We start from the raw sequence: 54,072 nt of genomic DNA, 5'->3' as shown, positions 1-54,072 counted from the left end.
CCTGGTTACCGTAAATAGCGATTTGGCCCGTACTAAAAAAATCACCAAATAGAAACTATATGGGGTGACAAAATGAACGATTACGCAGACCGCATTGACTATTTACATCCTCTAGCTGACAATCACATGATGAACAAGCATCTTTTTGATCTGTAGGTGTGAACAACATTCTTAAAAAAATATAAATACAAGCCAGTCAGCCGAAATTTCAAAGCCAAGAAAATCAGCTTACGTGATGTACAACTGAAAGCAGTGATGGTTATACCAACAGAATTAGTCCTAATCTTTTTAAATGTAAATAAGCACACGATAAAAGAACATTTCTTGTTAATTAAAGCCTTTATTAAAAGTAGGCGTCAAGGCCTTTGTTTTTTAATGTGTGCTCTTTTGGCATTTGTTAGCCATGTATTACTCGACTATATGATTTATGAGTTATGGCCGTAAGCCAATCACCATGCAGTACTGAATAGCTAAGCAATGTTAATAAGAACGATAACATTTGCTGTACTTTACACTGTTAAGCCAATATCTGATCTTCACCCTTTGAAATAGAGTTCAATACTCGATTAACTTTTGCTTTGTGAATACTTGCTGACGTCTTCTAAAATATAATGGATGTCAAAACGGCAAGGGAAGTGGCGACGTCTAATTCATTGGAAAGAGAGGACCAGGGAATTCTGAAAACATCTGACAGCAAAGCTTCACAGTTGAAACACAAGGAACTTAACTCGGATGTACATCAGAGGAGACAAAGAGCCCCGCGAAGCCAAGGAAGATTTCAGTCTAAGGTCAGTAAACTGAACTCAAGCAGAGTTTCTTAATTTGCTTCAATATCAATGCAATTAGTTGTTGCATGATCGGTTGTTTATTTAGAAGTCATTAGCTGTATGGTAAGGTCCAACATCATAAAACATTAAGGCGAATTGGCCAATTCAAATGGCTATTATTATATAGTTTTTCGACCAGTTGTTGCCGCTTCATTTCAAAACATAGATGAAAGTATGAAACTTTGTTCAGTGTCAAAACACGATCGTCTTTCCTTCTTAGCCGGCCATGACCATTTTCGGTTCTAGCTGTTGTTCTTCCTACTGGAGCTGTTTTTGGGGGACTGTTGCGTTTTTCTAATAGTATTTGTAAATGAAGTTTTAAGTGAAACAAAAATTAAGCATTTGCTTTTTAAGTCTTGAAAAAGTAAGTTAGATAAAGTTTTCCACAACCGCCTACTTTACAATTTTGGCCTATTAGTAAAACAAAAGAAATACCTTTAAAAAACTCAATTCAGCCTCAAAAAGAGACTTCCGATAGAGATATCAGTACAAGCTATGTATTTTTGTGAACACTTCAGACAAGACGCCCATCAACAATTCAGAGGTTCTAAAAACGGGCTTCTACGTTGAAACGTTTTTCAGTATGAAATGTTCACCTAAGTCGCTCGCGATGTTATATGTAAGGATTGGTTGAAAAGTGATGTGAGGGAATTGAAAAAAGTACTCAAATTCAGTAGATGCCAGTGCGTGAAAAGGGTCACTGAAACGGTGTTAGCAACCCAGAAAACGTTGGACATTCTTTGACGATGAGTCACTTTGGCATGGAGGTCGACTTAAACAACGCATCAAAAGCTTGTTCAAACAGTAACGATTAGAAATCATGTAGTACTGGATAAAATCTTTCATAATTTGTCAGGGAGATAAAGCTTGAATTTAAATTTTGATGTGCGGGCGCTTTGCGTATATTAGTGCTAGCTAATCGTACTCTTTTGTTGTTTAAACAGTCTTTACTTAATATAAAGGTGGTTCAAAACTTTTGACAAATTCGAGGATTAGCGATGAGCCTACCTGGCGCCTATTTTAAATGAGGGATTATTTAATGTTTCTTTCTTTTAATCATTACAAACAGTAATTAATTTTCTGTCAAAGAATGATGTGAGTATTTTGATTTCACCAGCAAATAAACTTGTGGACTGACTGTAGCGTCAACCATTTGAGAAATTTATGACCAAAAATTACATAAGGAGTGACCCAATCACAGTTTTGTTAATTTCGAGGTCAATAAGTGCCGCAGCAAAAGGCTCAAACTTGCGGGTAATTCACGAATAAGAAGCTTCTAAGACTTTTGACATTCCAGCTAGTAGCAAAAAGTTACTATCATACGTCCAAAAGTGACTCAGAAACTTGGAGATGAGCTTTAAGTAAAAAATATATCGTAAAAGTTCACAAAGTTTATAAAACGGTCGCCGGGGAAGAGGGGAAGAAAGAAGTCATTAAAGAGCAAATTGTAAGCCACTAACTCACCGTTATAATCAGCCAAACGCGGAGATTGCATATTTATATAACTAATGTACCAACATTTTTCTCTAAATTTGCTTTCTTTTAGAAGAAAGGTACCCTTAACTCGCCTAAGCAACAGAAAAGCACAGCAGCAAATGCAATGCAGTTGACACCAGATTTCCATTCAAAGACTGCTGCAACTGCTGAGCAGAAGGAAAGTCAGGAAGAAGAAAGGTAAGTTTGCATTCTATTCATATGTTTCAAGGACCCTGGACTTGTAAATGGTAACTTAAGCTTCGGCTTCTTGCCGGCGGGTAGAGTTATATGTCCATGCATATTCCTTTCCTTGTTTTCTGTTACTTCTCTCTTTTTAGCAATGCAACTTTTTATCTGATCTGTGTTCCAATATTTTTCTTCTATTACCCATTTTGTCTCAAAATGAACGATATCTGGTGCAAGAATCCAACTGACTTAAAAATATAGACTTCAGAGTCAACAATTTTATCAACTTGTAACGAATAATGTACACATGAATAGCTTGTGTATTGCCTCCGACGACAGGAGAACGCATACCTAAACTCAACCCGCGAGAGGTTGTGTTTGGGTCATGTACCGGAAACGGAACTACGTCATAGACCTTAGGGCTCTCGTTCCCAGAGCAAGTCGTTTGTTTTCGCTTGCGAATACAGCCGTCTCTCATACCAGCAAGATACCTCCTGAATTCACAGGCTACCCTTTTTTAAGACCAAGATTGTTTTAGAGATAAAACATAGTTGTTTAGAAATGCTACGGGGGAAAACGCCGAAGTCTGGTCCCTCCGGCCTACTTCATTAATTAACACTAAGAACGTTCTAAAAATTTCACTCAGGTGATATTTATTAACATATAGCTTCAAAAGCATTGAAGATCCTGCGCGGATATCTCGGCCTTGATAAAAAATGTCGCTTTGTCAAACATTTCCCCAATTAAGATCGTCCCCATGGTTCACTGAATGATACAAACCTCTTCACTTGGTGATATAGTCTGCAACTACAATTCCAAAGGTAAACATTCGGACGCACTTCTCACTTTATCCCAGATCACCTGCTAGTTATTAGTGGTGTAATCTTGGAGGTGTGTGTGATTGCTCGTTTTGGATTGATCTCCTTATCTATCAAACATCAGAGTTGTTTCTTTTTTCCAAATTAAAAGAGCTTTAGATTCTAAGACGTGGACGACCACGAGTACGAGATTTCCTCAATACTAGCTAATACCAAGTAGTGCTAGCGCGTGAACCAGCGTCATTTTGGCGGCAAAACGTGGTAGCCGGCGTCATTCTACTACGAGTTTTAGCGAGAATGTCGTACTGGCGGAAACGAGTTATCAAATGTTACAAGTTTTATCACTTTGCGATCGGGAGAGGGCTAACTTTTCTGGTGCTAACTTTTCTGGTGAATCAAAAGTACAATGAAACTTTCCGGGGTGTCTATTTTTGAGAATATGCAAAAAAAACTTTATGTCAAATCTCGTACTCGTAGGCGTTCTCGTCCTCGAATCTAAAGGTCTCTATACTTTATAGACTTAATTGTTATGTTATAGTTAATCATAATTTTTAACAATTATTCCTCTCGCCTTCATGGGCTCTGAGCCAATAGCCCATGAGGGCGAAAGGAATAATTGTTTTACTAAAATCCAAAAATATAGAGAATAAAAAAATTTTAGCTAGTTAAAGCTAGACTTTAATCCTTTTTTGCCGCCAAAAATCCCGCGCTTTTCGCTACTAGTGGGCTATAACATATAGCCTAGTAGTAGCTCAACCAATCAGAACGCAGCATTGATAATAGACCACTAGTTTGATTCTACTGAATTCATTTATTCACGACCTTCAAAATACTAAGCTGTAATATTTAGTTTTTTCTTATTATACTTTATTTAAAAGCTACAGTGTATACTACCATGGTGACCGACCTGACATTCAGGCAGCGAATCGTGAAGCTAATTGTAGGTTTCTGTTTTTAGCCGCAGCCAAGACAGCCCGAACGACAGAAAAGTGGAAGAAGAATATCAAGATATCTCCGGATCATTGTCAGTACCTACTGTCTCAGTGTCAAGTGAGATGTTGGAATTGGCCCACGACAATCGACCGGTTGACGATTCCATTCCCAAAGAAGATGTACAGCACCTGTGTGATCCGACTACTGGCGTGGAAAAAACTGAAAAAAATGCTTCTGGTGAGATAGAAAATCGAACGCATTTTGGTGCTAGATCCACTTCACCTCCCAAACTGCATTTCAATCGCATGAACGCTGTGAAAAGAACTGTGACGAATACTGCAGAAAATTCAATAACTGGGAAATCTAAGGAAATAAAAGAAGGTGGTAAATCATCAAGAGATTTTGTCTCAAGCAATCTTAAAATGCATAATGGAAGCCCTCGCCTTCAACGTGAACAAGGAAGATCAGATAGTGGGAACAAAATGAAGTCTACCAGGCCATTCTATCCAGTGCCAAAGAAAGAGTCTGTCTTAGATAATCAAGCAGGAGAAGGACGACAAGCCATTCAGGCAGAAGGCTGGAAGGATCAAGTTCCTGAACAAGAACATATGTACGATAAAACTTCAAGAACTCATTTATCTCCAAGAATGCAGCATAAAAGCCGCAACCCAGTTCTTCAGCATTCCGCATGCCAGCGTGGTCACATCGAGAAGAGCATTGTCACACCTCGGCTAAGCCCAAGATTACAGAGACATAACTGTATACAGATAGAAGAAGAGGGTTTTCGAGCTCACAACCAGGCAGCTATTGAATCAAAGCAAAACGGATTTGTTAAGATAACAAAGGAAGGTTTTGGCGTTGAAAAACGACCAAGATCTCCTTCATCACCTAACTTGCGAGTGAATAACAGGCCTGGTTTACGTGGAAGGAGTTGGTCGCTCACAAACCAAATGCAACAAATTACTGGCGAAGTTGAGATCAACAGTTTGAGCACAAGTCCCAGACGTACTCCTTTGAGGAAAAAAAAGGATCTTTCAAAGCCTGAAAGCTTGAACACTCAAGCTTGGGAGACAGAATGTTTTTCAAAAGAAAAAGAGAGGGTTTGTCTTAGCAATACCAAAGAAATCAGTGGGGCTACCTCTCCCAGTCCACAATTGAAACACAGAGGGAAAAGCATGCCTTTCTTAGATTGTAAAGTCAGCCAAATTGCCATGAATTCTAGAGATCGAATAACAAAGAAAGACCAAGGAAACAATGGCCAAGCAGGAGCTATCAGTAAAGGACCTAAAATGCTGCAGAGAAGAGGTTGGGAGGTTCCAAATTCCTTGCCTCAATCCGAAAAGTTAGAGATGCCAGTTGAAGCTGCGGATCAACACAAATGCCCAAATGTCACAATAGCAGTTGTTGAAAGCGATGGTGACAATGAAAAAGTTGGTTTTTCGGACATCGAAGCTCATCTTTCACTTCCTGTGAATCAACCAAACAATCATTTGACGGTTATTAGCGCCAGGCCACTGCATCGACGATCCACTGGAGATATACACGAAGCATGTCTCAGAGATGAGTTACCAGTAAACTACTTAAATGGCTATGAAATGAGATCTTCTCCCGAAATGCGAAGATTAAGCGTCAACAACAGAGCTTCTTCAATGTCAGAGCTTCACGAATCATCTAAAGAGAAAAAGACTTTTTCAAGCATAACTGCTTTCAATCTAACGACACAAAATCCTGCAGGTCATAAGACTGCGGTGAAATTTCGAGAAATTACGGAACCGGTAAGAAAATCGAAATGGTTTCATGCGCTGACAAACGTGGTTAACTTAAACTATTTTCAGGCTGCCATGATGGAAATCCAGAAGCAGAAAGAGCGAGATAAAGCTTCAGAACAAAATCGACCATCTATGGAAAAAACATTCGAGGAGATTAAGAACTGCAGGTATTTGAGAGTACCGGAACACTATCAGTAAGGAATCCCATTTGTGTGAATGATGGCACTTTTATGTACTGGTTCATGTACTATACTATCAGACAGGGAGTAGCCTACGGAAACAGTCCTTTTTCCTAACTTTTCTCCGCTAGGGACGTATCAGCGAGAGTACGTAATAGCGGTAGTTTATTTTAGTCGAACGCCTGTGATTTGTTTCTCCTATAATAACGTAAGCTTGCAGACATATTTTGTGTTTTCTAATTACTACTGAAGCGACTAAATTACTAACGCTTGACTGGGTGTTTAAAAAATTGCTACCTCGTTCATTAAATTTGATCTCTACGTGCAAAAACAAAAATATACAATACATCCTTGTAGCTTTACCAGACGTCGACTTACTATCTGAGAGAGTCAACAGGCTCAGCACTTCAGTAGCTACCTACGATTTCTCAAATTGTCTATAGAAGGTTGCATCTAGAAAGTATACTGATGATATTAATATTACTTTGGCTGCGTCGGACATAAATGTCCTTGAAAGGGAGATGAACAACGAATTAAGAAACTTAAACATTTGGCTCATGGCAAATAAGTTAAGTCGAAATATTGCCAAAACTGAATTCATGTTAATTAGCACTCGGTAAAGATTAGGGCTGCAAAGCAGTAACCGAATCCAAATCCAAATTAAAGGGGAAAATATCAGCCAAGTTGAGAAAGCTTACTCATTGCTATTCTTATTGATGACAAATAAACCTGGGAAATTTTCTAAAAGGGTATCTTCTGATATTGCGCCCTAAGAAGGCCATTCGTATCATTGGATACGGCTAAAAAGATTTATGATTCTCTCATCCAGCCACTTGATTATTGTTGCTAAGTCTGGGATGGCATAAATAATCAATTAAATGATAAACTTCAAAAGCTGCGCATCGTGCTGCCCCGGTCATAACAAAATCGAGTAATGAAGTACGTTCCTATCCACTTCTAGACGCATTTGGGTGGGAAAAATTGATCTCCAACCGAAAAAAGTACAAGGCCATCACAGTTTTTAAGTCTTTACATAACCTTGCTTCAGTGTATCTCCGCTGAATATTTTGCAGATTCAGCGCTAATTATGATTTAAGAAACTCAGTTAACAAACTTGCATTGTCTAAGCTTAGCGCGGAGTACCTGAAGCGCAGTTTTTCCTATAGCAGTGCCGCCTTGTGGAATTCTCTGCCTCAGGATCGTAGGAAATGTAACTCTCTGGAGGTTTTTAAAAAGAAGCTTAAAACCTACTATTTATAATAATTCTTCTTTAGCTTCCCACAGTACAATCGTGTAAATCAGTTTGATCTAGTTGTTTACATTTATTTACTATACATTTTTTCAACTGATGATTTATAGTCTATAAGTAAGGAAGTAAATAAAACTGATCCCTAATGATTACATTACAGAGCAGAACAATTATAAGAACAACAACAACAACAACAAAAACCTTCTTTATTTACCCAATAGAGATTAAGCTGATTCTCTCTTGATTTACCCTTATATTACTAAACAGATTACAATTTTAACTTGGCCAAAAATCTTAGGGTACCAACAACGCTAAAAACCATAAGTTTAAAAATGCTCTCTAATTGATTGGGCTAATTATGGTCAGGCACAAACACAAAACACAGAAACAAAACAACAATGTTATTAGTCATTTAATAACAATTATTCACCGAAGTGGAGGTGTCTAGTGGTGGAGGTAAATATCTACCACTAGCCACCGATACTGAGGTGAATAATTGTTTTAGTATATGCTAAAACAGTGAGATAATTGAGCACAAAAAAGATGTTTTTTAACCCATTTACTGTTACCAACGATTACAATTTTGGTGCGCAATGACCGAACGGCCGCGGTCGTCGCTTTTTCTTGCCGCAAAATAAGACCTTTGAAGGCAGTTGTTTAGCTCTTGCGGGAGAATTTCTTCAAAAGCAGTCGTGAATTCTTTTTGTATTTAAAATCATTCTCTAAAAAAGATTATTAAATTTAGTTTTAAGCTTATTTATGAACAAGTCAACTAAACAAAGTAACGCTAGACAAGCTTAATTTGCATTTGTAAACAAAAAACTTTTTCACCGGTTTTATCCATAAATTCAAGTCAAAAAGACAAAGCTTTACCTGTTAAAACTTCCAAACCAACCTTCGTCACCTTTCTCGTGTATTTCGCGAACAGCGTGCTTGATTAGTTGTGAAATTTCTTTGTTTGTTAAGGCAGCGAACCGGGAAGCCATTTTGCTTGCAACTTACGCGAATTTGGCGTCGCTCGCTCGGAGGAACTGGAGGTGAATCAGTGAATAGTGCAGGATATTCACTGATTGAGTAGCCAATCAGAGCGAGCGAAAAGCACTATCCACTGTTTTAGTATATACTACCATAAAGGAAAGCCAAAACAACTATTTTGGCAGACACCGCACCACGACCATTCAGTTGAAAACTGTCAACTCTTTCCCTTGAAATTGCTCATTTTTCTATGATTTGTAATTATGATTTCATTGCTTTTGATTTGGGCGACATTTGAGACCGTCAACGCCCTTCTACACTACTTTTAGGTAGCTCATAATTTTGTTTCGCTGCGAGATCCGTCACACAAGACGAAAACGTCGCACAAGGTGACAGCCCCCTAAAGTGAATGAACTATCGCAACGTTGCTGTCCTATGTCTCGATTGCTGCAAGGAAAACGTTTCGAATCGGGGAGGGGGTGGGTTACACTAGCCAAACGCCACAACTTGTGCCCCCTAAAAAATTGCGACACAAGTGGGAAGAAAACAAGCCGAGTGTAATGGGCCTCCAGTAGAAAAATTGTCGGTTGTTCATAAGCTGTCCCATTTGAAGGGACTTGGCGCTAAGTATTCTGTATCGTCCCTGTGAGCTGGAATTGTTTCCATTTCATACTCAATGTCTACGTAATCCGGCTCATCAGCGAGAAGAACCTGTCTGTCAAACATCCTCTGCCCCAGATGTGATCTTCTTTGCCTTTCACCGCTATTCCAGATGCTGTAACCAAAGTAAAGTAACATTCCTAATAAAACAGGAAAAGGTTAAGATTAAACCCTTCAGGCGCCGGGAGGTATTACAGAGATTTAGAATCACGGTCACAGAAAACGGCAAATGTCAGATTCAAAATGACAATTCTCCATAAAAAGGAAGTAAACGTATAAAAACTGTGCGAACTATTGTTATGGATGAAATTGGCGTGAAACAACTCACTTTTAAACAGTGAACAAAAAGTAAAGAAAAAACTTAGTCACGTGGTACAAACTGACGTTTGCCTTTGAGGTAAACTTGATCGTTTGTGATAATTTAACCTGAAAGCAAGGACAAACAGTTCTGTGCGGGTAAGGAAAACCCGCTTTCCTCTTATTGAGATGATGTGGATAGTTACTATCCAGGCCAGTTTTAGAAGGATTTATGTGGAGTCGTCAGAACTCAAAGTTGCTTATATCTCCTCACTCAATTACAACACTAACAGGTTGAATTTTGGCAAGGGGTCTTTTTTCATCTTGTTCTTTCTGAATATGCTTACCAATCCCATAATTTCACAAATTTGAATTTTTGTGACGTCACACTTCTCTTATCTGTCGTGTTAATTTACACTGAAAGCACGGTAACAAAGTTCAGTGCTGATAAGAGAAACCCACATTTTTCCATATTGGGCTAAGGGGATAGGGGGATTATTGAAGTTGCATTTTATCAATATTTTAATCAGTTGGATCATCGACCGTAATTGGTACATTTAATCACCGGTGAGGCCAAAACGTGCACATGTTTCCGTTCCAAAAGTTGCACACTTTTTCCGCAGGTCACGGGTGAACGAAAGGCAGATCTATGCAAGTTTTAAGGGTTGATTTCCAGTGTCGCGTAATTTTTACGTACATACGAGCGTAAAATTTATGTTCGCAAATAAAATAGAGGCAATGCATGAAGGGTCGCTCGTAAGCGTAACAGTTGAACCTCGCTCAACTTCTCGTTTAAGCTCGGTTCCTGAAAGGCCGATTAGCGCTAATCCAGGATTAAGATTTTGTTCCACTTTTTTGTATTTACTTTCCTATACATTGCTTAGAGAAACATTTAATTTTGTGTAAATCATTACTGTGTCTCAGAGTAAAGGTTCAACAGTATTTTGTACGCTTGAGTAACATGCTCTTGGCAAGAAAACCGCGCTTAAAATTTCGCTTAATCCTGCGTTAAACTTAACCATCTTTCTAGGAACTGGGCCCAACACTTTTTATCTTGCCTCTAATTTATTTACGTGATTAAAATTTACGTGCGTTAACGTAAGTTGCCAAAAACGCTTCAGTGGAAATCAACCTTAAACGGGGTTTGAATACAAACCTAAGCCCATCCAAACTCCAAAGCGAATCCAGGTCAGTCTGGATAACTTGAGCATGAGAAATACATTGAAAAAGATGGCGAGAATTGGTAGTGCCGGGACTAATGGCGCCTTGAAGGATATTTCCTTGGTGTTCTGAGGCTGTAAACAAATCACCACAATAGCAAATATACTGAGGACTCCAAAAAGTACGAGAAAAAGTATAATTACAAAGCTGCGTCTCTGTAATGCTTCTAAACCATAAACAGTAGCACTGCAAAATCCAATAAATGAGATGAATAACAAGGCCACCGCCCAGTTCACTAATCTCACACTTTCCGCCGTAGGACCTCCAGTAAGTTTATGGCTCCGATCATGCCTTGATGTGTCCTTGTTTGCTGTTGTAAACTCCTCCCAGGATAATTCATTGTCTTGATTTTCATCGAAATTGGGGGAATCTAGAAAGTGTAGATGGCCATTTGGAGACATCTGATATTCAAATTCCTCTGCCGCATGTTCGTATAAGGAAAGTTGTTCATAAACTTTCGGATCTTTGTCTGGAAGGTTTAAGAGGTCCATGGAATGGGCGTCTGAAATATCCGGCTGATAACGGAGGATCAAAACACACAGGGACACTAATGTGTACGCCAGTAACGTGCCTATAGACATCATCTCAACCAATTCATTTAAATCAAATAACAAAGCGATAACGGCCGTTAAAATTCCTGGGTACACTGTGGCAACAACAGGTACCTCGGTTCTAGGGTTCACACTAGCAAAGCATTTGAAGAGCAAGCCGTCCGAAGCCATGGCATAAATGATCCTTGGCAGAGGAAACTGAGATCCCAGAAGGCTTGAAGATAAACCACAAACAGCACCTACACCGATAATGTACTTTGCCAGAGGAAATCCTCTCTGAACAAAGGCGTTTGGTATGGGCGATAGTTTGTCCAGCTGATCAAAAGGGACAAGGAGTGTTACTACAGTGGATACTCCAAAATAACATAGGAATATAACAACCAGTGAAGCAACGATTGCTGTTGGAATAGACTTTGGAGCATTTTTAGTTTCTTCTCCTGTCGTAGCGATAATATCAAAGCCAACATAAGCGTAAAAGCACGTCGCCGCTCCACTTAGTACTCCAGAAAATCCGTACGGGAAAAATCCTTTCCCTTCCGTCCAGTTCCGGGTGTCCACGAAAAACATTCCCGCTATCACGATGAAAACCACGACTAAGAAGTTTAAAACATTAAAAATTGTACTAAAAGTTGAAGATTGCTTGACACCAACTGCAAGTACAGTTGTAACGATGATAGTTACAACGAAAGAAAGTATATCTGGGTATGTACCAAGACCAGGAATTTGCATCTCACCAACGTACGTTAGCGTTAAATTTCGAATGGCGTTTCCAATAACATAATCGAAGCAAGCGCTTAACGCCCGAGCATCCGCCGCTGTACCGATCATGTATTCTAGAATTAAGTTCCATCCGATGATGAAAGCCCATATTTCCCCGACCGTGACATAACTGTAAGCGTAAGCGGATCCAGTTGTCCTAGGAACACGTGCGCCAAATTCAGCGTAACATAAACCTGACAGTATGGATGTTATTGCTGCTAAGGCGAATGAAATGATTACAGCAGGTCCGGCGATACTAGCGGCAACCTGTCCCGAAACAACATAAATGCCCGCTCCTAAGGTAGCGCCAATCCCGAGGGATGTCAAATCCCAAGTGGTTAGACATTTCGACAATTCCGTGTTCGTTTTTTCCTCCTGCTTAAGCCTTTTCCTCCTGGTTAAGCTTCTCACCAAGGTGGCCATCCACGAAACCTATCGACTACGAAATCTATCGTCTCACGGTCGATTGATTTAACCGCGCGCTTCAACTGATGTCGCAATCCTCTGTTGTGTTTTCCGATTCGACGTTATAGGTTTCTTCTGTGTAAGCTGCCCTCAAAGACACGTTGACCCCGAAAAGACTGAATATGTCTCGGCAATTGTTCCTTTTTATAATTTAAATAGAATGCAGGGACTTAAAGATATAACCATCTCATCGAAGTTGATACATAGCCTTGAAATTTTTTCTTCGATAGGTGTCTCACGCATGAGCAGTTAAGCTCTACACCTGTTGACAATTTAACGAGCTACGCCTTTGGTTCCTATACAATGTTTTTTATATTGTTAACCACAGCGTCCCATTTAGTATCCCATTACTGTCTTGTAGGCGACACTATTTGTTTTATCCGTTTGTTTTTCTGATGAACTGTTTCATGAGACATTACTATCTGAACAAATTTTCCCGGACAACATTTAAGAATTGTGTTTCACGCAATTTCTGGTACCCAGAGAAGCTGCGGGTCTTTTATTGTCAAAGCCATATAACACATTTCACTTTATTGTTTATGGCCAATCTTATTAATTCACATAGCTTAACTAGAAGCTAACAGTAAGGAGTCTATAGATGCCCGCAAAGAACAAAAGAAACATTGTAATATTTAGTTTTTCCTAACGTGAAAGTCATTGCCATTAGAACTATCATCTTGAATGCTTGGTTACTGAACAAACTATTTGACACTTTCTCATGCATCACAGCTTTGTCAACTTAACATTATTTTAAAATGGCTGTATTTACACTTTTTCGACCAATCGGCGAAGTTAAAAATATCAATCTAAATTTTGAAAAGAATTTGTAGTTATATCAAGGCGTTTTGAAAATAATTTTTATAGCGCAACCCGCTATCCGATTCCGTTCTATATATAATCACTGGGATGATAATTACATGCTATTGAGAGAGCATAGGGGCCAAATTTTCCCGTTGTTAAGTTATTAATAAGCTTAATATTTTCACTTATATGTGGTCTCTGAGATACAACTTTTCTTTGTTAACTGTCTTTTAAGGTGGCCTGAACCTATCTATATGCGTGTTGGTTATGTTTTTTATTTGCGTTTTTCAGAATGAAAGATACAACCGATTTCTATGATTTTTGGCATACAAAATAAATAATAATGGAACTTGAAGAAAATGTTATCTCTTTTCTTGTACAAAAACCTTTGAGATATCGGCATATATCTAAAACCACATTTTTACGAAAAATGTAAATAAATTCGAAATCCCGCGATAGATTTTCCCCTAACTTCAGGAAATAAGCCTCAGAGCTCTCTAGTTTTACATCTGCAACACTGAAGGCAATCGTGACCGTAGAACTGGCTGCACAAAATGCTGGTCAAATTTAACATTAAAATGCTACGCTAATACATTTGTGAAAGTTGACGCACGAATAGAGGTAGAGTGCCCACAGACTATCTCCTATCTGAAAGGATATTCGTACCTAAAGCTCTATTGCAAGAAACAGAGTAATCAGAAACCTACGGCGAACATAGTTAGCACTACAAGAAGAGCAACTTTATGCTGAGTGCGCGGTAATACTAAAGAACTTCTATTCATCAAACTTGCGTTGTATTTGTCCCTCTTTTTTGGAAACAAATTTTAACAAAGCAAAATATAGCTTCTACGAAAAACTGTCAAGAGTTTTTAGCGTCGCAGGTTCCCGTTTTGAAGAGAAATGAGGCCACCAACGCCTGTACTTCTAACCATCCATTTTTCAGCTGCAATGAGAAATCCTTGTATTTGGTAATTTATTCAAGCTTTTTAGACTTGCCATCACATTCGCACGGGAAGTTTACCACTTTGGAATAAAGATGAAGACAAATATGACAATCGTCTTATTCTTCTCATTATCGCCAACAGCAAACTGCCCGTACGAATGTGATGGTAAGTCTTAAAAGCATAAATAAATTACCAAATACGAGGGTTTTCATTGCAGCTGAAAAATGGATGCTTAAAAGTACTGGAGTTGGTGGCCTTATTTCTCTTCAAAACGGGAACCTGTGACGCTAAAAACTATTGACAGTTTTTCGTAGAAGCTATATTTTTCTTTGTTAAGATTTGTTTCCAAAAGAGAGGGACAAATATAAAGTAAGTTTGATGAGTGGAAGTTCTTTAATATCACCGCGCACTCAGCTGAAAATTGTTCCTCTTAAAGTGCTAACTGTATTCGCCGTAAGTTTCTAATTACTCTGTTTCTTGCAGTAAAGCTTTAGGTACTTTCGGGACTTTCGAGAAACGGGCCTAGTATCAGCATTGATTTGATTAAAACAGATGAACTTTTTGAAAATTTGCACCGTATTCAAGGTGACCGGGCCTATCCAAAACCGTTGCGTAAATACAATGTTGAAAACTTTTAATGTTTTTTTTTTTCTGTTGTGTTACCAGAGTTGAACGAAAAAAGTTTGTTCATTTTTTCGTCTTGTTTGCTACGGTTTACGTTTGACCTGTACGGCGAGGTAACAGTAGCCTTGATTCAAAAGGATATCGAAAAGTATCTTTCATCTATCAGCCACGCCATTTTTAGCACGTGACAATTCTGACGAATCAGAAGCCAAGGTTGAAATTAGGAACTTCATCGTTTGTTTACATGAATCATTCGAAATCATGCATGGAGAAGTGAACATAAACTTGCTTGACAAAATGTTTCTAACTACTGCCGATATTGTTACGCGTTTAGGGAAACTATTTGGATTTTTTTCCTAAATGGGTTACGTAAATATCAGAGAGAGAAACGATTCGACAAAATTTTCGAGGCAAAGTGTGGAATGGAGAATGTAATCACAAGTACTCTGCCGCGTTTAAAAACTGTCGAGTCAAGGTACAAGAAACCAGTGTCTCATTTAAAATCATTTGAACGCGAAGGATTTCGCATGTTATCTATCAAAACGCATCCAAGATTAACAAGCTCTTCTTTTTATTACTTGTCTTTGGTCTCTTTTTTTCCCAAGAATTTTCTGGAATGCTCACCGTCCCCTAGTTTTTTCGTAAGATCGTCTGCATCGAGGGCTTACAGGTATGGGCAGCCATCTTGGTTTCATATCTACCGAGGGGGAGGGCGCCAGGGTTTATAATAATGGGGGGAAGGGGGAGCGGAAGAGGAGAAAAAAAACAAAATCCAAAACCGTCCCCGCCCCTTATAAAGTAGATTTGACACTCATCCCCAGGCTAGACTCGGAACATTTGACTGGCCAAGATGGCCGCCCGTTCCGCAAAGCGCCCGATCTCCGACGATCTTACGGACAAATAGGGGACTTTTAACAGCCTAAAAATTTATAAAACTAATCTACAACAAGATAAGTCATCAGCAATAAAATATTTCTATTAATTAAGAGTTTTGCATGGTCTTTACCGATTTAAATGGGGTTGTTTAGTCATTCTAATCAGCGGTGTGGAACATTCCATAGCCTCCTCGCCTGGTGACCAAAAGCGCAACATGAAAGACTGGAAACCGAATTTTAGAAAGAGGCTAGAATACCTGTTCTGTCAAGAACAGTGTGTAAAAGGGGTTAGGGGCTAGACTTCGAGGCCGGCGCCTCCCTGCGGTATAAAACATTGTAGAGTACCCCCCTCTCTCTTCCCAGCGGCATTTGAAGCTTTTGCCATGCGCAACCATGTTCTCTAAAGTCGACAGCAGCTAGATCATAGTACCTGAAACTTGAAAGTTTTCAAATGTGCCGTTCTTTAATCGATGTTATTCTTTTAGGGTAGATGATTCTTAATTCTTTTATTAGTTTAATGTTACGCTTTCGATATTTTTAGAGTTTCCCTCGTTTTCTTTAGTTATGTACATCAGAGAACAATAACCCAACAATTAATGACGGTACGGGAAAAAAAAAACACAAAAGCTGGAAAAAAAGCAATAAGACTGTAAGAAAGCTAAAGCTGAACGAACCAGAGTCACCATCTATAAAGGTTTAATTTGAAGGTTCCAGTTCACTTTCTAGTCCTTCAATTCCTTTCGGCGATACATAAGTGGTATCTGTCCGATTTTTATCAAAGTTAGATAATCATTTGAGGTTTTCTGTATGCAAAAATTTGTTTTTGCCTCTCAAAGTTAAATCAAAGCAGACAATAACTAGATAGGTTTGCATTTCTGGGCGGAGACCAGATCTTTTCTAGAAAATTTCGTTAATGAGACAAAAAAAGGTCTGAAAATCAAGCCATGCAGGAGCTTTGCTTTTACGCACACTTGATTATCATAATCCATAAGGAGAGATTTAACTTCTTTGTAAATAAACAGCCACTTCACCCACTCTCTGGGAAAAAAAACGCCAATGTCAAGGTCAACAGTTGAGGAACCACGAGGTAAACGACAGCAACCAGCAGCAGAGTAACCGAAATCTCTTTTGGACAGTGCTTATGTGCTTTTAGGCACAGACCAAGACTTTCCTTCTGTTTCATTTATGAGTTTTTTTAAATCCCCCAGTACTATTTTGGTTTAGTTTGCGTAAGGTAATCGCTCAAGCCATTAAGCAGAAATCAAAACTTGTTGATTAATTTTTGTGTTTTAGCTTCACTCAATTCAAATGGTAAATATTTGCGCTACTAGCCTCCGGGGTATTCAAGGCAAAGTCACGAAACACTGCAAGCCTTAGTTTTTTCGGAAGCTTTGTTGAGTATTCACGTGATTTTTTAACTGTTAAACAGCGTTAGGCCAACTTTTCAACAAACTTTGCTCACCTTTTTTTTGGGGGGTTTTCAATTCATGATTCAGACTTTTTCTTTGAAAAAGTTTGGCTCCGCTCATTTCAAACAATGAAAATGGTTAACTTAAGAATTTCCTTCAACTTCCTCGAGCCATATCAAGGTTATATAAATTCCCATCGGTAATTATCTCTCCACACTTGTTATAAGGTCTTATAACGTTATGCGTGATATTAGTTAATTGCCAGCTGTGAATCTTCAAGAAAAATAGGGCTTCCATCAGCCAAAAAAAATCTTTGGTTTAATTAACCTTCTCGCATCTTTCGACTAGACTGTTGTATTGCCGATCCCCCCCCCCCCAATAATCCTCTTCTCTGGTTTTTTGAGATTTTTGAAAGGGAATACTAGTTTAGACATGACATTTTAAACATTATACAAAAAAGATATAGAGAGAAAGATATGATGCTGAAAAAGATCTAATCTACATCTATTATAAGGAGTGCAGAAAGCTTTTGCATTCATATTTAATGACTCCTGGCTTTATAAAATAATGACGCATTGAAACAATGCATGGAGTTTCGCTGCGAGAAATTAAAGAAGCTTGGGAAATTTGTTTTGCCACCTTTGATGAAATAATAATAATAATAATAATAATTAGTATAGAAAATTCCAAGACTCAGAGCAAAATTTGAGACAAAAGCACACATTTCGTCCGAATCGCTCGAACATCATCTGCGATGTGAAGTGTCAGGTTGGGTAACGGAAAAGTACGTTCCCGCGTGCCTATTGAGTGTGGCTTTTCTTTGTTTGATGGCAATGGAGTCTTTGACGTGGCGCTTGATAGGGTTATTTTCCTCGGATAGTACTTTCACATTGAGTGGGTTGATGTTGTGACCCGTTGTGTGCAAGAGAGAATTGGTTGCGCGGCAATGCTCGAAAACGGCAGAAGTTTCACTGGATTAGTGTTCTTTGATCCGGGTACTAAGGGTCCCGATGGTCTCGCCAATGTGGCCAATGCACAATAATAATAATAATGATAATGACAATAATAATAATAATCATGATCACGATGACCATGATCACCATCATCAACAACAACAACAGAAAAAATTAACAGTTGAATTAGACAGTAAGGATTCAGACATCAGACAAAAGATTCTCATTTCGTGTAAGACAAATGGTTAAATATCTCTGAAGGTTCTCTCCGGCTGCAGGGACCCCACCGAGTTAGTCGAATAAGACGAAGAATAATCTTTTGGCATTAAACAATTTCTCGGGGAAGCCAGTCGAATCAGTATTAGTTATAATGTTGAATAATTCACACCAGTTCCAGTGAATGATATACCCTCTTTGAAGCAGGACCTTTAAAAAAAAATACACGCTTTGAAATACCTTATAGATAATTTCCCTAAAGTCGAATGGCTGAGAGCGAGTTTCTTATTTCGAACACGTATAATCCTTATCAGATTTAAAAAGATAAAAGAAAATTAGGATTGTCTGACGTGCCTCTTTCCAGACAAACACTATTCGCTCGAAAGGAGACTAAGATCTCTGATTTCCCATTCGTTTTTATGGTTCGCGCTGATTTTACTATACATTGTATTTAGTTTTACTGATGTTAGCTCTTGGATAGGGTGTCTGACTCTTAGGTCATTTTCTGTAAGCCTCGGTAAAAAAGATACAATGAACGATTTACTTAATTTACGGTTTAAGATCATGTTTGAGTGCTCCTAGAATTACAATCTTGGACAGAATAAAATGGAACGGCAACCACGTCCCCACAAATCAAGGATGAAGCCGTGCGAAAGCTGCAACTCGCCATTTTCCCATACATGATTTGGGGGGGAGGGAAGGGGGATCTAAATTTTCCATCTCTTTTGTCCACCAAGATCAAGATTGTAACTTAGTTCAGAGTCGTTTTGTCATTAATTATCTTTCATCGTCTGCCACGTCTGATATATCTCGACTCGATTGAACATTAGAATTGAACCTACTGATTAGTCAGTAAACTGACTAATCTGTAAGTTGCGCTGATTTCCAAAATTAGCTGTAGGCTCTTAGCCAATGAGAAGACAGATAGTGAGTACAATGTATAATAATGATAATAATTTTTTTAAAAAACACTCCTAAACATTTATCGTTTCATTTAACGGAGTGGTAGGAGCTGATCGGCCCCGGTAATGGTTTGAAGAAGCTTGAGGAGACTCTAACATTTTTTACAAAATTTATCTAATAAAGTTGTAAATCAAAATACTTCGCTTATTTTATAATTATTTCTAAGTATTGAAGTGTTTAGTGGTGAAGAAAAAAGATTTCAAAAATAAAAAATGCTGTAAAATGGTTTTTTGGGTCTAATTTGCTAGAAGCAATTTTTGACTCTTTGGTAAAATTCTCTCGAATTTATTTTAACACTAGTTAGACCAACCGATAAAATTAAACTATGGAACAAATATAGACTCTTTCACCACGAGAACTATTATAGAGATTAGACATTACAGGAGTTTAATGGATGCTTTGAAATTTGACTAATTCCTTTTTGTCTCAGACAACATGTAACAAATTGATGTGATTTATACGAAACAAAGCAACAAAAATATATATATTGTATTAAAAGTAAAACACTTTGCTCTGAATTTTATAGACGAGATGATTTTGAGCATTCTAAAACGCTACCGATATGTATTTTGTCATTTATAGAGGCCTGTTTACAACTTTCTAATGAATTGCAGAATGAACTCCACAGAAAACTGGTAAGCTGCTGAAAGCTGCATAAGGCTTAGCAAAGTCAAGTTAACTTATACCTTCAATTGTGCTAAATTAGTTGTGAAAAAAAAATCGGTAGGAAGCTTTTAAGAAAACAATCCACATAAGCCTTGCTTAACTAAACATGTAAGCTCGATTTGTAGCAGTTTGACGTAAAAGGCAACCTTGTCCGCCGCCATATTGAAAAACGAGAAGAACCTGGGGACAAGGTTGACTTTATAGGCGCAAAGGAACAAGGGCGCACAAAATGGCTGGCACTTTCACCTGTTGAAGCGTCTTTCGTGAACGGAGGTGTAGAATTAACAAGTTCAAGATCGCACCTTTCAAAAAATTTTTCATTCATCCCCAGCAGGCTTATTTTGCTTTTTCATGGGAAACAAAATATAGGTGAAAGCTCTTGAGATGCCACATTTCGCCCGGTGTAGTTCTAACTATGAAATGTACACTTACGTATGCAGCAGAAACGCGGACGAGAAAAATGTCGTCAAGCAATCCGTAAATTGAAAAATGTTCACAAAATCCATCTAGAGTCGCAGGCTATATAATTATGTATATAATTACGGTCAGGTTATATCTCTGTTTTAAATTTAGTGTTTTTATAGATTGCTTAGATCATTATACGTTTCTGGGAAACTGCCCACCCATCCCTCCCCTAAGCTAACATTAACACTTACTTCTCACTTAGGGCAAAATGTTGGTTTAGGGAAGGAGTAGGTGGGCAGTTTCCCAGAAACGTATAATAATCCCTTTAAGATCGCTTTAAGGAGCTATGTCGCGTTTTTTCGGTACTCGTTTTTAACCCCAAAACATATTAGAATCAAAGAAAATTCTTAATTAATGGTTCACTTTTATTTTCAATTATTCTACTGCTAATACCTCAACTATTAATGTACGTCTTTGGCTTTCGATGGCCAGAATGGAAGCAACTTAAAGAAATTGGTTGTCTAAAAATGACCAAAAATCGTTCATCCTTTGCTTTTCCTTTCATAGAATCATTTTATAACTCTCATCTCTATTTAGGGTTCGAAGTGTGAGAGAAAATGATTACGATTACTTAGTTATAAATTAGAGGGTTAGCTACGACCAAAAAACGATATAGCCTCTTCAATTAAGACATGCGCCATTAAAAATCTTTGGCGCCTGAAAATTATTAACACTTTGTTTAAGTGGTAATTTACTTTAGGGCTAAAAAATAACTATCAAATCATTTCTTGGATACTTAGTTTAGTTATAGCACTACCGTCTTGAAAAGTCGACTTCTAATTCTACTACGCGAACACAACAACATTCCAACACTTGACGAGCATGTTCTCAGGGATGTCATTTCGTTAATATTGGCTGTCGGCGTTTTTTGGTGTAAGATGCTTGGCTATTGTCGTTTTAATTTTTGCTTTGGTTTAGATTTTTTTACATTTCATTAATTCTATGCCATGCCACCGTCGATTTTTCCTTTCGCCGAGTCATTTCGTACCAGTGGCGCAATTCCTCTTCGCTGCTGTAGTTTTGGCCGAGTGATACCCTCCCTACTTTCTGTTTTCTCAAAGCAAGTGTTCTTGTCGAAATGCTTGTAACAGTAAGAAGAACGGTCACGGCGTTTAACTCGTGCTCAGGAATATGAAAAAGAAACATTTCGTTGTATTCTGGGTCTATCATATGACGTCTTGGAGTAGTTTTACTCTTGCTTATTAGTTCTCCATTGTTTTTAATAACACGAACACCAACGTATGTTTCACGCGCTTTAGAATCGGTTAACATTCCCAAATTTCTCGTCTTGATAACCTCAAGAATGAGTTTTCCCGTTAAAGGACGATACTCCAAAGAAAGGAGAATTTCTGGTCGATCTTCCTCGGAAATTGCCAGTTCGCCTTCGTACATAATTGCCCCCGAAGCTGCTTCGGGAACGTACGACCCTGGTGGCTGCAAATCGACTGAAGCGGGGATCATTTCCGAGTCTAAATCAACAGACCTAAGCCGGAGAGTTCCCTCGCCGAGCAAGTGCTTTGATCCCATAGCACCCTGCTCGTATAAACGAAATCTCAAGGACATATCCTTGACTTTGTCTTTGGGAAACAGGTACATCGCCACGGGTTCGTTGAAATCTCTGGGCTTTGTTCGAAAACTCTGTCTTTTTCCGGGCAACAGCATAACGCTTACTTCTAACAAAGACGTGTCCCTCTGATGATACGGTGGGAATTCTATTTTAGTAACGGTCACTGAAAGCTTAGCAGTGTGCATAGTAAAGTCTAATACAATATGAAGCCGACCAACACCCCGAACACTTGCGTCCATTGTCCAATCCGAACTTGAGCTAGAAACTCTCTTGGACGGTGTTCCAGCGAACATTCGAGGTGTTTCACTCCGACTTCTTGCCGGAACGCTCCCAAAGTCTCTCCGCGCCGCGCTCCCTCGGACGGTCTCGTCGTCTGAGACGACGCTGCTGGTCTCTAAATTCTGCCTGTTGCGTGTGATACTGGGCACGGATCGCCCATTAGTTAACGAGCTCAAACCGTAACTTGGTGTAGCGAGGGTATATCTCCGTCTAAACTGCGTTCCCGCGTTAGGAACTTGCACCGCCAAAGCGCCAGCACTGGACTCCTGTTTTGGTTTTCCTGGAAGAGGAAGGGAGCTATTTCTTTGGAAGTATCCGGGTGCGTTTTCTTCATCTTCATCGTCTACGAATTCGTTGTCGCGATCATCATATTCACCCTCTTCGTCGGCTTGTCTCACATCGCTTGAGCCGGCCCTAAAATGCAGACAACATCGAAACAAAGGCACAGAAGGTATGAAAAATTTAAAAGGGGCTACATTCATTTCTGTGGCTTTAATTAAGCGGTATTAACAAAACAGACCCTGGGTAGATAGATCCACACAAACATATATTGCTACATCTAAGTCTGCGGATAAACGCCTAATGTCTCAATTTCAATTATTCGCCAGTATCGTTTCACGACTCCCATTGGTTCTTAACTTATTTAAGATTCTCTCGTATGCGTACAAAATTAAAACATTTGATCGGGCAATTATGTATGTTTTCCAAGTCTTGTATTTGTCCGTGATATGATGAGACTAGTATTCAACGCTTGGGTGAATTTTCAATGAGGTTTGCTTTCTTCCTTTTCTTTCATAATTTCCCTCTTTTTTTACAAAACGAGAATGTTCTATTCAAGCGTATCGAGTTCTTTTCATTATTGAACTCTATCAGATGGTGACTCCCTATTCAGTAAAAGCCAAAATATTCTAAGCAATGAATTTGACTTTACAATTACGACAACAGCTGGAATTTTGTGTTATGAGGTCCATTCGGGTTTCCGCGCGCCGTCAAACCAAAACATACCAAAGGCTCGGATTGCGGCCATATTTAGATCATTTATTTTAGATCTTTTACCAATCTAATTCAAGGATGCGTTTGGTATATAGAGATAGTTCATAGGAAGACTCGAAATCTTTATTGGCTGCGGAACTTTCACCCCACCCTTGCATTTTCCAGCCGAAATAAAGAACGCGATTGAATATGAAATTAAGCTGGCACTAGAGAAATAATTCCATGCCCTCAATTTCTGGATTCTTACCTCGTTTCCTCCGTCGATGCGTTGGTGGTTTGGTTTTCTCCTTCTGGATTGATAATACTGCGGAAAAATCCACCGATTTTTGCTGTAAAATCCATTTTGTGGGGTAACGAAAACCTCGAAGACAGACCCGAGTTTCTAAACGCTACTAGCAGTCCATCTGGTGTCGTGAAAATTAAAATGAAGACTTTTTTACTGCAACTGCTAAAAATATTAGAAAGAACATCAATTAACAGGCGTTCTTTTCACTTTCTAGAGCGTAAACAATATTCGATTGGTCGATTTAAATCTGCAAAGAATTAAGAAAATTGCAATTCGCCAAGAGAGTCAAAACTGCTCGTTCTAGCAAAATAAGAAGTGAGATTGGTATTTTTCTGGAACGTGCAAAAGAGATTTTTTTTCGCTTGAATAAAAAAAGGTAGCCGCAAATCCCAAACTTACCGTAGTTAATGCAGAGCTGATAACCTGGTGAAAGTTTTTCAAGCTACGTTGTATTTTTTCAATCTTCCAATGTCTTTCATTGTTGTTTCTGTTACCAGCATAAGACGCCGAAATTATCGATGCCTTTTCAAAATGGTTACAATGCCCACACAGAGAAGAATTTCATGCTTTTCCCCATACGATCCCTGTTGAACGTAATTGAATTATTTAAATGCAAAATCGAAATGGAGGGAGACAAAATCACGATGGCCAGACCTTAAAAGATCAAAGAGTACCTTGCGCAATATGTTTCTGAATCGATTCGAAAACACAGTTTGGTAAATTCTTACTCGGCTCTGTGTGAAACCGAGGAATCAAAAGTATTATCTCACAGAACAAATTACGACAACCCGAAATACTAGCCAACAAGCTTCGAGAAAATCAATTAATTATATACTGTTTTTTGTAGCACCTGCTCACAAATGTGTATATTTACATAAAATATTTTGCCCATAAACTCCTCATGTCGTATTTTCGCAACACACGATTTGTCGCCGATGTTTTGATCTTTCATCGCAATCGAATCAAAACTATGGAAAAAATACATGGCTTTCACAAAATTGGAACAGTAACCTTTTTAGCGCAGATCATGCCATAACATGGCTTATTTTACCCAACAAAAGACGCAAACGGCCTAGCTTATTTTCTTGCGGATGATTTTCAAGCTTTTCCTAATCACTGTTAGCAAATAAAGACTTGAAAAGTCGTAACTTGAAATGAGAATTGCTCTCCCTAATATTTTTACGTTGCGGTTCGCAAATCCCTTAACATTTTCTTCGGGTCATTCTGTTAATCTTTTCTTCTTTGCGTTGTCAAACTATAGAATATTTCTGATTAAAACAAAAACAATTGTTTCAGGTTATACATATAAGGTATTGCTCGGTTTAGTAGTTGGCGTTCATTTCGAATGCTATGCTGTGAAGTGACGCCATCTGGCATAGAAGTAAATAGTCCCAAAATTAATTAACCCACCAGGCTTGCAAGAATGACAAAAGACATGCAAATCTTTACAAGAAAGCCCTCGTCTACGCGTTTTAAACCCACTTGAGCCGATCTCCTTGTTTTCAGCGGATTTTGAGGCTTACTCGCCTCTCGCTAGTTGAGAAGATCTGAATCGAGTTCATTCGTTCTTTGTTATGTTAAATGTCGTAAATTTAGGGAACTCGTCAGAATTGTTAGAGATTAGCACAAAAAAGCGCTTATTTCTCAGACTACATGTGAGCCACAAACACAATATCTTCTTTGAAAACTTAAATAAAAAACACAAAAACGGGCAAAAGCCAATCTTTTGTGCACAATTTGGCGTCGTTTTCTCACAAAAAGATCAGAATTACTGAACGTAAGATGATAATCGTCCTGAAAGATAGTGATAATCATGCACGTTGATGTTATTTTGGCGCACTGGATGGTAAGAGGTTGGACTCGGAACGAAGCTTCCACGTGTATCTCCTCCTTGAACCAACTAATATTATCTTACTCAAAAAACGTCCGTTTTCGTCCGTCCACATGCAACGAGAAGCCCGACGTTTTCAAAAATCTCCACTTTCAGAATCGTTTAGAAACACCTTCGTTTTCGGTACCTGAGGACGCCGTGAACACGCAGACGGAAGGATAAAATGAAGGAAAAATCTCCGTTCTCAAAAATATCCCGATACATATGGACGTCGCGTGGTCTTAATAAAGGAATATCGAGAAGAATTGAGACATAGTGTAAATGAAAGCAAGCTCTTTCCAGCACATCGCAACATATCACGGTAAATTTGAGATTAAGAAACAACTGAGCCTCTCACTGTAGGTTCTCAACTAAACTCAGTAATGTTGAGAAAATTTCAAAGCGTTCTGAGCCGACTTTTTTAGGGTTCGAATTTAAGAAAAACATAAAACGTTCAAAGTCAAATATTTCGTTCGAGTGGAGCCCTTAATTGCTTTAATATTATATGCAATTATAAATAAAAATCCGAGCTATCGCCGATCAACGACATCGTCCATATTCCACTTTTTAAAAACGCCTTTGAAGGACAAAATGCACAAGTAACATAAAACTTTTACTTCTTTTCCGTTATCCGTTTCAGTTCGAAGAGTTTAACTTAGTATACATAAAGGGAATCTTTAGCAAATTTTCGCAGCATTGCCGTTGCCAAGTTACAAGCTAACAACACGATGTGGAACGATTCCTTGTTTTTAAAATCTGTTTTATTGGAAAGAAAAATGTCTGAACAGTGAAACCCTTATTAAGCGGACTCTGTGGCAACCCTTTGAGCCTTAAGAGTGATCAACATGAAATTTCCCTTTGTAATATGTATGCTTTATAAAACAGAGTGGTGATGAGAATTGAGGACTTGACCACAGAAGATAAATCTTATTGATACTTCAACAACCTCTCCCCGCTTCTTTCATAGGAAACGTATAGCGGCAATAAATGAGGATTTTGATTTTGATATTAGGGTTTAAAGGGGTTAAGAGAGTTACATTCGGAGTAGGAAGAGAATCGTCAACCACCTAACATTTAAATTTCATATGCTTTAAGGGAGGGAGGTGAAAGAATCCCTTGCAGCTCTAAACCCAAATAAAGTTACAGGGCGTGATAAAATATCTGCGAAACTATTACGACTGGCAAGTAAAGAATTGGCACCATCATTAACAAAAATTGTTAACGGATGTATTTAAAACGAATGCTGCCCAAAAGAAATGGAAAAGAGGAATCTTCAAAAAGGATGACCACAAAGATAGCAAGAACTATAGACTGACCAATTACGGTACTTACATCAGTCTATTGCGATAAAAGTAGTGAATACGATAAACTTCTTTTAAGGGCTTAACTCCCTTCAGCTCCCTTCGCTGCTAAACTGTAGGTTGCAGGAGATGGCAGTAATAATGTACCAAGTTAAGTATAATTTATGCCCTAGTCATATATCCATTATTTTTAATTCAAGCAACCGAAGTTATAACCTAAGAAATTCAGATAATTTTTTGATTTCGAGAATAAACACTACCACCTATGGGAGACACAGTTTTAATAGCGGAGCTCTCGCGCGCGAGGCGCGTCAGCAGAGCACCATGAGTAAGAAAATGAAGTAATCTACCCATCCGAGAAAATTTGGTAATCACGTGACCGTCCGTCCGCACCACAGGCAGACCAATGTAAAATAACTCAATCAACAGGTATGGCAACCAAAATGCAACTCGAGATTATTTTTTGTTTATACTACTACCCGCAAAAGGTTTGTAGGTATTTCAAATTAAGCTGAAATACCACTGCTCTAAGCCAATCAAATTGCAGAAATTTCTCATGTTGTAGTATAATGGCGGAAAATACAATACCCACCGACGTCTTGTAAAGCAGAGACAACAAAGGAGTCAGTAAAGACGAAAACGGAAAGCGGAAATTGTTTCTTTATCTGTGTTGTCTAAAGTATTAAGCTTAGATAAATTGTCATGTCCACAAATTTGGAATATAGAGCAAGAGAAAGACAGAGAAAAAGAGAAAGTGGGCGGCAGGCCAGCGAAGCTCAACGAGAAAAAGGGCGACAGGGATTTAGAGCAAGAGGTAAAAAACAAAGGAGACATATTTTTGTTGGAAGAACAACACGAAAATTTGGTAGCGGCGGTGACAAAATGAGAAATGCTAGCGGCCACCAATGCAAGGTGAAAATGAGCGGCAGTGAAGAAAAGTGAACGGGATTACGTACGACATTTCCTCCATAAAACGTGTAACTAACAAGTTTCTGGAAGTTTCACGTTGTAGTTGTGCAAAACAACGGCGAAGAAATGTTCAAAAAAAGTGTGTTGCACGTACAAAGTTGCTTTTTTGCTAATTAGACCTATTGTTGTTTTTCACTGTTTTCCGGCGTAGCATGCCTTCGCCGCTTAGCATTACACGATTTTATATTTTGTTTGAATAAACTATAAATATTATCGAGAGCTTCGCTTTTAGCCCTGGCTAACTCTATACATTAGATATACTGGCTCTGTAATATGTTTCAAACTAAGTATACACATAAAGAGTTCTGTAACGCTTGCTTCTTTTAAGAACCAGGTGAGAAAAGTGGACATTCAGAACCTTTTTAGAACTGACAGCTGTAAGAACAGTCACCCGTGTAATTCTTAGAATAATTAAAGGCGCGAGCAGGGTTTTCGAGTTTTTTTTTTGTCAGTTTTAGGTAGTTAGGTGTCCACAATGTAAAGTAAAGTAAAACTTTATTGAATCTTCCGGTCAGGGTTTTTCAGACCCAACGTATATATAGAGGATATTACACGGTGGTGCGAAGATATGAATTTTATTTTCGAGTGGCAAAACAATATTTTACGAACGAGCGCAGCGAGAGAGTAAAATATTGTTTTTGACACCAGAAAATAAAATTCATATCTTCAAGCCACCGTGTAAGGTTCTTTTTATTATATAGACAAAAAGACATCGATAAAATAATAGATTTTTATTCGCCATAAGTAATTGTTACGGCTCAAATTTACAGTACAGCAATATAAGACATTGTTTACAATAATCTTTAGGAATAACACTGAGCTGAATAGGGCTCTACAATGGTAAAATATCAGCAAAGCTTTGAAAAATGTGTCAGTAAAATTCAAAAGACGCAAGCCAACAAATTTCGGGTGGAAATTACGGAAATTACGTCATCGATAAACTCACGTGTGAGATTATGAAAAATAAACCACTCGCGTCCCGGATGTAGTTTTTATGAATTTTACGAGTGGTATATTTTCCAGTAAAACACTCGTGTCTATATAATAAAAGCATATAAATAATTCATATTAAGGTAAAATTTCTAGACGTTAAAGTTACATAAATAGATAAAAACTAGCTGACAAGAAATGATTCGAAAAGGAATTCTCTAAGTTTCGTTTTGAAAGTACGCAGGCTATCTGCAGCAGTGATCGCACGCGGCAATGAGTTCCAGAGTTTAATTGCTCTATATAGAGAAGTTAGCTGACATGCGGCCGATTGATAAGCTGGGATATTAAGATAGTCCTTATTTCTTGTGGTGCAATCATAAAAAGTGGATTTTGTCACAAAACGATCACTCAAGTAACTAGGTGCTAACCCTTTCACACACTCAAACGCGAGAACGCCCACCGTATACGTCAAATAATAGGCTGATTTAGCAACAGGACGGGAACGTCAGTGACGACGGGAAAGCGCGCGAAAAGGACTAAACACGACTTTCGGTGCCGAATTTGCCGCTCTGCCATTGGTCAAGCCAGTTGTTTGATCTGCGCGCGCCGTCGTCAACTGACGTTCCCGTCCTGTTTCTAAATCAGTCTATTATTTGGGCGTTTATCCGTCTGATATTTGGGAGTGAGAAATGGAAACTAGTGACCGTAAGGGAGCGGTATATTGTGGTTTCACTGGACTTTTTGTCATTCGGCCCTGGTCGACCATCACACATTTCACTGAAATGCAGTCTCTGCGCTTTCTTTAAGGATAAAGAAACAGCTACAACTCCTTAATTACAGTTCATCTCTATGAAGGCGCAGCTTAACTATATTTCCTAGCGTTCTGCACTACAACATCTTTTTTTTTTATTCGGTCTCCCTTTTTTTGTTTTTCTTTTGTTTTGGTTGAAATTTTATTTGCCGCATCTTTAACTTCAAAAATGTCTTTGCAAAAACTTTGAAGAAAGCATCATTTTTCACAACTTGTTTCCATTAAAGAGTATATGTTAGAAGATCGTCGCATACGTATTTACTCGATTAAAAGCTGAAGATGAAAGCATACTTCTCAATAAACGCCCCACCTAATCACAGAAGTAAGGCGCTTATTCGAGGATTATAAGAAAAAACTCGATACAATAATTGATTAATTTACACCGTCCAGAAAACGACGATTCTATCTCAGCAAAAAAGCGAGACATTGGAACTTTTAACATCTCATTGCTTCTACGTAATATTAAGAATTGCTAATAAGGACCGCGGCCTTCAATCAAATTCATTTCATTTTATCTATTATTGTATAAACACCGATAAAAAACCAAGTGAGCGTTCGCGCGAAAACTTGATATCTTCACATGCGAAAATAACATGTTATCTTTACATGTGAAAATATCACCATTGCTATGGCTTCATAATAAACCGCGCCTTATTTAATTATTTAAGTAGACTGGTTTGGCATTTCATTGGTGTTTATATAATAAATAGAACATTACATGGTCGCTTGGAGATACCAAATTTCTCTTCTCGTGTTGAAAAAAATATTTCACTCGTTCGCTGCGGTCACTCGTGAATAATTTTTCAACACTCGAAGAGAAATTTCGTATCTCCGCGCGGCCATGTAATATCCTCTATTTATTTCTCTTTCGGAGATACCAGCAGAAATACTGCTCTAAAATCCGAATTGAAATAAAGATATGACTGATTTTTTTTATTGATTTACAGTATTTTAAAACAGGCATTGAAAATTCACATTCCTGGAGTAGTCGCTTTGGCTGTTTTATAAAATTCCTTCATCTGTGATCTAAAGAGAAAGAGAAAAGAAAAGTTTGACTTTCACAAAGAAGAAGCAGTTGATCTGACAACGCGCAAAACATCTCTGTTCAATGAATTTTCTTTTGGAACATAATAAAGCATCAATAGCCTAAGGGTATTGATGCATGTTGATTCAAAACCCATGATGAAACCTCTAAATTAGAGTGCATTCCTCTCAAATTTCCTAAGTTATTTCTTGCGTCATAAGAAATGTCAAGACTTGCTATACTGTCACAGGCGACCCAAGCTCACGTTTAGAGGGCGGAATGTAAGTCTTGCCTCGTGAGCTTGGGACGCCTGTGATACCATTAGCTACCACTATTATGCAGTTTCCCTCCTGTGATACAGGAAGGAAGGAAGTTTAACTCAGTGGTTTCCTTTCTACGCGGCATGTAAGGGCACGTCTACACGAATCCGGATATTTTTAAAACCACATCTTTTGTTAAACGAAACGGTCTTCTGCCTGACAAGAAGCCAGTGAATCCGTTTACCAGAACTGCATCTTTTTGAAACCGCTCTCATGAGTTATATAAAGCCCGGTCCAAATCCGGTAAACAGATTTGCGGCTTCAAAACTGTTGGGATTCATGTAGACGGGGCCATGATATGTTAATTTCCCTTGAGAGAAAATGGCAAAAGTAGGATTGAGAACACAATGCATTAAATCCTTTTTTACACCGAAAATTTCATTTCATGAATGCATGATGTCGTCCAGCAATTGGCCTACTCACAAGCGGCAGCGGACGTATAATGCATTAACATACAACAGAAAAGGATGTTTGGAACAGACTTCAAGAAAACTCTAAAACAAATTAAATCTAAATTTTGATAAAATTTGTCTCTGAAAAGTTCAAAACAAATAAATGCATATTCAAACAAAAGAATTTTAGAATGTTTGGCAATTATTTGATATTGTACTAGAAAGACAATCACGAAGACAGGTTTTGTCGAAAATACAAAAATGGAAGACAATAAGGGCTTAACTGACAAACTTCAAAGACTTTTCAAACTTGTCAAGAGTTGAATAAATTAAGTTATTAACTACAATGAAAGGGTTCTAAACTTTATATTAAAAAAGTTGCTACTAAGAAATAATATAAGTCATTGGGAAGCTTTGAAATTAATAATATACTGACCATAGAGAAAAAAAACGATGACTCCAAAGTTTAAAAACAATACGGGATCATACCAATTACGCAGTAATAACCAGTCGTGGTTCCCAAAGTTATGTCGCCCGAAATGCTGAACGATGTCTCCCGAAAATTTTATCAGATGTACTACACAGAGAAATGAAGATAAATAAAGTGTGTGTGCAATATATATCCCGTTCTTTAAACCACCGTGAGGGTAAATGTGTAACTATTAATGGCGCTCTTTAAGCATTGATGAAACGAAACAGCGGGATAAAAGCGCAATAATTTTCGTTCTTTAAGCTTCAGTTAAGGAGACGAAACAAGCGCGATGAATGTGCAATAAAGATGCTAGCATGCTGTTGAGTACGGATAAAATTCTGGGAGACATTACTCAGCAATTCTGGGACTTAATTTCGGGAGACGTAACTCTGGTTTCGGGGGAGATGACTTTCGAGCGACTTGACCGTAAACCCATGTAGTATTTAAGACTCCGGTATTTACTTGCAATTCAGTAAATATGTGATTAGTGCATACCTTATTTAAACAGTGGGTGCCATTGCGTGATTACTCTCTCGCTGCCCTTCATGACTTCATTCCAGTGATTCTGCTGTTGATGACTACTTGACTGCTTACCAAAACAAACTTCGCCAATATTCTCTCTCTTTCCTCGCCTCTCCGTTACACGGAACAACGTGAAGGTAACGCCGATATTCGCCAGCTTTTCATAGGTGACGCGGAACATAAACATCTCGTTGAATTCGGCATCGATAACGTGACGCTTCAGGGTTGTTCGGCAGATGCGTAGAAGCTGGTTATTTTCTCCGATCAGCTTCATTTCCACAGCGATATCTTGCGGCTTGGAGTTGTTCAGGAGGCCCAGATTACGTGTTTTGATGACTTCGGCGATGAGTTTCCTCGTCAGTGAGCGGTATTCTAGCGAAAGAAGGATCTCGGGTTTGCTGTCTTCTGAGGACGGTTGAACAGTTTCTCCTGTAATGCTAGAGAGTTGACGAGAATCGATGGCGTAGGTATCTGGAATATTCATATCCAGGGCAATGGTGACTGCTTGCAGACCAAGCCTGATCTCTCCGAGATTCACCACTCCTTGTCCGATCAGGAACTTGGACATACCGCGGTGATCGTACAACCGAAATCGCAGAGACATATGATTGATCTTATCCTTTGGTGTAAGAACCATGGTGAAAGGGTCTTTAAACTTCTTGGGGCGCATGCGAAAACTATGCTGGCGAACTGGTAGAAGCATGCAGCTCACTTCCAAATCATCCATCTTCCATTTTTGGAATGGAGGAAACTCTACACCCAGGACAGTGAGGGTCAATTTGGACGGCTGAGGATCATAAACGAACTGTAGATTGATCCGTCCGCCTACCCCGATCTCCTTAGAAACTCCCGAAGCTGCGCCTTGTTCTTGTACAACTTGCACGCTCCCGGGTGCGTTGTAACTGGGATCCTCTTCACTTCCGACGCTGGAAGGTGCTGCAGAGACAGTACTAGCCTCCTCGTAGTTTGCTGGTTTGTAGTCATCGCTTGGTGATACAACAGAATCGCTCGTTGGAGGCGCATATTCTAGTTCCAAATCAGATCTTTTGTCTCCCTTTTCTCCATTTTGTAACACATCCTTTCCTTCTTCTGGTGGAGCGTCTTTCAAATCAATGCTTTCAGTGCTTTTCGTCTGCACTTTTGGACGCGATCGGCCTTGAACGCAACAGCTAAAAAGCGAGAAAATCGAGAGAGATGTTTTGGCTCCTTTCTCTCCTTTCTTAGACATAGTTTCTGTTCAGTGCAAAACGTCGATTGTAAACTTGCCACGGAATGTGTGAATCCTCGTTGGAAACGTATTCAGGCTGACTTGGAATTCTTTGACGTGGTTCTTCAAGTTTCGATTTTAGTCTACTAAACTTGTAAAGAGTTTGTGTAAACGTCCCTACTGCAGGACTTAAACGACTGCGCTGTCTGTTAGACTGGTTAATTATTTGCGTGGTATCTCAACACATAAATTTGACTTGATAATGAGATTCGAAATATCTCCCGCTCATTTGATATGTGATTTATTGCGGGTTGGTTAAAGCCTTTGTTTTCTATTTTAAGGGAACTATGAAACACAATGCGTGGCTGGCATGGTCCGTTGCACTTCAACGAATCCTTTAAGCATTTTTCGTAAGGGACGCATTTGTAAAATTATTTATATAATTGTTTAAACTTAAGAGAAGATACAGGATTAACTCTTCTCGCAGTTGCTCCATACTTAATTTTCAGCTAATGATTTGTGTTATCACAACAATGAACATACCTCTGTCTACAGAAAAGTAATTATAAAGGAAGGCAGTTTTTATCAACAACAGTTTTTTTATCGTGTAGAAGGGCGGGCTGTTTGCTTTTTTCGCCATAATAAAAATGCATGTTTGGAAAAGTCATTGTTAAAGAAATCAAATTTCCATTATGGGTGGCATGTTATACATTCTGAACAATTTGTTTTTAATAAATAAAATGTCATTTGTCAACTGGCTGGTAGAAGGACAATACAATAATGTTTGATTCATAAATTGATAAAACTGTATAGTTGAAATAAAGGGCACTGTATCAGTTATTTATGCAGGACAAACTACAGCTGTGGCTTTTTTATATGTACATACGTTTAGGCTGAAAACTGAAAAAAACAAAACAAAACAAAACACACGAGGGGACACAACTACGAAAGCAGATGAGGGACTTCCGACTTCCGACTTCCGACTTCCGATTTCCGATTTCCAACCACCGATTTCCGACTTCCGACTCCCTCTTTTTATGAAGGTTTTATTAATATTTATAAATAAATTCTATTGAGAAGTTCAAGGCAACGTCTTGTCAGTCTGTTAGATTTTTATGACCGCCTGATCACACATTACACAAAAGTGCACGAACTAATAACTAACTCTGCAAAATTTCTGGATCTCAACAATCTTTTTTACAGAGATTGCTATTGGATTGTCGAACGATGGAAGAAAAGTATGGGCTATCAGTGCAATCAAGCACAGGAATCCATATTTGCAGGGCTACAGTTGGTTGAGATCTAGAAATTTTGCTACCATAGCAACGTGACGTGACAACTTCTCCTCGCTATGGACGTTGCTTTGGGCATTAGGAGTTGCGCACTGGGAAGCTATAGTTTGGTTCAGTCACTCAAGCAAATCATTGCCGTGAGGTCTGTATGCCCAAACACCCAATGCCCGATTGCTAATGACCAATTTCTAAAGCAACCTTTTTCGAATTACGTGATATATATTGTATCGGTTTTATCCACTGTCAGTTGTCTCGCTCTAAATAGGGGAATCCAGATTCTGGAATCCGAGAAATTTTTGCATGTGGAATCCGGAATCGTGGGCATTGAAATCTGGAATACAGCTCAAGGAATCCGGAATCTAAATTCCACCGATAAAGTTCGGAATCCGGACTCCACGGTCTAGAATCCAAGACTGTCTTGCGATTGCATTGCATAGGATGAGTTGTCAGTTGCCGTGAAAACCACAAAATATCGGTAAGCTGAGTCGTTTTTCCAATTTTATTGTGATAAATAGTTGTTCAATATATACTTAACAGGGGCTATTTAGTTATTTTCCCATCTCTTGCAATTTTATGTACTTCTCTGATCTAAGCCAGGCAATTGTACGTGGAAGGGACCAACTCAAAATATAAAGCTATTTTGGTCCCTGGAAGGTACTCCTTATAAAGGTCTACACGGGGAGGCTCCTCTCGAAAAGAGTACGTTTTTCAACAGGCTTCAGGTATATGAAAGGGTAGAGATATCAGTATTTGAAGTATATGAAAGGATAGGAAAATCTGTCATTCCAGACTATAAAAAGGGCCAAAAGGGCCAGCAGATGCACTTAACTGTTGTGAAAAAGTCGACGTTCTGGTTATGTAATTTATTCATATTCAAAAGACAGTGGGTTCGCAGTTAAATGGGATGGAGAGTTCCAAACTAGGTCTGTGGAAGGGGTACCATTTGTCAATATAAGGTATACGAAAGGGGTATCTTGTCTGTTAAAAATGGTACATAAAAGGGTAAGGAACAGAGCTTCCCCGTATAAAACTTTCTTGAGTACTACCCGGGGCTTGCGCACTTATTTTTCAACATTGTGTAAATTGCTCCTCTTTTTCTTGTAATGTTCTGTAATGTTTATTTACAATATTCGTCTATAGTGTAAAACCATTCAGAAATCTGAATCTGAGTACGGCACATCAAAAAATCTTTTTACAAATGCGTGCTGCAAGGGTCGTGGGGAGTTGGACCCGACAACACCATTTCATTTGTTCCTGTTCGTTCTCGCGCATGCGGTTCAATCTCCACGCTGACGTCACACTGCTTGTCTTCTTTACGACAACAACAACAAAAGGACAGCAAAGGATTTCGACGCTTTTTAAAGGGTGAAACTGCGTACAAAACCGTGCAAGCTAAACCAAACTCTGTCAACCGAAATAAGGTCTCATGAACAAACCAAGGCCATGGCTCCACTTTCTTATCTTTTCCTAAAATGAAAGTAAACTCTATAACTTCGACTAGATCGTAGATTTTTAACGCAAAAAGGGCAAAGCAGAAAAATATTGTTAGAACGGTGATGATAAACACTTTGCGTAAAGCTTTAGAGTTGAATTTTGCGCGTTTAATAGACGGCCTCTGTGTGTCTCGAAGGCCCGGTCTTGCAGTGACTCTCCTATGTTCACTGCTCTCTCGAAAGACTTTGTAGCCACTTCTAGTGATACGAATGCCCGTAAACAGAGTCATAGACAGCAAGTATACAGTGCACACCATAAATAATGCGGAAGTGTTTTCGACAAAAGCCGTGATCACGTCTGCTATAATCACAACGCTGAAATGTCCCACGATGATAAGGACTAAGAAGCGAACTTTCCGCAGTTTGGAGTACGTCAAGGGTGTAGGCTTGATGCTCGCTGTGAACGTTAGCTGGATCAGAGTGAACGCTGCCATGAAGCAGGGAAAGCCAAGACCAAAAACAATTCGATGAACATAAAGGGGAATCACTACATCGGCATTGTTGATGTTGGTTGTCATTTCGTAGGGAAAAACCACAAGCGCCAGTGCGCGGGTTATCCCGAGGACAATTATCATTGAATGCACCGCATACGAGACGTTGCGAGATACTTTTTCCCTCAAATGACGCCGTTTTGAAGCCTCGACCAGGCGCACAGAAGAGTAAACAGCTAGTCCTAAAAATAAAACTACGAATGAGATCCAGTGAAGCTCCCAGCCCCACTTAAAAGTGGCCTTTGCCTCGTACCAATCAGGAACCGGCTCTGAATTTAGAATCCTTCTTTCTCTTGTTGCTTCCAGATTGGGGCTAGGATAGCTTGAATTGGTCGTTGTATTCGTCATACCACTTTTCTTAATTAATTTGCGGTATCAGCTACTTCCTCCAGTCAGATCGTTAGTTAGGGTGCAAACTTAATTTGTTGCAATCTGCAAAAAAAAAAAAATAAAAAAATAATAATAATAATAATAAAATAAATAAATAGAGAACTTATTCGTCGCCATTATCTCAAAGCTCTTGTATGTACTTGGAGTATGTTGTGTTCATTTTTCTGTAGCTGTGGAACTATTTGAAATTGCAACTAGCCAGAATACAAGAGTACAGTCGAACCGGTTACCCCTCGCCTAGGTCAACATTAACACTTAGTTCTCACTTTGGGCAAAATTGTGACTTAGGGGAGGGGTCGGTGATCAGTTACCCAGGAACCTCAATTGATCAGTCGAACCCCGAACCCCGCGAAGCCAAAATGACCCGACAGTGCCACTGTAGGCGGGAGAAGATAAAACAAGTGAGTTGTGCGTAATAGTTTGATTAAGTAATACATAAACGAGCTACGTTTGAGTACAAACATTAACCACAAAGGACTTCAAAGGACCGCAAAGGAATATGCCGAAGAACGTAGGATCTATAAACACCTGATCTACTTTTGAGTGTTTCCAGAGAAAAAGTTCAATCAGTACGTTCAAGGTCGATCCAAGCTCAACAAACAATATCCTGCAGGAACAGCTGATTGGTGCTGAAAATTTACCTTTTGATAACTAACAGTGACATATTGTCCGTTTATGCGTATCGGAAGATGTTGTAGATCTACGGAGACTATGAGAAAATACAGGTTACAAAGTCCTTAAAGTCCTAATGATTCAGTCGTTTTCACGACTCGATTTTTTTCAGGTTCAGAGTTTCTTTGATCTTCCAGTCAGTTAAATATTTGAGCTCAGAAACTACTGAGTCTTTATTCACTTGGTTCTTGAGGGTTTTCACTGTTTGTTTATTGCGGATACTCAATCGAAAGTGCCCTTCATAGGGATCAATATTTAGTTAATCAACTCATCGTTACCAAGCAAGTTCTGAAATTTCGAGCGGTTTACAGTCTCCTCTAAGCGAAATGACCCTTTCCAGACTTTTTACCAGCAGGTTGGGAAAGTGAAGAACGATAGCTGTCCTGCTTACGCCCTGGTACGATCGACTGTGTGAACCCTGTGTCATTCATCACTACGATGTCGCACAGGGGGAGAAATCTTGAGAGAAAAGGAAGAGTAGACCTCCTCGATCTTACCTCCTAGTGTGCCCCTCGGCGCTCTATATAAACTAACCAAAAAAACTAACCGGCGCCTAGCAAGAAGGCTACAATGTACCAGGAAGATTAGGCGTTTTTGCATCTTTCTATACAACCGTGCGGCGTTGTTTAGAGAAACGGCTATGAACTTGAGATTCTCTGTGGTATGCTCTTATTTTTTGACATTTTTTATCATATTGTTATCGACATGTCGGCGTGTACTAAAGATGATGTGAAAGTCATCCTCAAGTGGAAATTTTAGTCAGCCAAAATTAAAGTCTCTATTAATGTAAGATGAATCCTAATAGAATTTACAAAGCAAAGAACACAATCATCTCAACATCATACCTTGCCCGGTCGGTATTAAGCTTACAAAGCTTGAATCTCACACCAATACGACTGGATGTTGTTGCACTTATCTTGCACTGCTTGAGTTTTGGCTCTCGCTCGCTTGTCCTCCTACATGCTGTGAAATCAGTTTGTTTTCTTCATGTTTCCTTTTACCCACGACTCTTATACTTGTAGACTGACGTCTTCAACAAGGCGAAGAGCCTACAAGTACCAAAAAACGTCAATTGCCTTTAATTGTTTATTATATTGCTACACGCCAATAGAATATTAACTCGCTTAGTCACCCGCAATTTTCCCAGGAGTAATATCTTTTAAGTTTGGCGTGTATTGGCTGCATTCGTCAAGTGCTTTTGATTAGGAACAAGTTTATAACCGCTGTCTATGATTCGGAAAACCCTCCAAAAGCAAAAAATTTTTGTAAATTATTAACCAGCTGAAAAAGATTTGACTTTCTAAGTTCGTCAAATAAAAAAAACTTTGTCATATCATTTAAAGCTTTGATAAGTAGCAGCAACACCACCGTAATGTTGTTGCTAAACAAATAATCATTTTTTAAATGTAATCTTTCGTAATTTTAGTAAAATTACAAGCGATCTGATTCAGCATGTGACATCAGTCCCAGATGATATCGGCTCGGAATATTGAGTGATTTTGTCTCATGAACATTTAGTTTGTTTATTTACCAAGGAACAACAGTTTTTGTTTATTCAGTTAGTATTTTCAAAATATCAAAATCAGTTTTACTTTTCATGTGGTGGTCACTTATTTTTTATGTTTGAGTGTCTAGAAAACGAAAGGCTAGCTGCTGCATTTTAACAAACGCGTGACTTATCTTTTTGGATATAGAGGTCTTGAAGTGAACTGAAGACATGAGACTTTTCCGGATACTATTATCCTCGTTGTATACACGCAATACCTTAAAACAGGCCAATATGCAAGATTCGTTCCATCTTTTGCTAAACCAGTGTTTTTTTAGAGCAATGAATCATTACCTGAGGTTATGTAACGTAGAATGAAAGAATATTGCTTCCTCATTCTCAGGCTTCACGAAATTCAAGCTCTAGACTTGACTCGGCTTTTTTCGAGCCCATTTCATACAAGTACTTTAATTTGCTCAAGCTCTCATTAACGTCCAGACTTAAATTATTTTTGCTTTCATTTCTTTCCTTCGATCGCAAACAACAACACAAGCTAAAACCCCCAAAACAAATAAATAAAGTTCATCCGTTGCCATGCAAATGACCTCCCGCCACACCCCTACCACCCCCCGCTCCCGTCCAAAATCTTCACATTTAAGCAAGGGCCAGTTAAAGCTTCGAATTCTTTCCATACAAACAGCCTCAAAAAATACTGCTATTTATCAACCGAATGATTATCATTAGCAAATTTTAACAACTGGCCCAATACACTAAAAACCCGGATATAAGAACCTAGAATTTCCGAGGTCAGGATAAAAAGGTTCTTATATTATAATTATTATAGGGTAGTTTTTCACAGTTTTATCCTGATTAGGTTCTTAATAGGTTCTTAGGTTTCAGAGGTTGTCGTAGTGTAACGATTGGTAGAAATATATAGATATTGTTTTAGATTTCAAATCGTCTATATTGGACTGGAGCTTTAAGGAAAACATATTTCTAGTGAAAATCCAAACAAACGTTGATCAAAGAAAACATAAACACAACAACTTTTTGTCAGAGGCTTCTCACACAATTAAATCCAAAATTTTGACCATCAAAATTGGAGTGATCTTTTTTGTATAAGAACCTGTTTTTCTTTGCCAGGCTGACCAGTTTCTTATATTTTTTGGTATTTAAATGCCAAATTTCAGCCTGTAGGTTCTTACATGCGGTTTTTTACTTTTACTGTTTTTTTTTTTACTGTATTCATTCAAAAAAAAAAAAATGTCTGCCATGTTTTATAGATTCTTTAGTGTTGTTTATTTGTAGCAGTTTCGGGCGGTTTTGGCCTCGACGTGTGAACCAAAGAAAAAAAAATAAGATAGAAAAAAACGCAGAAATTGCTAAGGTGTCTGCCCAGGAGTTTGACGTCCAGGGAATCACAAGACTAACGTTTTTCTACTCGTTTTGAAAGAGAAGAAAAGTTAAGGTAACAGCACAATTAGCGGTTACAAAACTTAATTCGAGAAAGAGGGTGGCTCATTAAAACAGTTGTGTCAGTTTGTTAAAAAAATTTTCTTGTTGAAAAACGCACGATTGATCATATTGGTTTTACGTGTCTAAGTCATGAAATCACTCCTGGGTTCAAACCTTTCACAGTTTCATGGTATTTTGTCAAAAACTGCCTATTTTCATTAATTGTGAGCGCTAAAAAGTAAGTCTTGAGTCTTTTATTATGGACAAGGCAACACATAAAACGAAAACTACCCCTGACAAGTACAAAACCTTTTTTTAACAGCATCTAGGGATCTGTAAGGCGAGTTTATCCGACAGCAATCGGTTTTTATCTTTGTCAATCAGTGTTGCCCATTCATTCCGCATGTTAGCGTTTTTTTTCCTTGATATTTCGATGAATAATCTTTTTACAGTTTCACCCAATGAAATTCCATTTCTAAATTGCGCAACTTGACAGACTGACTGATTGCCAGTGAGATGATTTATGATAGCCAAAGGATTAGAACCGACGGATTAAAGTGACTTGAAGAGTACTAATGGAAAACGAAGACCAAAACTTTTACTGAGAAAATAAGAAGAAACGCCACAAAGTCAAGGATTATAACAGTTAAAATTATACTGCTATGTTGCTTCTGCTCAGGGATGATCAAGGAATACACTAGTCTCCCTCGCAGCCGGTTTTTGGATGTCACGCAACGCTCCCCTCGCAGCCGTTTTTTGGATGTCACGCAACATCCAAAAAACGGCTGCGAGGGAGACTAGGAATACACATAAAACCGGTAATTATCGAGCACTGTTAAGTGAACTGTTTTTCTTCAGGGCACAACAAAAGAACACACAAGCAAATATCCGGCAAACATAAACACTTTATAAATAATTTCACCTGACTCTGGATATAATGAACTCTGTGATTGTAACTAGAAAGTATTTATGGATGTGGTGCGAATTTTCATTAAGCGTCCGAAAAGATAATAACAAAAAGAGTACATTGGCGAGGCAAGACTGTAGACTTGCTACAAGGCGACCTCACGAGCTTTTTAAGCCGCGAAGCGGCAGAGAGAGCGACGGAGACGAAGGAAGTTTTTGAAAGTCTAGCAGGACTGAAGCAAAATGCCAAAACCAAACGGCACGCAACTCATGCGATGTTTAGAGTTTCGGTTCAATTTTGACTGGTCGACAACTTTCCCACACAAATTTTGTAGCCAATGTCGAAGCGTAATGAATCTGGCCAACGTCAAGGGCGGGAAAAGCGCGTGCCGCTAAACCAGAGTTAGCGTCAGCTAAGTTTTGATTGGTCGACAACCTGCCAAGAAACTTTTTTTAGCCAATGACTAAGCCTAGTAAAGCTGGCCGCTGTCAAGGGCGGGAAAAGCGGGCGCCGCTAAAGCAGGATTAGCTTCAGCTTAGTTCTGATTGGACGGCAATTTGCCATGAGATTTTCAAGCAATTTCAAGCAATACGTAATCGAGGGTACTGAGAAATACTTACAGACAATCGCGAAGAAACCCGGCGCTCAATCGAATGAGATTATGATCACACGTGACAAAAATGAAGAAACCCGTACGGTTAGTACAGCAGCATCTTCTAATAACGTCAATAACTAGCGAAACGGCACAATGATTCGCATTACTGCATGCAATAGACCTTTTTAGCTTGCATGTTTTGTTTTCCCAAAGTATTTCACGTGATAATGATCTTGAGTACTATTTCTTTCAAATTTTCTTATTCACGTACACAGTGGGGGATCCAGACCTTCAGATAAGGAAGGGGTGGGGGTCCGGTCATTCAGACCCTGAGATAAGGAGGGAGGGGGGGGCGGACAAAAAAAAAATTGTCGTCCCTTCGGGCCTCATTTTGGTCTAAAAAGAAGGGGGGGAGCGGCCCCCCGGTCCCCTCCCCTGGATCCGCCACTGGTACATACGCTGCATATGTACGCATAATTTATGAGAAGACAAAAGGAACAAATTTTTCTTAGACCGTCAGTGGGAAAACAAAACATACAAGCTAAAGGGGTCTATTGAGAACAGTTAATTTCAGCGTTCCATGACTTGATTCAAGGCTTCATTCTGTTCTACCTTTGCTGTACTTCATTATGTAATCTGGTAAATTTACCTCTGTCAGTCTTTTTACACAACAATTAAACGCAATACTGTAATAAATCACAAAACATTTAGCATTTGACTTCAGTAGCTAACGTTTCGTCCGACGCTTTAACTTCCTTGTCCACTTCGCTTCTTGCTGTCGCTACTTCTTCTTCCGTTAACTTTACCCAAGGTTCTTTCTCAGTGTGATCTTTGTCTTCGCTGCTTTCTTCCTTTTTGCCCTCCCCTTCTTCTTTTTCGTCATCTTTCTCGTCAACATTTTCATTTTCGTTTTCTGCCGGTTTATCTTCGTCCTTGTTTCCCATATATTCGTGCGTGTAGAGTGGTACAAACGATTCGAAAAAGCCGCATTCTTCTGTAAGGTTTGGTAAAAGCCAGAAGTGATGTTTCCCCCATGTGCACACCCACACGATCGCAAAGAACACGTACCGCACTGTAAAGAAAACGCAAAACAGAAAGTATATCAGTTCTGAAGAATTCGCGGTTGCCTTTTCGCTATCGCAAAGGAGGATTTTGAGAGGAAAGCTCTGAACAAAAAACGGACGTTCAACGGGATTTGAATTCAAAGACAATCACAAAACAAACAGAAAAAGAAACAGTATGTACCCAACGATTTTACGTCCAAACAATTTTTAAACCCAGTCCTCCTTCCGATAAAACGTCTCCCGCAATGGATGTTATGTCACTCAGTTTCCGTAAGAATAAAAGCATATAAAAAAAACGCACTTTACTCGAGTGTCACTGTGTTTAGTAAGAAAGTAATAAATAAGGACAATGCCGTTTTTGGGTCCGTCACTTTATGGCCATCCGAGCCATGCAAAGATCCAGCTGCTTGCATGGCAAAAGCAGTACAACATTTCTAACTTATTGCGAGACCCTTATTATTGGTCAAGTCCCAGGAATCGAACCTGCGAGCTCCTGCTCTGCAGTCAAGCGCCCTACTAACTGAACTGGTCCTGCCGCTTGCCCCAAGCGAGGTAATACGGATTTCGGAGTCCTGGATTTCAAGTTACCAGGTAAATACAACAAGTAGGCGGGGAATCAAGCAGTTAGGGATTTCGTTTGCCTCTATTTTTCTTCTATTTTCTTATGGAAATAACCGGGGGTTATATTCATGGAAGCCGAAGGAAATCCCCGGCCCCCGACCCTTAATGACAGCCCTGTTTTTGCTTCTGGGATCTGGAAATCCTGGGCTTTGGAATCCGGAATTCAGCTTAAAGGATCTGGAATCCCGCAAACGACTGGAATAGGCAATCCAAGTTCCAGCGAAAGGAATCCACAATCCACAGCTAGGAGTCCAGAATCCAAGACTGTCTTGGATTCCCTAACATTTGGTGATACCGCGTTTGTGGCACATGGAATCGTTTGTTCAGATAATAAACAGGGTTGCCACGGTCAGGGAAAAGTCAGGGAAAACGAAAATTTTTCAAGGTCAGGGAAAGGTCAGAGAATTTTCTAAAAAGTCAGGGAAAATCTTTGATATTGTCAAAGTCAGTGAAAAGTCAGGGAACTCTGTTTTCCGGTTTATAGTCCATAAGTTATCTCTGAGACTTTAAAATGCATTTTCTTTCGGGAAAGATGAAGAGTATACTGCAAGCAAGCAAAGCAATCAATTTGACACTCTACGCCTGACACTGCATGTAGTAGTCGTGGTCAGTGGTTTTTGTTGTGAATGATTTCTTCCAAATTCCTTCTTCCTCTTTCAGCAAAAAAAGGAAAGAGGTTAAAAATTAAGAGAAAAATATCGATGGCCTACAAAACAAGCTAAAGCGAATGTAAACATCCACTGTTTCTCATTAATAAAAGGTCAGTGAAAAGTCAGGGAAAAATGAAGGAATTTTTAACTTTGTGATGAGTGGCAACCCTCAGGCCAAAGTTTAATAGGGAACACAAAGGTATGATGATGATTATAAAAGAAACTTACAGACAGCAAGTACAAGAATGGAGCCAACCAGAGCAGCAGCGAAGACACTCAGATACCAGACATATTCCCTGATGTTATATGGCCATAAAGGAAACAAGCAGATGGCGATTGTCGCTATAACTGTTGAGTAAATGACACATCTGTAATTAACACGGAATAAACGGCCTACGACTTACACACTTCAAGTACAGTTAAACCTCTTCAGAACGAACAACTAAATAACAAAGCTCCCAACATAACGACAGTATTGTTCTTTCTGGATATGGTAATTAAGCCCATAATTTCAAAAGTTAAGTTTTTTGTGACGTCATTCTTTTTCTTCTCTATTGAGATTTTAAGCTTTGAGCAGCTTATTGCTTTCTTACGAGACTCTAATTACTTTAACAACTTTCTCGAGATGCATTGTTAGTTTCCTGTAACCCGATTGGTCAAGTTGACTGCTGACGCGTATTTTTCCGCGCTAAATACCTTGTACATGTAAATTTCAACTTCTGATTGGTTGAATTAATCCCTTGCACATTCATCTGTTACTGATTGGCTAAAAAAAGCTTGGGATGGAGGTTGCAACAAGACAGGTTGCTTCTTTGACTGATTAATCTTAAAACTTACCAACCAATACTCCCATGACAAAAGTCTTGGGATGGATGGGGTCAAAGATCCAAACATACGCCTAAGTGAAAGATAAAAATGATTTCTTACGCTCGTGCAGGGTAGACTGCGATAGTTTCTTTCTAAAACTTCTATTTGAGTTTAAGCAATACTGTAAGTAAATAAATACAGGATTTTCTTCTTCATCATTATTATTCACTAAAATTACTATTATCATCACCCACATCACTAAATTTTGTCCAGAGACTCAAGAGTTAGATCCTTTACTGTTCAGATAAAATCCTAACGTGTACCCTGGGTACCCGAGATTTTTTCTCACGTGCGGCGGAGATGCTTCAGCGTCGGCTACATGTCGACACGTTCTCGGTCGCAGGCAAAGCCACGAATTGCAGTCGTTTCGCCCGAAAGTCGATCCGCTTGAAGGCGTTCGCTACGACTTAAATCGATTCGCCCGATGACATACAACACTCTACAACATGGTGAACCGACTTCTCTGAGATGTTATTTTAGTGAACCTTGGATTCCACACGTGTAGTCACTGTCTTTTCATGCTTATTCCTTTTTCTCAGGATTGACAAAAGAACGACAAATACAAATCGGGCGAATCGACTTAGTCTGGGCGAACTGCTATCGAGAGAATCGACCTTCAGGCGAAAGCACCCGATACCAAAGCCACGAGCGGCGAAGCACGCGTAACTACAAGACTTGACTCACTGATATCAAAAACAGTGCATAAAAAGCATCTGGCACCCAAGGTACCTAAGGTGTGACCAGGGCAGTCATTATAGACCTGGGATTTCCCCCGACTATCATGAGGATGACCCCTGGCTACCTACATAAGACACAAAAGGGAAAATAAAACCAAAAGAACCTCATAGCTGTTGAAATCTCTACACACTAAATGCATACACACAGAAATTTATTTTAGTAACAGTCAGCCTGCAGTGCCGGATCCAGACCTTGAGATCGGAGCGGGGGGGGGGGGGGGGGGGGGTCATCCAGATCCTTAGATAAGGGGGGGGCCAGTCTCCCAAAAAAATTTTTTTGGCCCTTTTGGCTTCAGTTTAGTCCAAAAAAAGGGGCGAGGGGGAGGGGGGGGAGCGGGCCCCCCGGGCCCCTCCCCTGGATACGCTAATGGCTTATGTGACCATTCAAACGAATGGTACAAGAAGAAATCATATTTCTGAACTTAAATTTTTTCTGGGTTAAAGAGGTACACTTTAAGGACAATAAAACAAGGACGGTATTGTAGGTACATGCAACTCAAACTTACCTCATCATCATCATCCACAAAGATCTGTTCCTCATGTGGTTCCAGCTTTACTTTCACCTTAAACAAACAAAGTAGAAAACTATTACACACATTTAAGGGGGCATTACGGTTGTTTTTTTGGGGGAAATGATGTTGATTTGGGAAGGAAATAAATTAGCGTAGAAACGGTGTACACATAAACCAGTTAGTGCGCTGATGGGATCAGAGGCATCTTGTTGTGGTGGTGGGCTATCTGGTAATTGTCTACTACTTCTTCACTTCATATTTTAATTTTTAACAACCACCAAACCCAATATTTTCCAATTTTTCTAAAATTTCAAACACCCTCCCCCCCCCCCCCCACTAGTTTTTATCCATTAAAAACATTCGAAAAATCATCCAAAAATTCTCAAAAAATTATCGAATTAAGGACTCCAACTCAATTGAGTCATTGTTTGATTGAATGAAATCTTGGCTAGATAGTTAAGAAAAAGGGTGGAAATCAACGAAAAATAATGCTTTTAACCAGACTGCCCCCTTTTAATGGAAGAGGTTTAAACACGTTCAGTTAGTTCAGTACATGAATTTGTATAAAAGTTGTCATTAGAGGGGCTGTGACACAGTTGCCTGGTTACTTTAGTTAATAATGCCAATTAAGCATCCTTATTCACTTTGGAACTTGAGAAATGGGTCATTTGCACGACAATGTCTTTTTGCTACTAAGACCAGAATTCATGTCGTTTTTCCCTTTCATCCTTAAATTGGGTAGTCCCAGTGAGGTTTTTTTTTACCAGCTTTTCTGGACACAGAACTGCCCAGAGGGGATAGGCTCGAAGGGAACTCATGGGTCCCATGCGAGGTGCCACCCGTACCCAATCCCACAACCTGTAAAGGTTGAAAACACCACCAGCGTCTATGACCCCTACTCTTTTTGAATAGTGATGTTGGTTTTTTTACATCCCACAAGAACAAATCAGTGAAAGTGTTGTGAGACAGGACCTATGGTTTCTCACCCTTATCTGAGGAGACAAGAAAGTCTAACCATTTGAAGATCTCATTTATTACAAAGGCAGCACTTTCTTCTCAGTTATTTAAAGACCCTGAGTGTTGGTCTGGCTGGGGTTTGAACCCGTGACTTGTGCTTGGCAGACCAACTGAGCTAACCAGGAGGCTGTTTAGATAACAAAAGCCTTAATTTGCACAAGAAAGCAATACCCCGAAGGATTCTGGTCATAGTAGTAAAATGATGCCATCGTGCAAATGGCCCATTACCCGTAAATGGCAAATTCACAGCTTTGTGTCAAAGAAATATGTCTCCCAAGTAGTACTGATATCAAAACTGTTAGGCTAACAGGTTTTCAAAAAAAGCACAATTGCAATCCGTTTCAATGCTCTGATTAAAGTTTGTCCATCTGTTTATCCTTTTGTATTTGCTGTGTTATTCATACAACTGTAACTTTTTTTTATGTTCTAAGTAGTGAACTTAATGTTTCACTCAGTTTTGTAGAGGTTCCCAACGTTTTAATTTAGAAATAATGACACAGCTCCTTTAAAGGTAGGCTTGGAAGTGATGGGCGCAAGAAAGAACGGGACACGGGAGGGAGACAAGCGAGGGAACATGCTCCCTCTCCCCTCGCATTTCTCTCTTGCGCACCCAGTTCTTTCTTCTGCGCGCCTACTACGCAGGCTACCTTTAAGGTAAACGCAAACCTTTCTCAGTTTCTTTTTTCCTTCACCTTGGCTGCTTTTCTCAGCTGCCTAAAGCAAAACAAAAAAGAAATGATAAAATATCATAGTTCATAAAGACCTGAATCTCTTCTTTCAAGACTCTTCATAGACAAATTTCATTTCTTAAGCTCTCGGTTTCTACACAAATAGACACAAGTGCTGAACTGTAGAAATCTTGTGTAATTGATGTCTTGAAAGGACATGTGCAACTACCAACCCAAAACTGGTATTAATTTCCTATTATCAGTTGCTGAAAAATGCAAAGGATGTACATATTTTCTAGGTGTCACCACCAAAATGTACATAAAAACTTGCACAGTAATGATAATAAATTGAAGACTGTATTCTCAAGAGGATTGAAGGTGTGTGGAAGATATTCAAGGACTTTTCTGAGAACAATTCCTAAATTTTCCAAATTCATGGACTATTCAATGACCTGATGTTGTTTTTAAAGGTCTATGCAATCCACGTATTTATTACTGAAAATAGAAAGCACATATATATATTGTAGCAATTAGTTAAATAGACAAAATACAGCTAGAAGGAAATTTCTTACTTTTTGTTTTCCTTCTCCGCTTTCATCATCAACCTTGAAATTAATTTAAAAAAAACAGGGTTATGAGCTTATAGGGTTACTGTACATGTGTGAATTTGTGCCTAAGGCACTTATACGTGTATTTAATTTTATGAGACAAGAATAGGGGGCATATTTGAAGGGGGTGCTTACTTGGTTTTCAAATTTCAGCCTCAGAGCAGGGCGTAAAGAAAGTCAGTTTTACAGCTTACCCAAGCTGTAGCTAGCATGTGCTAGCCCAAGAGTCATTTTAACCAGTGAGAAAAAAATTCTTGACTAGCAGCATTGAATACAGTCCTTCTGTTAATTTGAATCTTTGCTTGCCCGTTGAGCAGGATAAGAACAGAGTTCACTAGCCTGATAACAAATCAAGCGTGGCCAAGGGTTTGAACTTAGGATGACTGAGAACAAATCAAGCAAGTGACCAGATCAGGACTCAAACTAGGGACCGCTGGATTGCAAGATTGATGTGCTGACCACTCAGCCACTCTGCCCCCACTATTAAAAATACATGTATTTTTCTCACTCCCCGCTCCACAAATCATGAACTGTCATTCATTAAAACTAAGACTATGTACAACTTGTTTTGTACAACAATGAACCAACTGAGGAATACACCAAAACGGTACATTATGTCCAGACGTAGTTAAGTGATAAACCGATAATCAGTATTAATCAATAGTAATCGATATCAACAATCAATGAATATAGATTTCTGATATTAATCGATAGAAATCAAGAAAGAAAAAGAGGTGTGACTTCGAATAATATCAGTCGACGATTTTCTGATAGAATTCTATGATGATTTTATGTCAAATCGATTACTATTGATTCCTATTAATTGTGTTAATCGATAATAATTGATAAATTATTGTTTCAGCTGTGAATTGGATTTCTATCGATTTTCGATATCAGTCCATATAAATCAACGGATTAAATCGATTAACATCGATGATGTCGATTGATTTCCTATCTCGATTCTTACCGATTAACTAAGTCTGGATTATGTACTGATGATACCATGCAAATCACAGCTAACCTTTTTTCCTTCTTCCTTCTTTTGTTTCTTCTTAGTTTTTTTACTGTCTGATTCCTCTTTCTCTTTTGAACGTTGCTCTTCCTTTTCTTTCTCTTTTTTCTTTTCTTCTTCACTTTTCTTCACTTTTTTGATTCGCACAACACGCTCAAAGAAATTCAAAATCAGCAACCTAAAAGTGACATGATATATATTTACAAGAATATTTAAGTTTAGCAGGGCAGTTTCATAACCTGTATAAGGGGGTAACCATTTCATTGAGGGCCCTAAAAAAATGTGTTCTTTGTTAAAAAGCAGGTTTGTGACCATTTGGGGGTTTGTTATACATTATTTTTGGCATCAAGATAGTGGAGCTCCATGCATTCTTTCTCCCTTTTTTATGCAAAATCGCCCAGCCTTTTCTTTGGAATTTCATGTTACTGCAAAACCGTACACCTGAAGCAGCAAGGGAACCAAAGTAAAATGTCACACTAACTCACACATACCAAGCAGTCATATTGAAATGATAATTTGTGATGCTGTTAATATTGTTTGTTTAAAGAGTATTATACGTCAGCTACAGTTGACTCCTGATACTGAACTCAAACCCTCTCTAAATAGAACCTTGCATTAATTCGAACCAAAGATGATTTCCTCTGGATTTCTGTCATACATTTACTGTACATTTTCCCCTTGGTAACTCAAACCTCCTGCTAACACAAAGTGATTTTTGTTTCCCCTCAGATCATTTCTATATCATTTTACCCTCGATAAATTGAACCATTTTTTTAGCGCATAACGAGTCGACTTCCCAAGAAGGTTTGAATTATCTGAAGTCAACTGCATATCAATGTAAACTATCAAAGTAAACCAATGAAAATGAAAATGAAAAGTGGAACCATATCACACACAATAAGTTCAATTTGATAAGAGATTGTGTTACAGTCAAACCGGGAAAACTGTGAACACCAGAAATATTTCTGGAATGTTATTGTGTTGCAATAAAAAAGCCAATCAGGCATGAGAAAACCACACTGCAAGCAAGAACGTTAATTAGTTTGTGGTTTTGTGGCTTGCTCACATGTCCTGATCTCTGCTGTGATTGGTCTTAACACAATAAACATTCTTGAAATATTTCAAGTGTTCCAGGTCTTTCTGGTCACACTATAACCTAGCAGCATGCAAAGAAAGTCGTGTCCGATAGCCCGAGGCTAGTGGATTTTGCTATCGGGCTAGTGAATTCTGTTTTTAACTTGCCCGAAGGGCAAGTGATGTTTTTTGAGGAATTCAAATAACAGAAGAACTGTGAAACCAATTCTGCTTGTCAAAAAGCTTTTGGGGCTAGTTGAAATGAAGTCTGGTCTAGTAAATGCTAGCTTCAGCTTGCCCGAATGGGGCTGTAAAAATGAGTTTCTTTGCACCCTGCCTAGTTTGAAATATTGGGGTTCTACAGTGATGGTTTACATTACAAATTCATGCTCACCTGTCTAAATATAACTCCACTGATACACGATCAGTAAAGAGTATCTCAGCACCTCCTTTGCCTGATGCCCATTTTGAATCCATTAAACAATCAACTGCTTTTGAACCTATCACAAAGTCAAATGAATAGAACTCCAGTTGAATACAACTATAGTCAAATAAATGTAAAATCAGCGGGATACAACTTTCTTTAGAAAATTCTGTCCATAGAAATGATCAGAAGATGCAAAAACAGTTTAAAAGTGCAGCTAATTAAAAAAAAGATGGCTCAATTTAGGCTTCTGGGAAACTGCCCACCTACCCCTCCCCTAAGCTAACATTTTGCCCTAGATGAGGGGTGAGTGTTAATGTTACCTTACGGGAAGGGTAGGTGGACAGTTTCCCAGAAACGTAAATTCATCCAAAAAGATCTTCTATTACATTTATTTACTACCCTTTAACACCCGAGAGCGACCAACATCAATTTTTTCCAAACAATGTCAATAAATAATCAAATCAGTCAAAAGGTTATGAGAATTATTAAAATAGAAGATCAAAGTATTTTCCCTTTGGTGATCATTTTGTTCACTCTCATAACTTCTCTACTTGATGATGAATTAATATTGTTGAGACTCTAGTGACTAACAGGGGCAGAGTGGTGTCCGTCGTATACAGAGTCAAGGAAACTTTACTCCAGGCCCCAGTTGTTCCAAAGGTGGATAATGCTATCTACAAGATATCATAATATTATTGGTTTCCTTAATCAGCGGCACCCAACCATGGTTTCCTCCTAAATGCCTTGAAAATGCTTTTTAGGCTATCCAGAGTACTTTAAGGTCTGTAGAAATACATTTTAATCATCGCTATAAAATTTAAATCTGTTCGGTCATCCTAGGGCAAATTGAGTATTTTCGAAATTACCAAGGCTTCAGTGTTATTTTCCTGAAAATTTTAGATGCAATTTAAAGTTTTTCGAAAGTAAGAATTTTTCTAATTCCTTTTTCCATCGCGTCTTCGAATCCGAAAATGTTAGGTTTCCTTTTTCTGTGAAAAATAACTTAACCTGGGGTGTGAACTGCAAAAAATTAAACTTCAGAAAATCATAGGCAATTTTTTAAATAAGTTTCGAAAATTGTACATGAATGTAACAGTCATGTAGAAATTTTTAGCCTTCCACAGGGTATAAAAAGTTTTAGGAAATTTAAACTTCTCTGAACAGACATTTTACAGAAAACTGTCGTTGGGTACCCCTGCCTAACATTCACTGGATAGTGATTCATACTTTCGATAGCGCTATCCGAGGTTTGTACAACTAGGCCAAATAACAAGGCAAGATAGTAGATGTTATCTACAGAGGTTTAAAATTTGTTTCTTATGGTTCCTTTGTCCCCTAGCCCTAATTCAAGAAAATGCAAGGTCTTTCTCAGGGAGAGGGGAAAATAATTGTTCATAAAGGTTTAGTTTTGTTTTTACAGTTGAATCTTTCAGATCACTGACTAATAAATTTTGCTTGGTGTTGAAACCAGATTTTCATCCTGCAGCCTCTTGTTCTGAGCCAAATTCAGTGTTAACGTCTTCACTAGATATTTGCTGTCATATATCTCACATTTCCTCTTTTCTTTCTGCGGCACTTTAACACAGACAAAGTGATTTTTCAAGTGTCTGTAAATAATATTGTTTCATAAGTATATGCTGTCCTTTTTAGAGAGCTGTTTGTCTAAATATAACTCTAAACTGACCCTGGGGGACCATTACAGGAAAATGTCAGAAATCTTAGCTGTTACAATAGTTGACCTTTCTTAATTCTTTTGAAAAAATCCATTAGGCTGGTAAGATACAGATATTTGACCTTTCTTCATAATTATAATTAAATGATTATCGTGCATATCTTCCTGTCTTAAAAGTGTATTTTTTACTTTGCACGTTGTAAGTAATGTGAGTTTCCCCTTTCAAAACAAATTTATTATGCTGACAAATAACAGTATGCTAGAATTATTTTCAATCATTGACGCATGAAATTGACTAATAAAGCGAAAAATTTAGTCGGCTAATTTGATGACCACAGAAAAAAATGTCCCACAAGGTAAAGATTACCAACATCAAGCATAATAAAACCCGCAAAATAACATTACCAGCGTTGTGTTGTATGAGCCGAGAGAAGGTTAGCATCTCCCTCGATAAGGACGAGAAAAGTCTTCGGACTTTCAACCAACAACACATGGTTAAGGCTATGCCACTTACTTCGTGGCATCTAACCAATTTTTTCCTCCAACCAAATAATAATTTATGGTATATTCTACTATTAACAAAAGGACACGTCATGTTATAAAGTAAAACTAGTGTTTAAAAACATAATTAACTCTCGCTATTTTTCTCACTCAAAAAACGCGGATACAGTGTAAATAGAGTTCAGGGATGGATGAGACACAACAACATCGTTGATCATAACACACTGGAAACAATGAGTGAAGAATTTTCTCCAATCCGAATCGAATGAACAACTTGTATTAATTAACGTAAGCTTTCATGCTTCGTTAAAAACAATGCAGTCTTTAGTTAAGGCTATGCGTTATTTCCATGAGGAGAAAAATAGAAACAAACTACTCTGTTCGTCTGTGCATTAAGAAGGGATAAAAAAGACATATTAAGTACTTATTTACCGATAAAATATTCGACTTTTTGACCCATCATCGTCGACGGTTTGGATGGGCAGTTGAATCTGAGGTACTTTCCGACTTCTTGTTCTTCTTTGGTTGGTTCATTGTTTTCTTCTCGTGCCTAAGAATAGAATAATTTGTTTTTTCTTGATTAAAATCTCTGAAAAGTCGGTCCGTGGGAAAAAAAGGCGACTCGGAAAATAATAAA

At 38.7% G+C, this 54,072-nt stretch overlaps 5 protein-coding genes and 1 non-coding gene across 6 annotated transcripts in view; 1 reads left to right on the top strand and 5 right to left on the bottom strand.

The window, feature by feature from the left end:
• Positions 1-9,003: 9,003 nt before the first annotated feature.
• LOC140936697 (high affinity cationic amino acid transporter 1-like) lies at positions 9,004-12,323 on the bottom strand. The gene is made up of 2 exons (XM_073386187.1): positions 10,526-12,323; positions 9,004-9,212 (listed from the first exon to the last, which is right to left on the bottom strand). The coding sequence occupies exons 1-2, from the start codon at positions 12,321-12,323 to the stop codon at positions 9,004-9,006; spliced, it is 2,007 nt and encodes a 668-aa protein (XP_073242288.1).
• Positions 12,324-20,269: 7,946 nt separating this feature from the next.
• LOC140936688 (synaptotagmin-14-like) lies at positions 20,270-24,212 on the bottom strand. The gene is made up of 4 exons (XM_073386178.1): positions 24,081-24,212; positions 23,806-23,990; positions 23,368-23,568; positions 20,270-22,541 (listed from the first exon to the last, which is right to left on the bottom strand). The coding sequence occupies exons 3-4, from the start codon at positions 23,460-23,462 to the stop codon at positions 21,206-21,208; spliced, it is 1,431 nt and encodes a 476-aa protein (XP_073242279.1). The 5' UTR covers positions 23,463-23,568; positions 23,806-23,990; positions 24,081-24,212; the 3' UTR covers positions 20,270-21,205.
• Positions 24,213-29,578: 5,366 nt separating this feature from the next.
• Positions 29,579-33,440, bottom strand: LOC140947527 (synaptotagmin-14-like). The gene is made up of 2 exons (XM_073396662.1): positions 31,991-33,440; positions 29,579-30,313 (listed from the first exon to the last, which is right to left on the bottom strand). Exon 1 carries the CDS (start codon positions 33,243-33,245, stop codon positions 31,992-31,994), a length of 1,254 nt encoding a protein of 417 aa, XP_073252763.1. The 5' UTR covers positions 33,246-33,440; the 3' UTR covers positions 29,579-30,313; position 31,991.
• A 2,100-nt stretch (positions 33,441-35,540) lies between these two features.
• LOC140936678 (uncharacterized) lies at positions 35,541-36,882 on the bottom strand. Its single transcript, XM_073386171.1, has one exon. The coding sequence runs from the start codon at positions 36,846-36,848 to the stop codon at positions 35,709-35,711; it is 1,140 nt and encodes a 379-aa protein (XP_073242272.1). The 5' UTR covers positions 36,849-36,882; the 3' UTR covers positions 35,541-35,708.
• A 5,780-nt stretch (positions 36,883-42,662) lies between these two features.
• LOC140947518 (translocation protein SEC62-like) overlaps positions 42,663-54,072 on the bottom strand; it is an 11,671-nt gene continuing 261 nt past the window's right edge. The window contains exons 2-10 of the mRNA XM_073396651.1: positions 53,868-53,985; positions 51,230-51,335; positions 49,771-49,939; positions 48,714-48,746; positions 48,140-48,187; positions 46,451-46,507; positions 45,178-45,238; positions 44,569-44,688; positions 42,663-43,077 (exon numbers count right to left, since the gene is read on the bottom strand). Of these exons, the coding sequence (XP_073252752.1) occupies positions 42,713-43,077; positions 44,569-44,688; positions 45,178-45,238; positions 46,451-46,507; positions 48,140-48,187; positions 48,714-48,746; positions 49,771-49,939; positions 51,230-51,335; positions 53,868-53,985 (1,077 nt within the window). The 3' untranslated portion in view covers positions 42,663-42,712. The remainder of the gene's footprint in view (positions 43,078-44,568; positions 44,689-45,177; positions 45,239-46,450; positions 46,508-48,139; positions 48,188-48,713; positions 48,747-49,770; positions 49,940-51,229; positions 51,336-53,867; positions 53,986-54,072) is intronic.
• LOC140924425 (U6atac minor spliceosomal RNA) lies at positions 53,347-53,474 on the top strand. The gene has a single exon (XR_012164282.1). It is a non-coding gene; the product is annotated as a U6atac minor spliceosomal RNA (small nuclear RNA).

Source organism: Porites lutea, chromosome 1, assembly GCF_958299795.1.
Source record: "Porites lutea chromosome 1, jaPorLute2.1, whole genome shotgun sequence".
NCBI lineage: Eukaryota > Metazoa > Cnidaria > Anthozoa > Scleractinia > Poritidae > Porites > Porites lutea.
Note: the sequence above shows the minus strand (reverse complement) of the source record. Positions and strands in the feature narration are given on the sequence as shown.

Coding starts and splice junctions, on each gene's coding strand:
- LOC140936697 (XM_073386187.1), bottom strand. CDS start 12,323: ATGGCCACCTTGGTGAGAAGCTTAACCAGGAGGAAAAGGCTTAAGCAG. Junction 9,213..10,525: donor TGGAGTTTGGATGGGCTTAG/GTTTGTATTCAA, acceptor CTGTTTTATTAG/GAATGTTACTTTACTTTGGT.
- LOC140936688 (XM_073386178.1), bottom strand. CDS start 23,462: ATGGATTTTACAGCAAAAATCGGTGGATTTTTCCGCAGTATTATCAAT. Junction 22,542..23,367: donor GCATCGACGGAGGAAACGAG/GTAAGAATCCAG, acceptor TCTGCATTTTAG/GGCCGGCTCAAGCGATGTGA.
- LOC140947527 (XM_073396662.1), bottom strand. CDS start 33,245: ATGTCTAAGAAAGGAGAGAAAGGAGCCAAAACATCTCTCTCGATTTTC.
- LOC140936678 (XM_073386171.1), bottom strand. CDS start 36,848: ATGACGAATACAACGACCAATTCAAGCTATCCTAGCCCCAATCTGGAA.